Source organism: Saccostrea echinata, unplaced genomic scaffold, assembly GCF_033153115.1.
Source record: "Saccostrea echinata isolate AGI-Se365-2 ecotype Australia unplaced genomic scaffold, CSIRO_AGI_Sech_v1 ptg000054l, whole genome shotgun sequence".
Taxonomy (NCBI): domain Eukaryota; kingdom Metazoa; phylum Mollusca; class Bivalvia; order Ostreida; family Ostreidae; genus Saccostrea; species Saccostrea echinata.
Window position 1 is genome coordinate 34,488,922 of NW_026889803.1, and position 72,089 is coordinate 34,561,010.

Consider the following 72,089-nt stretch of genomic DNA (forward strand, 5'->3'; position numbering starts at 1 on the left):
GTGGCGAAGTAATTCTAGTGATTCGTTTTGAAGTCGCGACGTAATTCAGGAGCTTATTCTAAGTCACAGGTCCCGACGTGGGGCGTGGAAACTAGTCAGTCAAATGAGACCGTAAAAAACGTAGGGCCATGCAGTGTCACAGTATACATGTAGATGTTGGCATGATAAAGATCCCTTACTGATGCTTTATGATCAATAGCCATAAGTGCCGAGAAAAAGTCTAAATTAGGAGCCCTCCACCAGGCAGGTGTCCAAATGTTGTCGACCCAGCAATTTTTAAAGGTATTTTAAAGCAAAGAAACAACCTATTTTCAAGGGCCCAACTAAAGAAAAGAAAAATACACTGGACGTCTCAGGAAGCCGTACCATAAGCCAACTTTAAAGATTTCAACACTATTTGAAAAGAGAGTACCTGTATAAACAATATTTAATTCAACCAAACCATATCTAAAATGATTAAAGTTTCATATATCTAATGTTATAGTCACGAAGTTTACCCCATGAATAAAAGGAATGAAGAAACGACATCCGAATTATATTCATCGAGATGAAATAATTATACAAAGATTTATTTACAAATCCTATGGTCCTATATAGTAAAAATAGAATCATACATGAAGTGTTTTTTTTAGATCGAAACGAATGAAATGGAGTGAAATTTATTGATATGCATACACAAATTGGGCCCCTCGTCTGCTCATAAGGCAAGCTTTGTCATGCTTACTACGTAAGTTAATTTAGAAGACACATGTGTAAATACCATCTTAACACTCCTTAGTCGTGGTATATTTAATTCACGAAATGTTTCCAGAGCGTAGGATTCTAATAAGTTAAAGATGTATATTAAGATTGATACATCGCCATTGTTTATAACACTAGATATATAACCCTCTGTGGCCACATGTTGTGGGCGCTAAATGAGAGTAAAACAAAAGCCGCCGTTCTGATAAAAAACGAATTTTGATGAAATTGTGTTTTATAGAGTTGATAAACAATAAAAATAAATATTTGAATAATCTTATAAAAAAAACTTTTCAGTCGGCACGATTTAAGTGGGTCGGTCGCGTTAGGGGAAACAAACCTATTTTTTATTTTGGCCTAAGTTTCCGATTCATATTGTCCGGCATCCGCCCGTCTGTTTAGCTGACCATCCGTCCCTCTGTAAACTTTACACATTGTCAATTCTCTAGAACGTCGAGGCCAATTTAAACTAAATACGCCACAGCACATCTTTGGGTGAAAAAAAAAAATGGAATTGTTTAAATGGAGGGCCATAAATTTTTTCAAGGCGGAAATGCTTAAGAAATGGTAAAAATTTGATGACATCTTTTAAAATCTTACTTTGAATAATCAAGAAGCAAGGAAAGATTCTAGATGAAGGCTCTCTTTATAAGTGAACATTCAAAATTCTTCAAATTGTGGCCCCAGGGGTAGGTTGGGGCCACAAAAGGAATAAAAGTTTTATATAGGATATCTTGAAAAATCTTTTTAAAATGTTCTCAAGAACATCAGGGGCCATGATTTGTCATATTAATGTGCATGCATTCTCAGGATGTTTTCATAATATGGCCTGCTGGTGATGGATGGGCAACAATAGGTGAACAAAGTTTTGAATTTGAATGAAAAAGAAGTGTTAAAAATCTTCTCACAGGGGGCCGTGATTAATCATATTTATATGCAAATGTCTTTGGGTATTGCAAATTTAAGGTTGTTCACACCATGGCCCCAAGGATAGGGTGGAGCAATAAAAGGGGATCAATAAAGAATCTTATAAAATATTCTTTAGGAACAGTTCGGTCTGGATTAGTAATATTTGGATGTAAGCATTCTCAGGAAATGCAGGTTAAAGTTTAATATTCTTAATTAATGCCCCGGGAATTAGTTGGGGTCAGATGTATACATTAGAGATAAATATTTTACATGGGTATGTATTGGAAAAAAAATTTAAATAGTTCGTTTAAGAACCATTGGGTCATGATTTATCGCATTGATGTGCAAGTATCCGAGTGTAGGACAGGTTCAAATTTGTTTAATACATGCCCCCTCCCTACCAGGAAACAAAGTTAATAAGGTTAAAAAACTTTCAGAGGTCTTGACAAACATTACACTTGATCAAGGCTCCAAACATCAGATTGGATTATTAGTAATACTTTTACAAATTGTTTACATATTTTCAAAATATTGTTTAACCTCAATAAAACAATAGTGTATCATTTTTGATATTCAAATATCAGGAACCGGAACATTACCCCCTCCACTGCTGTAACAGAGGTATGGAAATCTCCACACATTTCCCTGTCCTACACAATACCCAATGGCAGCCAGCAAAAATTCAAAATTCTTACTCTAGCAACTGTTTTTTTTTTTTAACAACATCTGTCCAACTGCACCTTTTTATAATTAATAAATATTTTTATTTCATTTTTTCTTCGTACGTAATGAGAGTAACAGCACCCCGCAAACATACCTGGATTCAGGTAACCCTTTTATCTATTAATTATTTTTTTAAGCACTTGAATTGATTCATGTATTTCCTTCATTACATATATATATATATATATATATATATATATATATATATATATATATATATATATATATGGTTGTGCCATTTAGGAGACCGCTCATATTTACATATTGGCATTAAGTAGCCTCGTAGAATAAGTGGACCAAAACCGGTCGCCTTAACATTTTGACCCTCTCTGAACAGAAAATTAATGATTTTTTAATATTAAATTGACAATAGTTAATTTTAGTTTAGTATATTTTTGTCCCTTAAATACAAAAAATATGCCAAAATTTTATGATTATAGAAATTTTTTAATTTAAATTTCAAGCAACGTATATATTGGTATTATTATATATCGTCATTATGTAGACCAGCTAAAACTTGCAAAATTAAATAAGATCTGCTATATATGTCTTATTTCTCCTAGTATTTAGTTTTAGATATTGTTCTCCCACTAATTTTGGGTATGTACAATTTGCTAAATAGAATAAAACTTTTTACGAGAAAATGAGCTTTAGAGTTTCGTGTTCATCAACTTCAAGGTTTTCGTGCGCAATGCCTTCCGAAAATTTTCGGAAAACCTCGGTATCCTTTACGACCTTCGGAGAAATAGGAGTCAGACAAAATTTTGGTAAGTAATAACAAATTATGATTTTTTAAAAATACTTATTCATGATATATTGACTATATATTATGCAACCAATATCTTGCGGTTAACGTCTGGTATTTATTCATTGATAAAGACTTACGTATGCTTATTAGCATGGAGGAAATTCGAATTGTAGTTTACCAACAGCGTGGTTTCAACAGATCGTTTGTTTGTTTTGAACATATTTTATTGACATAAGCAAATGGATCGGAAACAAGTTCTTACAATTTACTTGTTCCTAACAATTGATTACATGTACTTGAACAAAATAATTGTAATCTCTGCTTATTCATAAATATATACTGAATAGCATAATATTAGGCTGGTGGTATTGTTCTTGCGGAGATAAATTAAATATTCGATAATTTACCTGAAATACTAACTCTAATTTCCTATTATATGTGGGGTAGGGTTGGGTTGGAAATGGGAGTAAGGTGTTTCTAGGTTCAAACTTTTTTCACAGCCTAATCCAACCAGCCTTTCCTGAACAATTTTAATAGTAAAAGATTAATTGGGGAGGGGAGGAGCCCCCCCCCCCTCCAACCACGATACCACATCTCTGATGTCTATGGCAGCGGATACATACATGCATATATGTACATACAAATTTATGTATCTGACAGCATCCCCCTTAGATTTCTTGTACATAAAACATAAAGTTGATTTGGACAAGCCCAATATAGCAACAATTTTGAAATATCTTCAAAAATAAAGAGGAATTAAGGGCTACAAACTGCTAAAAAATTCAAAGGGACCAGATTAATATTTTTGATCGGGTTAGAAGTGGGGTTTGGGTGCAGGATGTGTGGAAATATTTTGTGGTGTATATTCCATATAGGCAAAAAGGCTGTAGGCTACACATCATTTTTTTTAAGGATAGAAATTTGGTTGAAAAGGGGGGGGGGGAAGTTAATGATAAATTGTTATCTATTAATTTCATTTTGTTGCAAATGCCAAAAAAAGAAGCATTTTTGACAATGCGCATTTTTGTACCCATACTTACAGTCTAACTTTCTGTTTAATGACAAAAATATTCCTATAACTGGAAATAAAAATTAAGCCAAAATTCAAGTATTATATTAGGTCTGCATCAGCCTCCTTGCTTACCCATCATTTGCGCCTCAAGTTAAATCTGTGACATCACACTAGCCGACACATTACATGTAGTAGAAAGTAATAATATTATTATACGCAAATGATATTCTAAACAATCTATTACACTGTACCTTTTGGCATGAGTGGAGGATTAATTATAACAGGTTATATCAGAGATGAGCATATCAGTTAATAGTTATATGTATTACACTTTCCATGATTGAGTAACAAAAGATATACTGTATAATTCTTGCAATATTTTTTCTATAACAGTAGACTCAGTTAACATCACCACCGTTAAAGAGTTTCGATCTACAGCACTGCTGATTTAATTTCTCAGATTTTATTAGAGATCTACAATTGTACCTTTACAGGTCACTTAATTAGTACATGTATCTCAAATTTAATTGGGCAAATGAGAATTTTGTCTTTAACAACTTAAATGACTCAAAAATGTATTGCATGTTCAACATGTTCAGGGTAAATTATTTCGTTTATCATGAATTTATTCTAATTTTATGGGAGAATATATTTATAATTATGAAAGTACTAGTAAATCAGTCTACACATAAGTAAGAATTACCTCAACTATTTGAATTACTTTGCAGAATTTATTGCATTGTCTTTATTACTTAACAATCATGTAAAACTTTATTTCATGGCCGTAGGAACGGGGGGGGGGGGGTGCTCCCAATAATTTTGCCGAAATATAGAATACTAAAGAAAACATAGCTACTACTAGTATATGCTTGTGCCTCCTCAATAAAAACGCCTGATGACCTTTTTTTTTAAGCTTGTCAAGGAATTTTTGGTTGTTAGTGCCCCCCAAAGAAAATGCATGGCTGTCCCCCTCCCCCAAACTGAAATTGCTTCTTACGGGCCTGTATTTATTGATTTTTTTTTTAAATGTTTCATTTATTTATAAACCTATTAAGTGTTTCATTTTGAAAAGAAATATTAGAAGATAATCATAATTTCAGAAAGAAGTTGAAATTAAATAATAAAAGAGACCCTAAGAAAAATTGCTTGTTGTCATTGTCAAGCTTGAACAAGTCCTGATTCATATGAAACAGATCCTGATCAATTTAAGCATTTTTTTTTTAACATATAATGAAAAAAATACTGTTTATCTTATGCAGTTGCCATGGAGAAATTAACTTGCTTATACTCTCAATTTAGTTATAAAACCATATAACAAGCAATAATTTTTTTATTTTAATAAAATTGTTATGCAGAGTCTACATATATTACTTGTATATCTACATATGTAGATTAGAAACTTTCGGTCGGGTTCAGTTTAATTTTGATCGGGTTAGTTAATACATTGTTGAGTCTTTTGATCAGCATGGACATGGTTTGATGGTATGATAATATTTTTACAGTTTCAATTTTTAAACTTTCCAGGAAAGTTTAATTCCTGCATTTTGTACAATGGCTATATATATGCTGTATATTTTCCCATGAATTTTTTTTTGAAATTATATTTTTAAAATTCTGACAAGATTTCTGAGGAAATTTTTAACTGCCTAGGGTGAGATTTATGACAGTCTGAGACATTTTAAACCAAGTCTCTGAATAAATTAGATTTTGTTGACTTGTTTGCATTTATGCATTTATTTTTATTATAGTGTGTTCGGTACCACATAACATGCGAGAATACCTTCTCCGGTATGTTGGAGAGAAGATTAGCAAGAAAAAATCGCGTGAGAAAATGAGAAGTTGACAGAAAAAGATTTTTTTCATTATCGAAAGGGACATGTACAACATCCATAATGGTAAGAAAAGATAATTATTTATAGTCATATTTATTTGTTTCTATAATGTTTCTTTCGATAACTTTTCACTCATATTGAAAAGCCAGCACTTGAGAACCTCTGTACTCAGTACCCTTGAGCAATGAGTAATTTTGTTCATGCCAGCACCTACTACAACATGGGACCTCAGTTTCATTTGAACACCGGTCTCCACATCCTGCAGTGGGATTCGAACCTGTGATGTTAGGATCAACTCCTTTATCTGTGACTCTAAAGCAAACACTTAAACCACTGCGCCATGCAAGCAGCTAGTCATACATATATTCCTTATGATGTGAGCTAGCATTATGAAAATTACATGTGCTGTAGATCATAGGTTGCTACATAGTTCTTTGTATGTTGCGCTAAAAAAATATGGTGTTCAACTTCATAGGTCTGGGACTAAAAGTTTATGAGGACATACTGTCTTAATATCACCCTCCCATTATCATCTGATCAGTACTATTAAGCAGGAAAACAAATATTTGAAGAGACATACTGTAAAAATAATTTTGTAAGATCTTGGAAAACATGTAATTTTGGAAGTAGATTGACATATAAGTATATAATTTTTTTTTTTGTGGAAAACAGTTGATTAGGGTAGGTGGTCACTGGTGTGATTTTGACCCATTATCTGATTATTTCTCATACTTAACTTAAGTTTTGTTCGAGTATATGTCAATGTTTGTTATGCTACAACGTTTTCTGGGTAATTTTCTCTATGGAATACCTTTTTACAAGTTTTCTTCTTTTTTTTGGAATTATTTATTGAATTTGCGAAATACATGTGTTCGACTTACAAGATATATGTGTTGGGTTATTTCTAGTTAGAACAATCTAACTTTGTCTCGGAACAAGCCCTCGATCACCACAGTTAGAATATGTCCCATATACTAGCAATGTAGCATATTGGAAAGGATCCGCTCAGAAATGATTTTGAAGAATACAAAAAAAATTGCACTGAAAATAACTATCAAATTAATCATAACAAACCTTTTTGAGATTTTATATGCCTTTTAACCTAAAAAATAATCCATAGAAATAAGAAAATTCAACTCATTTTCTCAACCTTTTTTCCTCATTTCAAAGGACAAGGTATGGTAACGGCAGAATCTGGCCCCTTATTTGATGTAAAAATCAGAACATAGTTAAAATAGTGATAGTTTGTAGTTAAGAACTAAAAATGATGCTTGTTTTAAAACCAGCACTAATTTTGATTCAAAGCTTACACGGAGACCAGAAGAGGGTGCAGAAGTAGGACAATTTCCTGAATTTTCTCAATTCTATTGGAATATCCTCAAATTTGATATACTTTTCACTTCGGGAAATATAGAGCACAAGCTTGCCTATCTGAGATTTTTATACATAAGATGCATCTGATACTAGTATTTATTATATACCCAACAGTGTATCACTCAATTTTACTGTAGATTTTGTACAATCACGTGACGCTGTGATCCGACTTTCCGGATCACCACACTGTGGTTTTCTGAATCCATATCAGCCCTCTCTGAAATTGATGACGTAGTACACAGAAACATGACGTTATTTTTCTTGCGCATCAAAAAGTCCCTTGACAGAATGCTTTGTTTAATGGAAAAATATTAAATAATTAATCTCAGAAGTTTTTAAAACTATATCTTGTTAGTTGTAAGGGGGTATATAATAAATTTATCATTATAACAGTAACTTGATCCGAAGAGCCGTATCACGTCTCGTTGACAGGCGCGGATCATCAGATCAAACTCGACGCTTCGCATCTCGTTTGATCTGATGATCCGCGCCTGTCAACTCGACGTGATACGACTCTTTGGATCAAGTTACTGTTATAATAATATATATATGAAATATATAAATTTGGTAGATAGGCAAGCTTGTGCTCTATGTTTTCTGAAACAAAATGTTCTGTAAAATCGATGAACATTTGCATAAAATGAGAAAATTCGGAAATTGACATATTTTCTAATCTTCCTGTGACCTGTATGTATCACATAACTTAGAACCAATACTCATTTTCTGGCAGGGGTGACAACAGGTTTCTAATGATAAACTGTTGTATCATTCTAAACAACACCCCAAACCAGGGGCCAAAAAGGGGTCTTAGCCTATCTTGTCCTTTACACGCCATGTTGAATTCGGAACTCTCTGGATTGTTCATAGAAAATGCAGTCAGTTCGAGTTATCGAACTTGCTTATTTTGATAAATTGCCAATACACGGAACGTAGGACAATATCATTTTAATGATTAGAACATCCTAATCTAGGTTATTGAGATCACAGCAACAATATATAAACAAAATTAAAATTGAAATTATAATTCGCATCATCTCTTTTAAAAAAGAAAATATAAATTCATATTATTTTGTAAAACCAAAAAATATTGGTTTAAATATACTGACAATAAAAAAAAGAGACAATAATTCTCAAATTATGAATAACTTTAAAACATTGAGTGCACCTACAAGCACAGATCCCATGATTTGTAATATAATGCACACACAGGCATGTAAATCAAACATACAGATTTTCACTGATTAGCTAATATACATGTAGAACTAGTTTCAACTAAATACTCGTACAAATACAAAAGAAATAAATAATTATTTTCCAAGCAAATAAAATGAAGAAATTAAAAGTTTTTGATTTTATTTTGATTTAAAAATTATCAAAGAATATTTAAGTCGAACTTCATGAAAAAGAAAAGCTGAAATCAAAATATTTGTATCAATTTAAATGTCATGCTTGATAAATTTTGGAAATACTGACAGATACACCCTTGCATAACACATATACATGACTAAAATTGTAAATTTTTAGAGACTTTGGATATGCATGGTGTCAAACTTTGTCTCATTTTAATATAAAATGAAAAAATTATAACTGATTAAAGATATTGTGATCTGTATTGTAGCATAAATATTGTGATACCTAATATAGTATATTAGATATAGAATAGTAGACGAAAGTGTATTATCCCAGCCCTTTATATTTGCAGTGCAGTATAAAACAGTTCAATTATATAATAATGAAGTCAAGAGAATATGGACATGATTATATGTAAATTAATAGATTTTGTTTTCATTTTTGCAGGTGTGTCTGATGGAATTTGTCATTTCATTAATAAATAATGCTGATAAAGATGCAAACTTAGCAATTGTGCCTAAAAAGTGACAGCTTTGACAAAGAAATATATCCATATATAACAGTTACTGGTACTGTATGAATGCAGTGAAAGGATCCAGATGAACAAATGAAGAGATTAAGTACAATTTACATCAATTACTTGGATGAAGAGAATCTGCAACATGGGGTAAGGTATACTAGTATTTGCTGCTTTATTAGTTATAAACTGTAAATAAATTGTTAGCAGAAAATAGACACAAAAGCTTTAATTAAAGCAAATCAGGGGTAAATACTAACTTTTAAAGCATGCAGATACTCAGTGATAGACTGATAGTTTGATAGTATCATAAAAACCAAAAGAACTTCAGTGACTTTGAATTCCTGATAGCCCTAGCTGTTAATGAACTAGTTGCCCATTACAGCCTTTGGCTGCTTATGGAGTCATGAAGTGATTGTTGGGGGAGAAGGAAATGAATTCCCAGTGGAGATGGGTATGAAGGTTAAAAATAGGGCCACAAAGAACCAGGTTATGGTGAGGCAGACTTGCCTCCTTATTACATTTTATTGTAATTATTTAACCCTTCACTCTTTATGAGTGAAATAATTCTCGAATGGACATAAAACAACACTCAATCAATCGGTCACACTTCACTCGCTGTTCACAGCACTTGTTGCTCTGTACTGGGCACTACTGGCTCACTTAAGCAGGTTAAGTTCAGTTTGGTGTTTACTAGTCATTCCAATGATAAATAAGTCTGAAGAACATTTTTTGTGAGTCGACTGCACATCAGTGCAACACCTAGGGATCAATTTACCTGGCATCTGTCTGTCTGTCCATCTGTCACACCTTATATCTCAAGAATTGTAAGAGGTTTAATTGTTTTTGATATTTGGTTAATATTTTGCTTGGCACTCTGACTTTTTTTAAATACCATGGTTGCCAATCTTGTGACCCTTGAACTTACCTTTGACCTACTTATAAAAAAGTTTAAAGTGCCAATATTCAGCATATTTTTGATAATTTAAAAGAGGTAAGTCTATGCTATTAATAGCATGTGCACAATTTATCATAAATTATAATGAAAAATACCAGCATTATAGTTCACTTGACTTTGACCTTTGTTTTACTTTTCAAAAAGTATTTTGAATGGTTAATTTAACTTAAATGTTTTGATTTTCTAGAAGTAGTGTTTTGATAATTAGCATTGATGAGCTCATGACACTCTACTTTGAAACTTTTTGATATCCAGTTATCACACAAACTAAAACTTAAATCCTATGAAAACAAATCGGGATCAGTATACCACAATGGGTGGTAATGTAGACTGACAATTGCAGTAAAGACAGCCTGAAATCTCTTTAGAAAAAAACTGTTGAAAAGATTATTGACCATTATATGGTGACATCTCTATTTTAGTGAAAAATTCTTAAACAGGATGTAAAACGACATACAATTAAACAATCAATCCAACTACTGAGTGAGCTTTCTCGCTTGTGAACTACCAATTATGTCCAATTGGAAGTAATATTTGAATGTTTTAAAATGTGATTGTACATTGTAGGAAATAATGTTCCTATAGAAAAGTCAAAGAATGTATACATGTGAGATTCTGAAGTAGCCGTACATGATGAGTAGGAATTTGAAGTGAATTATGGGAAAAGGTATGTAATCCATTAGTTTGCTTTAAAGTTAGTGATTTTAAATCTGAACACACTGTAAAAGGAATTTTTCTGCCATATTCCTTTATTCACGCTATATTGTAGAGTCCCTATATAAGCCACTCACTTAGTCACTGTTCAGTGTAATCTGTTGGGACCTGTCTGTATAGACAGACTGACGTATGGGTAGCAACAAAAAATTACTGTGTACTTCTTTCACGGCAGGAGAGAAAGATGCCAATGAAACTTACAACAGTCGCACAGGTCAGTGCAGTATACAAACTACACAAGTACACGTAACTGCAATAAAATAAATAAACAAAGGCAATGCAAGATAACCAGCATGAGCATGTGTCACCATTCCACTCCGATACCTGTGACAATAAAGCAGTCAGGTGTAACAAATGCGAAGAGTATACCCTGGTGCTGATATAGTAGATGATATTTAATCGAATATGGTGTATGCCTATTTATGAGATGTGGTCAGCTTTAATTGATTGTTTTTCTCTGACTATATGTACCATAGGTCATAGTCATTTATGGTATATATACAGTGGCGCCATGTTTATCCGAACACTTCACCTTCCAGATGCTATTTTTCGGGAATAGATTTTTTTCCATGTCATTCTGTCTCATTAATCCAGAAATTCGTGTTCCACATCCGAACGGTAGATTTCTACTACAAAACGTAATAGTTCATTGAAAAATGACTCGTTTATCCGGATGGTAATTTTTCAAGAAATGACTTTTTCATACTTATCTTCAGGGGTTGAAATTTTCCTGGAAATCTCACTAGCCCAGGGGCTACTGATTAGGAAAAAATTACTAGCCCAAATAAGAAACAGTTCAAAATTAATCAATATTATTTTTAACAAACTTAAGCCAAAGAGGCGTCCGGATAAACAAGGCACCACTGTATATATCTATAATACATGCATATAAATGTACTTGCTATTAACAGTGAGTACAGTAAAATTTTCCCATTAAGTATATTAATTTTTTCTATGTGGTTTACTTTATGCCCAATTATCAGCAGTTTCCATAATTGCCATATTTAAGTATAAGAACTAGGTTGCTATAGCAGACAAAAGGTAAATATAAAAAATCTAAAGTGCAAGGTACTTTATCACTGATTGAATGTTAATTAGGGCCTGCATGAAATGTTAAAGCTATATAGGATTCACATTGTCCATCTTTATATGTCTTTCAGCCAGCAATTAACACTTCAGTTGTGACACAATAAACAAGTTTTAGTTTATGCAGTGTAATACTATACAGGGTATTGATGCATACAGTAAATGAGATCATTAGAATGGTGTATTATATACTGTATATACTTGATATCAACAATTTTTCTCAGTGGTCTACTTTATGCCCAATTATAAGTGGTCTCCTCAATGGCCATATTTAAGTATAACATATGTATAAGTACAGGTTGCTATAGCAGACAAAGGTAAATATAAAAATCTAAGTGCAAGGTACTTTATCACTGATTGAATGTTAATTAGGGCCTGCATGAAATGATAAAGCTCTATAGGATTCACATATTGTCCATCTTTATGTCTTTCAGTCCAGCAACACTTCAGTTGTGACACAATAAATAAGTTTTAATTTGATATGCAGTATAATATAATACAGGGTATTGATGCATATAGTGAATAAGATCATTAGAATGGTATATTTATATACTGTATATACTTGATATCAAAGGTTAATTCAATTTACTCAATTTTTCTCACTGGTCTACTTTATGCCTAATTATAAGTGGTCTCCTCAATGGCCATATTTAAGTACATGTATAAGTACAGGTTACCATTGAAGACAAAAGGCATATACAAAACTCTAAAGACCATGATACTTTGATACTGATTGAATGCTGATCTGGACCCTTGAAAAGCACTTACTCTTAGTCTTATTTATATGACAATGTGTGGTTTTGATATAAGTTAACTGAATTACCTAGGAAACCATGGTAACATATTTCTATCTGTTTTGGATGTTTTTGCATAAGCAAGGGCTTGGGTCATGCATAAACTTTTCACATTTTTCAACTTCTTCTCAAGAACTACTGGACAAGTTTAAACCAAACTTGTCACAAAGTATCTTTGGAATAAGCATGATAAGGATGGCAATGATTAACTGGTTTATTAACTATTAAGAAAGATCATAACCAGTTAAAATTTTCATAACCAGTTTTGTAACCAGTTACAATTTACATACTAACCACTTAGTAGATACAGTAGCTGCAACGTTATTGTTGACAACTTACACGAACGATCACGTTAGACGAATGATTCCGCACGATTCACACACGATAAAATCTGTTACACGAACGATCCTTCACACACACGATTCTACACGTTACACAATCTTACATGATTGCTAACGTAAACTCACGATTCTTAACGCAAAATAGTTCAAATTCTTTAGGAATGGATTTTTTCAAAAAGAAATAAGGCTTAATACTTATCTTAGATTTCAAATAATGATTGATTTTATTTCATCGACTTTGAAAAATGAAAAAAAAAAAAAAAATAGAAATGGATATTTCTGGAACTAAATACATGTATGATTTATGAATTATTTTAGATTACAAAAAATTATGTAATTCTCTGACTTTAGAAAACTGATTGTTTTTTTCTCGTTCTATCAGAAGATGTACATGTAGGTGGACCGTGAGTTTTGATTGAATTGGATTTCATAATATGCAGAAAGGGATAAGTTTGAAAAAAATGGCATGAAAATGAATTAAATTATAAGTTATATCCACATTTCAATTTGTGAATCTCTAAAATCAACAATTATTTTACAAATCATTTATTTGCAGAAATTAAAAAAAAATAATCAAAAGTAACCTCCAGAGATAACACTGATAAACGAAACCCCGAGAATCATGTCGTGTAAATGTACATTCACCGACTAAATACTTATGTAAGCATTGAGAATTATTTATTTGTAAAAATGTTTATTTTTGATCTATTGATTTTAAAAAAATCTTGACCATAATTAGCAATAAATATAATTAACATCAGAGAAAAAAATCAAACATCTAAGTACGGTTTATCAGAAAAAAAATCATGCTATTTGACGAGAACACAATATTGTACGACTTACTATATTGTTTATTTCCAAGCGATAATTAGTTCATTCTGTTTTCAATTATGTAAATCGTGCTTCATTTCTTTTTAATTTGGATTGTAAAAAAAAACATACAAGTGAAATGCTTGTATAACAAAAACATTCCAATAAAAACTTACAAAACAAAATTTACACGTTTCTTAAGGCACGATCACGCACGATTAAAACCGCAAACGATTGAGTCTGATACACGCACGATCTCGCACGTTACACGAACGATCACGTATGTTACACGAACGATTCTACACGATTCTTTTGTCAACAATAACGTTGCAGCCACTGGCAATCGAATACAGAATTGCAAATCGGTTAACCGCAAAATGTTCCGACCAATTAATCGGTTAATCGTATCAAACTACACAATGTCATTTTCTTGACTTTTTTCAAGTACCTCTATTCCTATGCACAAGAAGTCTTTAAAAAAGTTGTTAGAGGTCAAAATCATTCTATTTGTCTTTCTTGATCATAAAACTACGCGCATATTTTTTTTCAATAGACAAGAAAAAATTCAGAAAACCATGAACCATGCCTGAGATATCGTGGATAATTTTCATGAGCGGATGTCACACAAATTCATTCTTCATTATCACCATAATCAAAACTAAGTCTAAATTGTATCACTTAAGGGGAAGAAGGACCTTGAGCTCAAAAAAATCTTTGTCATTCAATTTTTTTCATATTTTGTATATTTCTAATTTAGTATGTCCCACATATCTTAAAGCAGTTATATCAGTAGGTTTCTGACCTTATTTTAGAGATATTGATTGACAAATACTATGCCCTGCAGTATCTAAGTGGAGTTTTAATTCTTCATGTTTCCGGGCCCAATACTCTGTCCATAATGGGATTTTTTAAGCATATATAAAAAAATATGCAAGTGGACAAGTATCTCTTAAAATATTTCAGAGTATGAATAGGTTTAAAATTCGAAAAAGCAATTTTATCCTGTCACACCGCATCTGGATAGGGAAAATTACGTACTTTTTGAGACAACTTAAGCAACAAAAAAAAACGTAATTTACAAAAAATTCTATCATTCAATATTTTTAAATTTATGTTGAAATGCAAGTCCTTCAAATTATTGGTTAACTTTAAAAATTTTGAATGGTGAAGCTGACCTCAATATTGCACAGGACATCATTACAGAGGACATAAGCATGACAAAACGTGTCATATTTACATTTCTTGAGTACGGGAAAAACCAACTATGACGTCACATGTAAGCTAAATAAGCGAAATAAGATATGCCTACACAAGATTTCTGTCATCAGCCATGCAATCATAATTTTTATGTTCCCCGTTTCTCAAAATATTTCATCACATACTGATTATGACCTGATTTTACATAATAATACCGCCCCTGTATTCACCGAGTATGATCTTGCTGTACTGATAGATTGTGTATGACGTCACCGACTTATGGACGCGCAGTTTAGGGAAACAGAGGAGTGGATCAATCTTTTTCATAATTTGTTAATGTTTACATGAATGTTAAAACTTTTTACTTTTTTATATAAGATGGAAATTTAAGTTAAAAAAAAAAATGTCAAAAAATTATACAAGAACTGATGCTTTACATGTTTTGGACTTATATAAACGGAGATTATGACGTAGATAAAAAGAGTCATGTGACCATGTGTCCTTCATCCCCTTAATTTACAATGTTTGTATTATAATCTAATGTGATAGATAACTGCAAAAGATACACACACACCAATTCATGGTGCTCAACGATGATTATTATCATTAAAGAATTAGAGGACAGTCGGGGTAACGACATGATGTTTTAACAGTAATTAACATATCTCAGACTGACCAATTACCCCACAATTTTAATCTGGAGAGCCATAATGACCTCCCAATCAGCCTAAATAAATAAATGAAAACGCTAAATTAAATGATTAGGTAGGAATTTCTATTTTGAAAATGAATTTTAGTACATTGCCTTCAGTTTTACATATATTATAATTTTTTTACGACTAATCGATTGCAGATTTTCTAACCGATTGCCATGCCATTGTTCCAACCGAGTAATCAGTTAACCGGTTAGAAATTGCCATCCCTAGTAAATAGTTTTTGTCAATGAGTATTTGTATTTACTTTTTCAATAATATTTTCATTTTTTGAAATAAAACTTGTAACATGTTTCAAACTGAAATGTGACAATCAAGCAGTTACCATATCTTGCCGAATATAATATGCATTGGTTTAAATATGCACCCCCTTTTTCAGCCTGATAACTTGGGGAAAATTACAGCTCGGTTGTAAAGATTATTTGCTACAAAATCTTATTTCGTACAGGGCACAAGTTATTTAAACATTAAGATTTTAACAGACTTGAAATTTCTTTGACAATAACTTAAAGATAAGTCACTTAACATATGTGTTGTAATCAACACACACCCAAAGCTTAAAAAATGAAGAACGAAGGTTATAAATCGACCTCTCAAATATGAAACAGGGCTCTCAATTGTCTATAATTGGGGCCGTTCAAGGGCCCCACTCCCAATTCAAAAAAAGGTGCCTTTTTTCCCAATAAATGTGTTAATTTTCCCAATAATTAAAGAAAATATAGCTGGATATATACCGGTAATAACTTAACTTGCTATTCATATTCCTCTGTTTTATAAAACAAATTTAGTTGATAACGAAGACCGGAAACCCAATATATATGATTTTAAAGTACGTATAATGGTTATTCTAAAATTTCCTAAAAGGTCTTTATTTTCCCAATCTTCCCAAAAAGCAGTGTGAAAATGAAAACAATTATATGTACAGCAAATAAGAAGTGCCCTATCTTGTCAAAAATGTGATTGGAATAGATAGACCATTTCTTTATCCAGGTGAATATCATTACCGCTACATTTTCAAAATGGTAATTATTTACCGCTACATACTCATTACCGCTGCAAAAAATGTACACATTACCACTACATTTAAAAGTTTACATTACGAATACATTGCCTCTTTCATTAGCCAATGGATTATGCATGTACAGATTGATACAAAGTACATGTACAACATATCCAAGCATAAGACCTTTTTCCACTGCTCACCATGGGAGACGAAAGTAGGGCTTAACAGGGTGGCTTTTTCTCACTTTTTTATTAGTCCCCTACCGGTGAAACCAGGGAATTATAGGTTTCCTCTGAGTCTGTCCATCTGTCTGTCTGTCCCTCTTTCAGTCTGTCCCATTTGTTTTCCGCACTTTTTTGTAAACGCTTGCAGATATTGAGCTGAGTTTTGGTATGTAAGTGTATCTTGATGAGTTACAGTTCAAGTTTGCATTTTGTTATGCTTCTTAATCAATGATTTTTAATGGAATTGTGGCAATTCAATTTTTAGTGGGAACCAGATTACACTTGCCGGTAGGGGACTAGTATTGCTAATGCAATACTCTCAAAATGCTTGTTTAATCTTAATTATAGTAGGTATTTAAGTATGCAAGTACAATACTGTACATATAAATGCTTGTTCAAAATAAAGTTTTTCTTGTAATTTCAGCCCAATGCAACAGAAACTAAAAATTCAAGAACCTATTGGTAATTAATCTGATGTTTTTTAAATAGATTGATCGAAAGTACATGCAATATAATTCATACTATATAAAGGTGCAGTGTTTAATTGATTTGTTACAAAAAAGAGCAATGACCATATCACCAATGCTAATGTAGTGGTAAATATTTTTAATATTTAATAAGTTCCACATTTTTTTTTTTCACAGTGAAATGGTAAAAAAGAAACTGCTAGCGCTACTGTGCAGACTACCATCAATCAACATGATCAACATAATCAAGTAATCCTTCTGAGTAAGTGACCTGTAGTATTATCTGTTTTCACCTAGGCCAATATGAGAAGGATGAAAGTTATTATACTCAATACACAAGTTTGGAGATTGTAGCTCTTCAACAAGAGAAACACAAAAAGAAGCCATATCCGCATGAAAGTGGCAGAGATTGTTGATAAAGTATACACAATCATGATTAAATAAATGTCAAAATGATGGCTTAATTAGGGCCTTTTAAAATGTAATTAATATTAAAGAAAGATTATACATGCATATTATGTCAAGCAATGATGATTTTGGTGATCATATTGAGCTATACTTTAGTAATACAGGTTTTTGGATGCTTGAGTCTCTGATTGACAATATATATGTAGTTTTTGGAGACCAATAATCTGTCAGAATTCCCATGGGTACCAATTGCAACTTGTTGTTAGGCTAGCAGACCTCTTTTTATATTCATATGAAGCAGAATTTATTCAAAATCTTACACATGAGAAGAAGAAAACACTTGCTGTGGTCTTGAACTCGACAGTGAGATATATCGATGATATATTATCAATTAACAACAGTTATTTCCATTCATATGTCAACTATATATATTATACCCCAGTGAGCTTGAAATAAAAGATACCACAGAGTCTGACACATCTGTTTCATGTTTGGATATTATTTATTTCCATCCCTAATTAAAATTTTATAAATTAATTATGTACATGTAATATTAAATGCATGTTTCTTGGAAAGTAATGTTTTAAGTGTTTCCTTACTACTATTAAGGATTTTCATGGTATATCAGATTCTTGTTTATTATCCTTTTCTAAGTGTTACTTTTCTCTAAGCAGTAAACAGGCAGTTGTATCACTAATGATAGGTGGAGACACATATGAAGTTACCTACAGTTACAGCCAAGGTTTAATGAAGAATCATCTGGAGTCTGGCAGTGAGAGTGACAGTCGGCAGTGGATACTCACTCCTCTAAGGCACCTGATCCCACCTCGGATGTTTTTGAGGTAGAGGTTGCACTGCTCAAATCATAATTTGAATGAACTTTTGAGCTTAAATACTATTCATTGTCTCCATATTTCGTTTTATAAAATCTAGTTTAAATTAGGATGATTGAAAACAAATGAATCATCAATCCCTTTGAGAGAAGACACTTCCTAGATTGTACAAATTCATTCTAAAAAAAAATAGTGGAATCTTTAAAATTATTACGAGGGGAAAGAGTCAGTGTTTCATTTAGAATCCTGACGTGCAGTGATCAGATGCCTATATATTAGAGATCCATTTTTCTTTCTTCGTATTATTATAAGATTTTTCCAGTGTGTTTTTTTCCCCAGATATTCTTGGTATTTATTATTTAAATTTTGAGCTGATTAGTGCATCCAAATAAACAGTTATAGACCAGTATATTGAACATGTCCTACTAGCAGGTTTATGAAATATATGGAGATAACAAACAGTATTAGAGCTCAAAAGTTCGTTCAAACAATACAATTCAGGAGCAGAACAATACGGACCTCTAAAACATCAGAGGTGGGATCAGGTGCCATGGAGGAGTGACCATCCCCTGCTGACCAGTCACACGCCCGGTGTGCTTCCTGTCATGATCTGGGAAAAATTAGAAAAATCTGTATGCAATTCAGTGTGTAAATAATGGCCTGGAAATAAGATTTAAAACGTCAATCAGCACTTGACTTAATGATAGATTGTATTTTCTGACAAGCATCAAGGTCATTGTATCGACCATATAACTATTGTAATGATGACTTTAAACAAGACTGATGATATTCTTGTTTCATCAACTTGTTTGTCAATAACTTACTTTGTTTTAGAAATTGTTCATAGGTAGAGCATGCTCTTGCGTATCGAATCAACAGAGAGATATGAACCCTGTATGCAGGTGATGAGGGTATATTGCTGCATAAGTAAGGGAAGTTAATGATTGAAAAGTTAGTCATAAAGGTTTGTTGTTAGGTATTAACCTCTTTTTATAGAAAATTATCAAAATATGAAACAGATGTGTCAGACTCCAGGGATAGACTTTAACTTTCATATTCACTTGTCCTTTGGGACAACAAATTTTGACTTGTCCAAATGCAAAACTTGGTTGCCCAAACCTTAGAAAGAAGAAAATACGGGTAATTTAATTTATGTGCAATAAAGTACTTTCTATTGGCAAGTTAACTGCCAAGAAAAAATGTTGATGTGTCAGTTATCCTACAATTGTAAATTCTGTACATGTATACCACTGTCCTTTCATTTATCCTGAAAACTTGCACTGCCATGCAGCAGTATATATTTTCTTTAAAATAAAATTCATATTTTAAATATATATATATTATTTTGATTTTTTTCTCTGGAAAACTGAGGCCACACTAAAGGAAAACAGTTGTTATGTTTTGAAACATACATATCCTGATCAGAATACATTGTTTGCCGAGAATAACTGGTGTTCTCTGAGTGAAAAAACAAACTATTCTTGTTTAAGAAACTATTTTTGATATGTTCTTGGCAGAAAGTGTTATTGTTTTGTTTAAAACTAATGCAAGATATGAAAAAAAAAAAAAAGAAAGTTTTTATCTGAAATATTCACTTGCCCAATCGGACAAGTACATTGGCATTTTCACTTGCCTTAACTGGGAATTAACTTGCCCCGGGCAATCGGACAACGGTTAATGTCGATCCCTGGACTCTGTGGTATCTTTAAATTATCAAGCTCATTGGGATAATTGTGTTGAAATATGAATGGAAATAATTAATACCGTAAAGTCACGTGTATCGGACGCACTTTTTTTTTTCAGAAAAATTGTTCAAAAGTGTGGGTGCGTGCATTACATAGGAACTAAATTCAACTCCTTTTTCTGGACATTTTTTCTTAACTCTTATGAGTGATTTTCACTGTTACCACATTGTAAGTTTATTACATATTATTCCCCAATTCTTGAATGATAGTCACGTATGACAGATCGCTGATAAATAAATCAACAAACAGAAATATAAAAAGATATTTCCATTAAAATATTATTCAAAATTAAATATATATATATGTATATTTAAAATAAATTATTGCAGCCCCGAGGACCGGGCTGCTCTATACATATAAGTTTAAGTGTTGGTATATGGGGATTGAGGTGGGAGAAGTTATTCAGAATTAAAGGTTTTTTTAAACATTAAAAACATTGTTTATCAGAATGTTCTTTCCCTTTATAAATTACGAGATACACAATATATTTACTTCCATAAAGTGAATCTATAAAATATATATGTTTTTCATATTTAATACATAAAGTTGCTTATCATTTACTATCGAAAAAACGACAGGTCCCTTTTTTTAGAACATCGAATTTTACTTATCGCATAAAAACGTAAAAACGTACTTTACACAGTTCGTGTTTTATATTCTTAAAGTGAAAGACATTTTTGAAAATAGGTGATGCATGTGTCTGGTTTCAATTTATATTTTATGCAGCCAACATTTACTTGAGGAATTGATAAAGTTTAAAAGGGTATCGTTTTTTGTTCGAATTTCGTCCGACTATAAGTTTTCAAAATATTCTCGACTATCGTCTCCATCATTTAGATGCATGATTTTGTCACACATATCGAAGCGGTTTGATGATCAAGACTCATTTCCATTGTTTACTTTATTAATTTCCCGGGCGACAATTGATGGTTACATCAATGTTTTCTTGTCTTTTTCTAACTTGGATATCATCACTACCAAATTTAACTCCTCTCGACCCTAATGTAGGTCATATTTATTTATATAACAATTTCCAGCCATTTGGTTTTGAAACAACTGCCATTTTAAACAATACACTTGTAATCAGTAAAGTTTATTTAATGATAAATATTTTACACACCTTTTTAGTTACCTGGTATCACTTGTATACATAAGTGTGACATTAATTACGCTTGGGATGATTTGTTTACGTAAACACAGACACCTGCTTGGAATGCATTTTCAGCACAATATTGTAAAATGCTTAGGGTTATAGGGAAAAAAAAATACAGGACTTAATTTTTAATTTATACCAATCAAATAACAATTAAAATACAGACTATACTTAAATACTTATAAATAAAGCTTATATGTAAACTGAATTTTCCAAGAAAATTAGAAGTTGTATCCTACTTTCGTTTTTGAAATAATATGAATATTTTAACTTTTTAAACTTTTTCTTTGGAATAGTTGTGCTGTGAAAATAAGAGATACATCCGCATTTTTGGGGTAGCGTTTTATCAATAGGAACTGCATTTCTCTCAGGATTTTCCACCCAAATTTGGGGGTGTGTCTATTACAAGACTACGGCCTTTACACCTGACAATATGGTACTTCGTCAATATATCTAAATGTTAAAGGCGACAGCATGTATTTTCTTCTTCTCATGTATAAGATTTTAAATAAATTCTGCTTTGTATGAATACAAAAATAGGTTTGATAATAACGGAGCACAATTGGTACCTATGGAAATTCCAAGAGATTTTTGGAAGACCTTGTCTCTAAAAACCACATAGATATTGTCAGTCAGAAACTCAAGAATCTTTTTAATATCAACTTCAGAGTACTTGTGTTTACAATCAGTGTTTTTTACAAATAATTTTGCAAATGACAAGATAATTTAGTTTTTGAGTTCCACTTCTAATGAAAAAGCAGCTGTCAATAAACAAATCTCTCGTCCATACAAAAAAACAAAAAAGCATACCAAGGGTGATAATCTCAAAACTTAAGCATTGATCTGTTCGAAATAATTTTTTTTTATTGACATACGTTTAAGGATAAACAACAATACTTGAAATCACGATTACTTAAATTAGCGGAACTCTTTCACGGAGGTAGGAAACGTCTGTTGGATGGGGGCAGTGTACTATTGAATGCAATGCATGATCGATCATTGTGGAATTTATAAGGACTGATAAGAAAGAAATCCTAGAGAAATATCTTGCTAAACATGCACTGAACCAGCCTAATAAATTTTTGAGAGGAGCTAATCATGTATGTTGCATTTTTTACGATACTTTTTACTAAGCGGACTTTTCTTATTAAATTCTAAATGAAAATCGTTACTTTTGAAAGTTGATAAAATACTCTAAACTTTCCTTACTTGACAAATCTACAATTTGGAGTTCAACTCTTGGCAATACATTGTAGTTTCAGCATAATGATTGTTCGAATCATTCCATTGTCACCACTGTAATGTTATGCCCCAGAAATCTTGTGAGATTTAGAGCTTCCTTGACTCCCATGCTAATTAAAGAGCGGTTGTAAGTTAGATATATGTGAGATACTCGCAATACTACGTATTGCAAAATACTGGTACTTTTAATTCAATTCACATGTGCTCACCTTTAAAATGCATTCACAATTCTTTATAAAGTTGGTGACATTATGTATGAAAATATAAAGTCTAGTCACATATTTAAAGTATGCTTGTGGTACATGTATGCATTTTTTTTTTCTTGAACAGTAAAGGAAGGGATGAGAGAGTTCATTGAGTGCCATAAACTTTCATTTGTATGTTATTAGCTCACCTGAGCCGAAGGCTCAAGTGAGCTTTTCTGATCACATTTTGTCCGTCGTCCGTCCGTCCGTCTGTCCGTCTGTTCGTCTGTCTGTCTGTCTGTCCGTCCGTCTGTAAACTTTTCACATTTTTGACTTCTTCTCAAGAACCACTGGGCCAATTTTGACCAAACTTGGTACAAAGCATCTTTGGGTAAAGGGGAATTTAAATTGTTAAAATGAAGGGCCAAGTCCCCTCACAAGGGTAGATAATCAAGAGAAGACAAAAATAGGGTGGGGTCATTAAAAAATCTTCTTCTCAAGAACCACAGGACCAGTAAAGCTGAAACTTATATGGAAGCATCCTGGGGTAGTGTAGATTCTAAATTGTTCAAATCATGACCCCCGGGGGTAGGGCGGGGCCACAATGTGGAATCAATGTTTTACATAGAAATATGTAGGAAAAATCTTTAAAAATCTTCTTCTCAAGAACCACTGGGCCAGAAAAGCTGAAACTTATGTGGAAGCATCCTGGGATAGTGTAGATTTTAAATTTTAAAAATCATGACCCCAGGGGGTAGGGCGGGGCCACAATAGGGAATCCAAGTTTTACATTGAAATATATAGGAGAAATCTTTAAAAATCTTCTTCTCAAGAACCACTGGACCAGAAAAGCTGAAACTAATGTGGAAGCATCCTGGGGTAGTGTAGATTCTAAATTGTTCAAATCATGACCCCCGGGGGTAGGGCGGGGCCACAATAGGGAATCCAAGTTTTACATTGAAATATATAAAAAAATCTTTAAAAATCTTCTTCTCAAGAACCACTGTGCCAGAAAAGCTGAAACTTATGTGGAAGCATCCTGGGGTAGTGTAGATTCTAAATTGTTCAAATCATGACCCCCGGGGGTAGGGCGGGGCCACAATAGGGAATCCAAGTTTTACATTGAAATATATAAAAAAAATCTTTAAAAATCTTCTTCTCAAGAACCACTGTGCCAGAAAAGCTGAAACTTATATGGAAGCATCCTGGGGTAGTGTAGATTCTAAATTGTTCAAATCATGACCCCCGGGGGTAGGGCGGGGCCACAATAGGAAATACAAGTTTTACATTGAAATATATAGGAAAAATCTTTAAGAATCTTCTCAAGAACCACTGGACCAGAAAAATTGAAACTTATGTGGAAGCATCCTGGGGTAGTGTAGATTCTAAATTGTTCAAATCATGGCCCCTGGGGGGAGGGTGGGGCCACAATAGGTATTACAAGGGGGGAGTCTGGTAATGAACAGCATGGCCAAAGTTACTCAGGTGAGCGATGTGGCCCATGGGCCTCTTGTTTTTTAGAGATGGAGTAGTACACAAGCACAATTTTTTAAAGAAAGAAAAGTCAATGGAATGAAGAAAAGGTGAAGTGAATTGTCACTCATTATATTTTAAATTTAATGTGGACATGGTCATTATTTTAGTTATGTCATAACCTTCTTATCAATTTTAAGCAGTGCAGATAGATGCATTTCTTATTGCTTTGAATAGAATAAATTATGAAAAAAGTTTGTATATGTTTTTTGATATAGAATTTATATTAAAAAAAAAATTATCAATTACTGCAGTTTTGAATTTCAGTACACTAGAAATTTTTCTGCCCTGCCATGAATATGGCTGGGGCATATAGAGTTTGTCATGTCCGTCTTCCATCCTTTCAACCTTCTGTCTGTCCTTCCATTCCGCTTTGCTTTTAGCTCAGTTCAAAACTAAGTTTCAAAGAAACTATTCAAGATATTTTTATCAATCTTCATATGCTGATACATATTGAAAAGAGGTATTCAATTTCATCAACGTACCTTGACCTTTCCTTTAACTTTGACCTCACTTTTCTTAAATTAGTGTTTAGCTCAGTTTTAAAGAAACCATTCAAGATAGTGTAATCAAACTTCATATGCTGATACATACTGAATCAACATTTTTTTACCTTGACCTTTCCTTTGACCTTGACCGTACTTATCTTAAATAAGTGTTTAGCTCAGTTTTAAAGAAACCATTCAGGATAGCGTAATCAAACTTCATTTGCTGATACATACTGATGAGAGCTATTCAACTGCATCAACATTTTTTGATCTTGATTTTTCCTTTGACCTTCACCTCACTTTTTCTAAATTAGTGTCAAACTTCATATTCTGATACAGACTGATGTAAGGTATTTGACTGTATCAACATTTTTGACCTTGACATTTCATTTGACCTTGACTTCATTTTTCTTGAAATGGTGATTAGCTCAGTGTTAATTAAACGGTTTCCATTCAAAATATTTTTATCAAACTTATTTTGCTTATGCGTATTAGTGAGAACTATTCAACTGCATTAAAAATGTATGACCTTGAACTTTCCTGTGACCTGGAACTCACTTTTCTTAAATTTGCATTTTGCTTAGTTTTAAAGAAACCATTAAATATAATTTTATATGAGCTTATGCACTTAACAGAATTTGGTGGGAATTTATCATCTATATCCAACTTTTTCGATTTCAATGTTAAAGAAACTATTTTAAGATATTCTCATCAAATTTCATACACTAAAAATATTTTTATGTTGCATTACTAATATGCCCACATGGTGCAGTGGTTAAAGCTCTAGAGTTGCGGAGTAAGGAGTTGATCCTTATGTCGCTGGTTCGAATCCCACTGTGGGACATGGAGACTGTATAAACCGAGGTCCCATGTCACAGTAGGTGCTGGCATAAAAAGATCCCTCACTGCTTAATGGCCCTTAGTGCCGAGTATAGGTCAAAATTTGCAGCTCTCCACCGGCAAGTGGTGGCATCTCCATATGAGTGAAAAATTCTCGAGAGGGATGTTAAACAATAAACAAGCAAATAAAAATTAATATACCCTCAGCGGGGCATTCATGTCCTATGGACATATTTCTAGTTTTGCCCTTTTTTACATTTGTACATGGATATACTTTTTATTTTTGCTCTGTAAACAACAACAACAAAAACATTATACCATATAATATGCACAAAATTATATGCTAGGAATGTATTGTGAAAGATGCATTTCAGCTGACAAATGTAGCATCTTTAAGCCAGCTTTTTAAAAAATTTTCTGAATGACTTTCAGGTACTTCTTTTATATTTGCAACTCATTTATAGGGATGTATTAGTATGGTAGCCTGTCTGCCAACACCTTGTAGATGAGATTCTAGCACATATTGTGTGAAATGGTTCTCTTAATTGACATGAGAAGGTCACTATTTTTTATCAAGATAAAAATTACTTGTATGTCTTGTAATAACATTATTTAATATATCCCTTTCATAGCACACGTGTTCGTTTCAAAGAGAAGAAAACATTTATAATTTTTCAAGGTCAATAATCTCATGGATGAAATGCAAACTGTACTATTTGAAATAGGTGGTGTAGGTATTTCAGAGTCTGTATTACAGCTTGCCAGTTTATTGTTGGAGGAATATTCTCATCAAATAAACTATGTAAAGATTTGCTTTTTAATGCAAAGTATTTTTATAAGTAATAACTTCATTTCAACTTACAATGAACAGTTAATCAGTGCATCTCACTTTGTATCTAATGCATTTTTAGAACACAAATTTGTGGTTTAAAACATGTTGTAATAGTTTAATAAATAAATGCTATTCATTTTTTTTAATTGACAAGAAATGAAAATGTAATGATTATTTCAAAATAGTGTTTTATTCCTCTTGTGTATATTTATAGATATGTAAAAGATTGTTATTTTTATTGATGTTATTTTTGTGTACAAAATACTAGTTATTTATTACTTTATACAAAACTAATGTTGTGAAGATTGATAATAATAGAAGTCCTTATGCATGTATTGAACAGTATACAAATGTCACCAATGTAATACACATTTACAAATAAAATGAAATTTTACATGACTTGCACATATTTGCATTATTTGTTACAGTTATAACAAATCTAATTCATTGTATTTATTGTTTCCAATTTTTATTGTCTATTCAAACATGGAAAAATTATATGTGTAATGATGTTAAAGACACAAGAATATGGAATATGAATTAAAATAAGACTGTATGAACTACCTTTAGATTTATGAATTCAGTAGACAGTGACTGTGACAAATGTGTATTTAGGATAGAGATCTTAGACATGAGAAGAAAAGGGGTTGTTTTACAAACTTTTTTTTGCATGGGGAAATATTGACATTTTTATACAACAAATGAAGTTACTGGAATTGTGAAGTCTACGTGTCTTCTGTGAGTAGACATCTTTTGAAACAAAGGTAGCTTGGGGCCAGAAATATTCTAGACCCAGTAGTAATGGTCTTTTGCACAAGGTCATAGTCACTGTATATCAAAGTATTAAATACTTACCAATAATTGTTTGTAACCTCAGAGTATGATCCTAACACAGGTTAATGCAGGTCAAGGCCATAGGGTTTAGAAATGTAATGAGTATTCAGATAAACACATAATTCTGTTTGTTTATTTGTTTGTTATACATCCTTTAAGAATTTTTCACTAGTATTGAGACACCACAACTTGCTGGTTGAGGGCTGCAAATATAGACCTGTACTTTTGAGCAGTGAGAGGTCTTTTCTTGTCCCAGCATATACTGCAACAAGGGAATTTGGTTTCATTGGAAGAACCGGTTTCCATGTCCTTCAGTGGGATTTGCACCTATGACTTAAGGAACAAGTCCCTACTCCATTACTCTAGAGCAAATGCTTTGACCACTGTGCCAAGCGGGCAATCACATTATTGTTATACTAGATGTAAATCAAGGCGAAGGGATAATTGTGACTTGGGGATGTATAACAACCCTGCATCAAGTTCAATTTTTGACCGCTATAAAATAACTTCCAAAGATTATATTATCCTAGGGTTCATTATGCTCAGAGTATATGACATAAATTGGATATATATAATTCTAAACTACAATTTTTTTTTTTTTTAGAAAAGTACAAGGTTATAGTTTCAAGAGGTCATATCTAGCATGTACAGGTGATTGTGGCTTAGATGATGATTCTATACCATAAGTCATCATGTGACTACGACGTTTTAAATCAATGTGTTTCTTTGGTGGTGGATGAAATATTTTCTTAACATAACAATTACTATCGGTCATTTACTATATTTCCATAAGATTCAGGACGTGAAAATTTGTCTACGAATAGACATCACCCTATTAGTTCCTTCTAGTTAAAATAAGGAATCACCATACTGGGTTTTAAAGTGCCTAATATTTTACTTAAGATAAATGCAAATTGACCAATAAATACTGGTATGAGAAGTACATTTATGCATGTGTAGTTTTTTTATTTAAATAATTAGAAAAAAGAAAATGGTCTACATAATCACGTATATATATATATTCTGGTCTCCTTTATGCATTATATATACTTGGTCTACTTTAACCCTTCGGGATCCTCAGAAAATATATACATGTCTACCTTAAACCTCCAATGTATTTACAAAATATTAAGGAGACCAGAAATGTCGTATATTTTTCAGGAAGCAACATTTAGGGCTGAGGGGGTAAAATTTTCATTATTGAAGCCTATTAGAATAAATTTGGGTGAAAGTGTGAATCAGAATGTCTCAAATAAAAGAAATGAAAAATGTCTACTTAATGCCTCAAAATAAGTGCGGTCTACTTTATGCCAAAGTCCACCTTATATATATATATATATATATATATATATATATATATATAGTGAAATTGTAGTAAAAGTCTACGGTATAGGTAGGTTATAAATTAAAATAAAATCCAAGATAAACAAACAAGTTCACATTTAATTATTACACTAAGCGCTTTCGCCGTGAGGCTCTTCAGAGTGTAACAAAGTTTATAAAAACAATACAACTTGGTTGTTATGACGTCGTTGTTGTGATGTCATAAAGGCAGCATTATATATTGGCGCAGGTAAATGTCATTAGGGCGCCAAAAGTAGAGAATTGAACATATGTACATTGTGATGAAATAGACTGCTAATTTTAAGCTATAATGTTCAATTTACATTTAGTTTAGGTTTAAATAATTTAACAAAGTAATCTTCCTTGGCTCTCCGTAATTGTTCATTATTTTCTAGAACTTTATAAAAAGGAAATATTAAAAAGTTTCCATTCGCACATGAATCAAAATGTTCACTGCATGGCGTATTCCTGACAGAAGGGTCCCGTATTTGTTGTTTATGGACTCTTACGCGGTCAGCTAGTTTGTTACCGGTCTGTCCAATGTAGTTTTCCCCGCATGAAGTACAAGTCATACAGTATATTAAATTTTTAGATTTGCATGACATATTCGCATTTACGGTAAATGTTTTACCACATTTAAAAGTAAACGTCTCTCCTGTTTTTAAATAAGGACAGGTTCCACATAGGGGGTCCATACATTTGGCCACTGTGAACATTTTGATTCATGTGCGAATGGAAACTTTTTAATATTTCCTTTTTATAAAGTTCTAGAAAATAATGAACAATTACGGAGAGCCAAGGAAGATTACTTTGTTAAATTATTTAAACCTAAACTAAATGTAAATTGAACATTATAGCTTAAAATTAGCAGTCTATTTCATCACAATGTACATATGTTCAATTCTCTACTTTTGGCGCCCTAATGACATTTACCTGCGCCAATATATAATGCTGCCTTTATGACGTCACAATAACGACGTCATAACAACCAAGTTGTATTGTTTTTATAAACTTTGTTACACTCTGAAGAGCCTCACGGCGAAAGCGCTTAGTGTAATAATTAAATGTGAACTTGTTTGTTTATCTTGGATTTTATTTTAATTATATATATATATATATATATATATATATATATATATATATATATATATATATATATATATTAATTTAATCATGGTACTAAATGTGTTGTGAATGTCGTTACGCACTATGACCAGATTTTTTACTTCCAAAATCTGGTCATGACCAGATTTTTACAACTTGGAGGTTGGCAAGTATGAGCCCTGTTACTTTTCTATAATTGTGTTACAGTATATTTTGATTTTTTTTTCTCACAGAACATAGGCATTTTCTTGTTGACCATTGTGTGTGGTGACAGAGACTTATGGGTGGTATCAGAAGCATTGGATTGTATATTTGATGTTTTTGGGGAAGATCATCTTGACCCTGTTGCTCAGGAGATAGGTCTCACAGAGAGACTGTCCAAATTAATACCAGACATGAAAGCAAGAGTAAGTACCTGTGGCCCTTTTCACAAAACTTCTTACGACTAAGATAAAAATTTGTCAACTCTGTAATTTTTTGTTTAATAAATATACTTATTTTTGTTTTCTTAAATATTTTTACAATGTTATCTGATGTGAAAAAAATAAGACCTTTTTTATGTCCTACTGCAGCCTAGATACTTTATGAAGAAGGGGAAAATTTTTGTCTTAGTCGTAAGATTTTTTGTGAAAAGGGTCGCAGTATTTTAAATGTCTTGTTAGGTCACATGAGCTGAAAGCTAAGGTGAGCTTTTCTAATCACATTTTGTCTGTAGTCCATTTGTCTGTAAACTTTCCACACTTTTGATTTCTTCTCCAGAACCACTGGGCCAATATCAGCCAAACTTGCCACAAAGCATTGTTGGGTTAAGGAGATTCAAGTTTATTCAAATAAAGGGCCACACTCTCTTTTAAGGGGAAATAATTAAGAATTAGTAAAAATTTGATGCTATCTTATAAAAATCTTCTCAAGAACCACTGGGCTAGAAAATATGAAACATACATGATAGTGTAGATTCAAGTTTGTTCAAATCATGACCCCTGGGGGTAGGGAAGCCACAATAGGTGATCAAATTTTTACACTGAAATACATAGGAAAAAATCTTTAAAAATTTTCTTCTCAAGAACAGCACGGCCATGACTGGTCATATTTATATGGAAGCATCCTCAGGAAGCGTCAGTGATTCAGATTTGTTCAAATCATGACCCCTTGGGTTAGGGTGGGGCCACAATAGGCATTTAGTTTTACTTAGGAATACATAAGAAAAAAATCTTTAAAAGAAAAAATCTTTAAAAATTTTCTTGTCAAGAACAGCAAAGCCATGATTGGTCATATTTATGTGGAAGCATCCTCTGGTAGTGTAGATTCAAATTTGTTCAAATCATGACCCCTGGGGGTTTGGTAGGGCCACAATGGGCAATCAAAGTTTTACTTAGGAATATATAGCATCCTCAGGTAGTGTAGATTCAAGTTTGTTCAAATTGTGACCCCGTAATTATTTGGGGGCCACAATGGGGGATCTCAGTTTTACATAGGAACAATCTTTTAAAATCTTCTCAAGAACAGCAAAGCCATGTTTAGTGATATAAATATAGGAGCATCCTCAGTTCATGTAGATTCAAATTTCTTTAAATCATGACCTCCCGGTGTAAAGAGGGGCCATAACAGGGGATCAAAGTTATACAAAGGAATATAAAGGATATATCAGTAAAAAATTTCTTCTCAAAAAGAGCATAGCCATGATTAGTCATATTTATCATTGTCTGGTTGAAGAAGTTTTGTGCTGATTTGATTAGAAATACTAAGATTTCACAGTGGACATGAATTCATGGGTCTCCGTCTTTCATACCACAAAAGCAACAGAAATTAAACACCAATGAAAATTAATTGTGATTTTACAGTACTAATTATGTTCTTTATAGAACCAAGTTAATTCCCGTATTAAAATATGGCAATTTACATGTTCTTTCTTGATGACTTTTTCACTAAACTGAACTTTCATGAAAGGTAAATGTAACATTTTAAGGGATTTGTACCTGCTTCCAGGATATGGGATTTAGATTAATTGAACTTGCAAAAAGTAATTTTCATCATTATTAATACGATTGAAGAAAAGGATTTGCCTAGTGCCTACAAATATAAACAGATATGGCCCTTCCTTTATTTAGGGAAAATCACACTTGATAGCCAGCCTAATATTTACGAAGAAATAAGGGATTCATTAATGTCACCAGACAGACACTACATGTAGTTTATGCCTTATTCATGCGTGTATGTCCACCACGAAAAAATTACAAAAAAGGGAATGAAGAGAGGTGGACATAAATTGAGTGTGAAAATTTAACACTTTACAACATACAGCTGTATGTGTACCAGTATCTTTTTTCTTAATCAAATCAATTTAAGTTTATTGTATTTTTATTTCAGGTAAATATGGTTAAAAAGAAACCAGATGAACATTATCCTGTAATTTCTACAGCAAGAACAAACCTGATTCGGTTTGTGAAATACAAACTTTCCAAGAAGAAGTCATAAGAGTGATTTTAATTTATAATAATACATGTAATATTATATTGAGGTAGAGCTGGATTGTTGACATTTTATGAATTTTATTGATTGCAATACCTTGTTTTGAAGAGATTTGATATTAGTGATATAAAACACATATGTCATGTGTTGGTTCATATGAATATTATACATGTACAAGGTTCATGTAGGTGCTGTGTATACCAGTTGTTTTGATTAAAGAGCTAAAGCCACGAACCATCATATTTGGCCCTGTGTTTTTCACAAAAATAAAGTTTCCGTTCAAGAAGAGTACTATACGTTAAATATTAGAGGACAACATTCTTCTTTTCCATACATAACTTATATCGTTATATAATGCGCCATTAAACACGTGCGACGGTTGGAAAATGCGACGGTTTCATAAAAACGTTAAAAAATGCCGTTTTTTCGACAGATTTTCCCAAAGTTAGATGTGGCCACAGTCAAGAACAACTTTTATACTTCCCATAGATATAGATATTACCGATACAAATCTTTATGTTTAATATCGTTGTTGTTCGTGGCTGTGGCCAATATGAAATTTGATTTTATATTTAAATTTTGATGGATCAAATAATCATTAATTTGTAGATCAATCGTTTACATTCAATTCATGTAATAATAAAAAAATATAAATTTCACAAAATATGCTAGAAAATCAGTAAATTGTTCATTTAAAACGCTAAATGTGAAAAATAGTCAACTACATACATTTTCTGAAGTAAATGTCTGGAAAAACTTTGTGGTTTTTACTATGACTAGGTCATTATGTATGACGTTACTAGTAATACGTCAGTTGTGACGTCATAAAGGTTGTAAATTATTTGGGATGTTGCTGAAAAGCTTTTAACGCTCTAGATAGTGCCCCTACATGTATTTACATGTATATGATTTAATTACATGTAAACCCAACTGGATGATACCATCAAATTATAAGTTATCAGAAATTCCCTCCCCTCCCTGAAATAATTCAAAATACTGTTGTTAATAGTGTTATCAGGCATGACTTAAATTGTAAACAAATTGATAGAGAGTGTAGCAGAGATATCACGCTATACCTTTTTAAAACAAGCGAAATAATAATGATATGGGTTGCTGTCCAAAGTGAAAATTAAAAAAAAAAATGAAAAAAAAGGAATGAAAAAAAATACGCATTAAGATAATCATCTGCATTTCCGCACCGAAATCCACCTTTTTTATGTACATGCAGAAGAATCATCTCAGTTGATTAACAGAATTCAGTTATATCCATGGCTTATACATGCTGATACGAAATAATGTATAGTTATAGTATACAGTTATGTGAGCACCGATATCAGGTTTCGTCAAAACACTTGCACATGACGATCCCGCGCCCGTGATCAAAAACAGAAGAATATATCGGTATATTTTTAATATGTCTGTATTTATTAAAATTGAAGTGAGGCTATTGATGCATATGTACATAAAACATATACCCGATCTTGTCATCCACTGTGAAACATAATTCAAATATACCCCCAGTGAGTAAAATTGCATTAAATGCATGTCGTATGTCTTAGACATCAGTATAAAATGTTTATGCATTTTTTGTACTGTGCTCCAAATATTTCATTGTAACTAACACAATTTAATTATTAGTATAGTTATGCTTCAGATCGTCAGTCAGTGAAAGGGTAGTGATTATAGGTCTATTTAGACGAAACATAAATTAAATAAATAAGTACACTACATATAATTTACCCAAAGTTTTTATCCGTCATCATCTCTTCATTGCAACTTTATTAGTATACGGTTTTATCTAAGAATTCAGTGATGTGAAAACACATGGAGAGAGAGAGAGAGAGAGAGAGAGAGATATCTTAGAATGTTTTAAAAAACAAATCAATAAAACGGAAATATGTTCTTTAAAACGTATGGCCGTAAGTTGTTTATAGCTAGATTTTTTTAAACCCAACGAAGTAGATTTTTTTTTTTGGATAATAATTTTTACTCTTTTTTTTAATCTATTGTCAGCTTATTCTGGTTAGTACACTTGTACCTCCTCCCTCAGTATAAACTATTTGTATCATGATATGTAGAATGGTAGATCCAAGACTTCCAGTTGAGATTGAAAAAAAAGAGGGGGGGGGGGGTGTTACAAACTAATGGCAACAAAATTTTCATCTAATGTAGTTATTTTTATTTTATTCTCTTAGGTTGTCTTGAATTTAACTTTCTTTATTGTTAATTAATAGAAATCAATCTAGAAATTGAAAATTGTTAAAGACTTTCCTACTCCTCTTATTTTTTCCTCAATGAGAAGGGGGGTGGGGACTGGTTTGGCAGCGCCTCTTTTCACGAAAAAAAAATCATAAAGAAAATTGAAAAAAAAATATGTACGGACAACTCTTATTGCTTCTCCGACTAAAATATTTTTAAGCAAGCTTTTGTTGATTAAAATCAATCTTGTGCTGATTGTGAGACAATAAAACAAGGATAAATGAACACCTGTACATGTATTTCAATTATGATAGTGATCCACATATCAGCAATATCAGTGTAGCTCTACTCTTTTTATAAACCATAAAAACCATAATGTGCAAATGAAATCGAAAGTGTGGATTTTACACAATGGTTACGTGTGATAATAACGAAAAATTCCTCCTGCTTAATCTTTTGATACATTTACATGGAAAATAATCATAGAATTTTCGCAGACTCTACCTTTACAAAATCCCTGCAGATATTAAGGTATTTGGAAAAAAAAAATTCGAATATTTTGCAAAAAAAAAAAAAAAAAAAAAAAAAATGGGGGGTCGGGGGTTCTAGCAAATACTGTTAAATATAATAATGGACAGTGACGAGTGATTTTTTAACGAATTTATTTTTCTTAAGAATATTTTTTGAAGTGTACTCTACTGTTTTCCATATTACTCCAAAGAAACTTACATTTAGGGCTAGAATGTTTTGATGAGTTCTGTTTACTAATTAAACCATTCTGATAAATTGCGAAATCCCTTTCCAATTAATCTAAAATTTTCCCTGTTTCTGTATCGAAAACAACGTTCAAATTATTGTTACAAATGAATAAATGGATTAGAAACAAGTCCTTCCAACTTTTTCCTTCTTCCTCTTGTCCAAATAATTTAGATCTTTTATACGTTAAAATACTCGCAATATCAGGATCTAAGAATTTTGCATTGAAAGTCTCTTTCAATTTAAACAAAACCTTTTTGCAATTAAACTTTTACCTACACTGTAGTTATAGAATTAGCTCTTCAGTTCAGAAACATTCGTTTCAAGATCATTTCAGGTATGTTGTCAATTATTTTTTTTTCCGACTGCCCACTTCCCAACTTTGAAAAACGATACTACGTGCCTGGACGCACATGCCAAAGATCAGCTTAATATCTGCTGGCCTGTAGGGGAAAATCCGGAAAACTTAGTTGGTCAGACTATCGGCATTTGAAGCATGTCGTATATTGTTTATGATGATCTATAACAATACTTCACTAGGAGCGAAGCACCGTTCAAAAATGTGTTGAAGGGATATAAATAGAATGTTCCTTTTTAATAGTATCATAGGGACCAGGTAGAATGAAAATATTCCAAGACAGTCTCACAGATTATATTCCCGCTTGAAAAGTTGGGGTATATAGTGATGGGGGTGTCCTTTCCGTCCGTCTGTGCGTCCGTCCATTACGCTTTGGGGTACACATCTCTTATCCGCAACTCCTCCTATACCACTCAATAAAATTTAATGATACTTTCGCAGAATCTTTGTAGATAGTGCCATTGTGCACCTCCTATTTCACTTTTTGATCGGACACATATTTCAGGTTTCCAATAGCAAAACATAGACACTGCCATTCTTTAAATAATATTTAGGGTACCCATCTCTTATCCGCAACTCCTCTTATACGCCTGAATAAATTAAAGATTTAATGATACTTTCACAGAATCTTTTTACATTGTGCCATTGTGCACCTCCTATTTCACTTTTGATCAGGCACATATTTCGGGTCTCCCATAGCAAAACATGGACTTTGCCATTATAAATATATGATAGGCGGGGTATCATTTTGTGAGCTCAGTGCTCACAGTACCTCTAGTTTTTACTTCATGTATCTATATAATTCAATCAGTTAAACACGAGGTTACCATAAAGACGGCAAGTTAAATCAAGTTCCAAATGCTTTTAATCGTCTTAAATTAATTATGATGTTTATTATATTATTAATACTAGTTTTAATTCAAAGTCACATATTCATACATGCAAAATCGATCAAGGAAATTTTTCCGCCCTACGACGTTACGTTACAGAAAATGACGTTCTACTAGCATTTTTCTTTTAAAACACCACCATACTTCAAACTCTCTTTTTCAAAAAATATAATCGATATCGAAAAAAGAAAAACGGCAAAGCAAAGCTAAAGGTCTTCACTATCAATTGACAAAAAACCGTTAATTTTTGACACAGGGCCGTTTTTGATGGTTCGTGGCTCTTGCTCTTTACCAATTCAAAACAAATGAAAAGTAATTGTTCTTCAGATACAAGTATTTAAGCATTTTTAGCTCACCTCAACAAAGTAAGGGGAGCTTATGTAATACCCATCAACGTCCCGGTTAAAGTTTTTTGAAGCAGATTTTTTTTGAGTATTCTTTGGTCTACATTGATCAGTGTTGCACTGACAATGGTTTAAGTATGTTCCATTTTACCAGTCCAGGTTTCAGATGCTGTATTTTCAGCTAAAGAATGACCAGGTTAGAGTTTTTGAAGCGATAACTTTAAGCACTATGCTGACCAACATTACATTGAAGAAACATTCATTGATGCAAACTACCAGACTTAATTCAGATGCTGGATTTGACCTACATTTTCTTGATGAATGACCAGGTTAAAGCTTTTGGAGAATGGCTCATTCCAGTGTACCTTCAATTTCTTCCTAGTCCAAACTTGCAAGAATGATGCATCAAGGGATGAACAATTTCAAACTTGATTCAGATGCCAGATTTGACCTACATTTTCTGGACGAATGACCAGGTTAAAATTTTGGCACAGGCTCATTCCAGTGTAACCTCAAGCCCCATTTGGACCAAGCTTGCATAGATTTTGAATCTAGGGATGCACACTATCAGATTTACTTTGGATGCTGGATTTGACCTACATTTTCTAGATGAGTGACCAGGTTGAAGTTTTTGCAGCAGGTTCATTCCAGTGTAAATTAAAGCCATACCTGGACCAAATTTTGATGGACAATGCATTTAGGGATGTACACTACCAGATCTGCTTTGGATGCTGGATTTGACCTATATTTCTGGATGAGTGACCATGTTAAAGGTTTTGAAGCATGTTCATTCCAGGTTAATTTTAAAGCCCTTCATAGAGCAAACTTACACTGATGATACATCCAGGGATGCGCGCTACCAGATTAACTTCTGTTGCTGGATGTGAAATACACTGATGATTGATGAGGTTAAAGCTTCTTGAGTCGGTCCATTCCCAAGTGACTATAAGGCCTACCTGGGCCAAACATATTTTTGAAGATGCATCAAGGGATGCACACAAAGACTTGCTTTGTATGCTAGATCTGATCTGCATTTTTTGGATGAGTGACCAGTTTAAGTTTTTAGGACAAGTCAGTTCCCAAGTAAATGCAAGCCCTACCAAAATTGCATATATGTTGCAAATAGGGATTCACTCTACTAGAATAATAGTTTAGTGTGGGACTTTGCCTTACTTAACATTCTTTGAGGTGAGCTCAGTAATCTTCGATTACCTATGTTTCATGCATGAACTGGTTTAAAATCATAAACCAATAATGGCAGATTTGTGAAATAAAGAGTCCTTGAAAATGTTGAAAATAAATATTTAGTTCTCTGCTTGTAAGAAAATAAATAATCTGACATTGACTAGTGATAACTATTAAATATATACTACTAAATATAAATTTAAAATGGTGCGCAAGACTTCGATCAATACATGTTACCATGTTCCAACTTGATAATTCAGACAAGCACTAGTGTTCAGTAGTAGGATATAATAGATGGAATAAATGTTTGCACAATGAATTGATCAAATTCTTTCAAACATGTTTTTCAAATGTATAAAGATATACAATTGCAATCCGCAGCTCCTTGCAGATGAGAACACCTGTATTAAGTACTATCTAGTAACACAGAGTGAATGTTTCTTGTCCTTGAACAAAGTGTGCTACACAGATGTACAGTTCCAGTTGACTTGTGTTAGTTACAGAGAATCTCATAGTCATTATAGTTCAGATGATTAGACAGGTGACTCTCATTACTAATTCCATTTCTTAGGCTCATGGTTCGAATCCACCTGGTACCAGACTTATTTTGTTTCAAAATTCTTGCCTTTTATTTTTTTATTTATAGAGGATTACGTATTTTCATTCACCTATCTATCATAAATGCATGTTAATTCTTGATATATATTTTTCTTTTAATATATTTTTTTAATAGTTTCAGTCTTGTGAAGCAACATTTCAAAAACATAAGCTAACCTCAACAAATTTTATCTATCAGAAAGGCAAATCTCAAACCAAATAGATGTTTTGCTAATTTGTATCCCTAGATGCTGCGCTCCATACAGGTTTGGTCATGGTAAGATTTACAGAAACTTGGATATATATCAAAAATGCAGATCAGATCCAGCATCCAAAGCATGCTTGGTAATGTGCATCCTTACATGCATCATTGATGCAAGTTTAATCACCAGGCTATACTTGGGAATAGATCTCTTAACACTTAACCTGTTTCATCATCATGAAATGTCAGTCAGATCCAGCATCTGAAACAAGTCTGGTAGTACATCGATACATCCTTCATGCAAGTTTAGTCACTATATGGCTTGAAAGTTACTTTGGGAATAGATCTGCTCTGAAAACTTTAATCTGTTTACTCATATGGAAAATGTAAGAGTAATCCAACATTTGAAGCAAATCCAGTATCATCCATGCAATTTTTTACAGTTGGAGGATATAGTTACTTGGAAATGGACCTGCTCCAAAAACATTAACCTGTTCACTCATCTGAAAAATTTAGGTCAGTTCCAGCATCTGAAGCAAGTCTGGTAGTGTGCATCCCTAGATGTATCAATGCAATTTTTTCCAGTTAGTTACTTGGGAATGGACCTGCTACAAAAACTTTAACCTGTTCACTCATCCAGAAAATGTAGGGCTATATCAAACATCTACGCAAGACTGGCACCAAATGTGCATCCCTAGATGCATCATCCATGCAAGTTTTGTCGCAACAAGCCTTATAGTTTCTTGAAAATAGCACCTGCTACAAAAACTTTAACCCGTTTACTCATCTGAAAATGAAGGTTAGATCCAGCATCCGAGGCAAGTCTGATAGTGTCTCCAAACACTTGATCATTCATCTTAAAAGAAACCAATAAATTCATTATGTTCTTACCAATTTGGCAAAGCTGCGATTAAATTTAAAGTAGGACCCCTTTTCAGTGATGTAATCGATAAACAAGGTGACGAATCAAGGGTGATTTGCAGAAACGAGAAAATAGTTTAATTGTAACCGATTTCGATAGGCCTGTTAAATCATTGGACCTCAACAAAACAAAACACTTATTAGGTTTGTTACTGACTGTCTACAAAAATATAACAGGTTGTCAAGTCCACGGAATTCTCGCTTTCTGGACTTGAACAACCTGACACATTTCTGTGAACAGTCGGTAACAAACCTCATAAGTAGTAGTGTAGGTCAATACTGATTGAGACATAGATTAATACATATATTTGAGTTTAAAATGCTTTCATGTTCATAAATAAGAACTATAACTAGATGAGATCTTGTTGCGAGCAACGAGTGGGTCTTCCTTCCAATTTTCGATAAGATGAGATAAGAATTTTACTGAGATTTTCGTTAAAGAATAGTTATATAAATAAATTGTTAAGACAAACAATTTCCCTTCAGTAATGTGTAACAAAATATTGATCAATAAAAAGTTATAGATTAAACACTTCCGGCCCGTCTTGGCCCCTTACATGAAAATCAGCCCCTTTTTCTTGATATCATCTTAAAGCTCTCATGATTTTGAACACTTTTTGTTCAACAACTATTCAGAAATTCTTTTTCGTTTCCGAGATATATGCAAAAGAAATATTAAGGGCCGGCCCTTTAAGTCCTAGACGGGGACGTCTAGCAAAAATTGAATGATTGCATATTATCAAGAATATTATTTTGAACGTCTTTTGTTAAAATATTGGTTATCAAAATATTCTTCCTTTTCAAGATTTATTGCTCTAAAGATTATACAATCTGACCCCTAATTATCCCTTATTGCATAAGATATGACGTAAACGCCATGTTATATAGTTAAAGAGTGTGAAGATGAACTATTTCGCTTCAGTAATATATTACAAAATATTGATCATTAAATAGTTATTGATTTAAGACTTTCGGCCCCTCTCGACCCCTATTTTGAGGGACCAGCCCCATTTTCTTCATACCACTTTAAAGCTCTTATGGTTTTGAACACTTTTTGTTCAGAAACTATTCAGAAATTCTTTTTCGTTTCCGAGATATATGCGAAAGATATATTTAGGGGCCAGCCCTTCAACTCCTCAGTGGGGACGTTTAGCAAAAATCGAAAGGTTACTTACTGTTTAGAACATTATTTTGAACATCTTTCGTTCAATATTGCTTATCAAAATATTTCCCACTTTCGAGATATAAAGTGCCAAAGATTTGGATTTCTGGCCCCTTAGGGCCCCTAATTGTGTAACATGTGATGCGAATATCATAATATATAGTTGTAAATTGTTAAGATAAACATTTTTGCTTCAGTAATGAATTGCAAAATATTGATTGTTAAAAAGTTATTGATTAAAGACCTTTGGCCCCTCTCGGACCCTTTTTTGAGGGGCCAGCCCCTTTTTCTTCATACCATTTTAAAGTTCTTATGATTTTGAACACTTTTTGTTCAACAACTATTCAGAAATTCTTTTTCGTTTCCGAGCTATATGCAAAAGATATATTTAGGGGCCAGCCCTTCAACTCCTTAATGGGGACGTTTAGCAAAAATCGAAAGGTAAAATATTATTAAGAACATTATTTTGAACATCTTTTATTCAATATTGCTTTTCAAAATATTTCCCACTTTCGAGATATAGAGTGCCAATGATCTGGCATTCTGGCCCCTTATGGCCCCTTATTATATAACATATGACATAAATTTTATAATATATGGTTGTAAATTGTTCAGATAAACATTTTTGCTTCAGTAATGTATACCAAAAAATTGATCGTTAAAGAGTTATCGATTTTATACTTTTAGCCCCTCTCGGCCCCTAATATGATAGGTCAGCCCTTTTTTCTTGATATCATATTAAAGATCTTGTCATTCTGCACAAATATTGTTCAATATGTTTTAGCAAAATAATTATACTTTAAAAGATATGATACAAAATGTCTCAAAAATTCATTCATGATTCGTGTCCTAAATTTCGACCCCTACCGAGCTTCCATACTAGGCACTTCCGGAAAATATCCAAACCCAGGTGCAAAATGGCAACATGTCCTCTATCATCACTGAAAATTTCAGCGCTCTATCTTAAGCCGTTTTTGAGTTCCATCACAGACAAGGAGGTCCTCTAAATTTTGATAAAAGGGCTATAACTTCCGACCGGAAGTAGATATCCCTTTATAGACTTGCCGGAATTAACTTCAGATGTCAACGCATCTACCATGAAAATTTGAATAAAATCGAACAAGCAATCTCCGAGAAATCGTCTGCACAAATTTTGTAAGAAGAAAAAAGAATAAAAATAATAATAACTAGATGAGATCTCGTTGCGAGCAACGAGTGGGTCTTCCGTCCGATTTTTGATAAGATGAGATAAGAATTTGACTAAGATTTTCATTCAAATATAATGATATAAATAAATTGTTAAAACGAACAATTTTGCTTTAATAATGTTTAACAAAATATTGATCATTAAAGGGTTATAGATTAAAGACTTTCGGCCCTTCTTGGCCCCTAATGTGAGAGGTCAGCCCCTTTTTCTTGATATCATCTTAAAGCTCTCATGGTTTTGAACACTTTCTGTTCGACAACTATTCAGAAATTCTTTTGTGTTTTCGGGATATATGCAAAAGAAATTTTAAGGGCCGGCCCTTCAAGTCCTAAATGGGGACGTTTGCAAAAATTCAAAGAGTGCATATTGTTCAGAATATTATTTTGAACGTCTTTTGTTCAATACTGTTTATCAAAATATTCTTCCTTTTCAAGACATATTGCGCCAAAGATTATGCAATCTGGCCCCCTAAAGACCCCTTATTGCGTAACATATGATATTAAGATCATGTTATTTAGATAAAGTTTGTGAAGAACAACTAATTCGCTTCAGTAATATATTACAAAATATTGATCATTAAAGAGTAACTGATTGTATACTTTCGGCCCCTCTTGGCCCCTAATTTAAGGGGTCAGACCCTTTTCCTTGATATCACCTTAAAGCTCTCTTGATTTTTTACACTTTTTGTTCAAGAACTAGTCAGAAATTCTTTTTTCGTTTCTGAGATATTTGCAAAAGAAGTATTTAGGGGCCGACCCTTCAACTCCTTAATGGGGACGTTTAGCAAAAAATGAGAGGTTGCATCTTGTTCAGAACATTATTTTGGACATCTTTTGTTCAATATTGCTAATCAAAATATTTCCCACTTTTGAGATATAAAGCGTCAAAGATTTAGCATTTTGGCCCCTTATGGCCCCTAATTAGGTAACACGTGATGTGAATATCATAATATATAGTTGTAAATTGTTGAGATAAACATTTTTGCTTCAGGAATGCATTACAAAATATTGATCATTAAAGAGTTATTGTTAAAAGACTTTCGGCCCCTCTCAGCCCCTATTTTGAGGGTCCAGCCCCTTTTTCTTCATATCACTTTAAAGCTCTCATGATTTTGAACACTTTTTGTTCAACAACTAGTCAGAAATTCTTTTTCGTTTCTGAGATATTTGCAAAAGAATTATTTAAGGGCCGGCCCTTCAACTCCTTAATGGGGACGTTTAGCAAAAAATGAAAGGTTGCATCTTGTTTAGAGCATTATTTTGGACATCTTTTGTTCAATATTGCTGATCAAAATATTTCCCACTTTTGAGATATAGAGTGCCAAACATTTGGCCTTCTGGCCCCTCATGGCCCCTAATTATGTATCACGTGATGTGAATATCATAATATATAGTTGGAAATTGTTAAACTAAACATTTTTGCTTCAGTAATGAATTGCAAAATGTTGATCATTAAAGAGTTATTGATTAAAGACTTTTGGTCCCTCTCGGCCCCTATTTTGAGGGGCCAGCCCCTTTTTCTTCATACCACCTTAAAGCTCTTATAATTTTGAATACTTTTTGTTCAACATCTATTCAGAAATTCTTTATCGTTTCCGAGATATATGCAAAAGATATATTTAGGGGCCAGCCCTTCAACTCCTTAATGGGGACGTTTAGCAAAAAATGAAAGGTTGCATATTGTTTAGAACACTATTCTGAACATCTTTTGTCCAGTATTGCTTATCAATATAATTCTCACGTTCGAGATATATACCGTCAAAGATTTAGCATTCTGGTCCCTTGTGGCCCCTAATTATGTAACATATGACATAAATATTATAATATATAGTTGTTAATTGTTAAGATAAATATTTTTGCTTCAGTAATGTATACCAAAATGTTGATCGTTAAAGAGTTATCGATTTAATACTTTCGGCCCCTCTCGGCCCCTAATATGATAAGTCAGCCCTTTGTTCTTGATATCATATTAAAGATCTTGTCATTCTGCACAAATATTGTTCAGTATGTTTTAGCAAAATAATTATACTTTAAAAGATATGATACAAAATGTCTCAAAAATTCACTCATAATTCGTGTCCTAAATTTCGACCCCTACCGAGCTTCCATACTAGGCACTTCCGGAAAATTTCTAAACCCAGGTGCAAAATGGCAACATGTCCTCTATCATCACTGAAAATTTCAGCGCTCTATCTTAAGCCGTTTTTGAGTTCCATCACAGACAAGGAGGTCCTCTAAATTTTGATAAAAGGGCGATAACTTCCGACCGGAAGTAAATATTCCTTAACGGAATTGCCGGAATTAACTTCAGATATCAACGCATGTACCATGAAAATTTGAATAAAATCGAACGAGCCGTCTCCGAGAAATCGTCTGCACAAATTTTGTAAGAAGAAAAAAGAATAAAAATAATAATAACTAGATGCGATCTCGTTGCGAGCAACGAGTGGGTCTTCCGTCCGATTTTTGATAAGATGAGATAAGAATTTGACTGAGATTTTCTTTCAAATATAATGATATAAATAAATTGCTAAGACGAACAATTTTGCTTTAGTAATGTTTAACAATATATTGATCATTAAAGGGTTATAGATTAAAGACTTTCGGCCCTTCTTGGCCCCTAATGTGAGAGGTCAGCCTCTTTTTCTTGATATCATCTTAAAGCTCTCATGATTTTGAACACTCTTTGTTCAAGAACTATTCAGAAATTCTTCTTTGTTTTCGGGATATATGCAAAAGAAATATTAAGGGCCGGCCCTTTAAGTCCTAAATGGGGACGTCTAGCAAAAAATGAAAGAGTGCATATTGTTCAGAATATTATTTTGAACGTCTTTTCTTCAATATTGTTTATCAAAATATTCTTCCTTTTCGAGATACATACAAAGATTATGCAATCTGGCCCCTAAAGACCTCTTATTGCGTAACATATGATATCAACATCCATGTTATTTAAACAAAGAGTGTGAAAATGAACTATTTCGGTTCAGTAATATATTACAAAATATTGATCATTAAAAGAGTTATTGATTGTATACTTTCGGCCCCTCTCAGCACCTAATTTAAGGGGTCAGACCCTTTTCCTTGATATCACCTTAAACCTCTCATGATTTTGAACACTTTTTGTTTAACAATTATTCAAACATTCTTTTTCGTTTCCGAGAAGTACGCGAAGGATATATTTAGGGGTCAGCCCTTCAACTCCTTAATGGGGACGTTTAGCAAAAATCAAAAGGTTGCATATTGTTTAGAACATTATTTTGAATAACTTTTGTTCAATATTACTTATCAAATTATTTCCCACTTTTGAGATATAAAGCGTCAAAGATTTAGCATTCTGGCCCCTCTTGGCCCCTAATTATGTAACATATGATGTGAATATCATAATATATAGTTGAAAATTGTTGGGATAAACATTTTTGCTTCAGTAATGCATTACAAAATATTGATCGTTAAAGAGTTATTGTTCAAAGACTTTCGGCCCCTCTCAGTCCCTATTTTGAGGGGCCAGCCCCTTTTCCTTCATATCACTTTAAAGCTCTCATGATTTTAAACACTTTTTGTTCAACAACTAGTCAGAAATTTTTTTTCGTTTCTGAGATATTTGCAAAAGAAGTATTTAGGGGCCATCCCTTCAACTCCTTAATGGGGACGTTTAGCAAAAAATGAAAGGTTGCATATTGTTAAGAACATTATTTTGAACATCTTTTGTTCAATATTGCTTATCAAAATATTTCCCACTTTTGAGATATAAAGCGTCAAAGATTGAGCATTCTGGCCCCTTATAGCCCCTAATTATATAACATATGATGAGAATATCATAATATATAGTTGTAAATTGTTGAGATAAACATTTTTGCTTTAGTAATGCATTACAAAATATTGATCGTTAAAGAGTTATTGATTAAAGACTTTCGGCCCTTATCAGCCCCTATTTTGAGGGGCCAGCCCCTTTTTCTTCATATCACTTTAAAGCTCTCTTGATTTTGAACACTTTTTGTTCAAGAACTATTTAAAAATTCTTTTTCGTTTCTGATATACTTGCAAAAGAAGTATTTAGGGGCCAGCCCTTCAACTCCTTAAGGGGGACGTTAAGCAAAAAATGAAAGGTTGCATATTGTTAAGAACATTATTTTGAACATCTTTTGTTCAATATTGCTTTTCAAATTATTTCCCACTTTTGAGATATAAAGCGTCAAAGATTTAGCATTTTGGCCCCTTATGGCCCCTAATTATGTAACATATGATATGAATATCATAATATATAGTTGTAAATTGTTGAGATAAACATTTTTGCTTCAGTAATGTATACCAAAATATTGATCGTTAAAGAGTTATTGAGTTAATACTTTTGGCCCCTCTCGGCCCCTAATATGATAAGTCAGCCACATTTTCCTGATATCATAATAAAGATCTTGTCATTCTGCACAAATTATGTTCAGTATGTTTTAACAAAATAATTATACTTTAAAAGATATGATACAAAATGTCTCAAAAATTCACACATGATTCGTGTCCTAAATTTTGACCCCTACCGAGCTTCCATACTAGGCACTTCCGGAAAATATCCAAACCCAGGTGCAAAATGGCAACATGTCCTCTATCATCACTGAAAATTTCAGCACTCTAGCTTAAGCCGTTTTTGAGTTCCATCACTGACAAGGAGGCCCTCTAAATTTTCATAAAAGGGAGATAACTTCCGACCGGAAGTAAATATCCCTTAACGGAATTGCCGGAATTAACTTCAGATGTAAACGCATCTACCATGAAAATTTGAATGAAATTGATCCAGCCATCTCCGAGAAATCGTCTGCACAAAATTTGTAAGAAGAAAAAAGAATAAAAATAATAATAATAAAGGTGAAAAAGAAACCGAAGAATAATAGAAGGGTCTTCCGCTGAAGACGGAAGACCCTAATAATAATAATAACTAGATGTGATCTCGTTGCGAGCAACGAGTGGGTCTTCCGTCCGATTTTTGATAAGATGAGATAAGAATTTGACTGAGATTTTCATTCAAATATAATGATATAAATAAATTGCTTAGTAATGTTTAACAAAATATTGATCATTAAAGAGTTATGAATTAAAGACTTTCGGCCCTTCTTGGTCCCTAATGTGAGAGGTCAGCCCCTTTTTCTTGATATCATTTTAAAGTTCTCATGATTTTGAACACTTTTTGTTCAACAACAATTCAGAAATTCTTTTCTTGTTTTCGGGATATATGCAAAAGAAATATTAAGGGCCGGCCCTTCAAGTCCTAAATGGGGACGTCTAGCAAAAATTGAAAGAGTGCATATTGTTCAGAATATTATTTTGAACGTCTTTTGTTCAATACTGTTTATCAAAATATTCTTCCTTTTGGAGATATATTGCCCTAAAGATTATGCAATCTGGCCCCTAAAGACCTCTTATTGAGTAACATATGATATCAACATCATGTTATTTAGACAAAAAGTGTGAAGATGAACTATTTCGCTTCAGTAATATATTACAAAATATTTATCATTAAAGAGTTATTGATTGTATACTTTCGGTCCCTCTCGGTCCCTAATTTAAGGGGTCAGACCCATTTCCTTGATATCACCTTTAAGCGCTCATAATTTTGAACACTTTTTGTTCAACAACTAGTCAGAAATTCTTTTTTGTTTCTGAAATATTTGCAAAAGAAGTATTTAGGGGCCGGCCCTTCAACTCCTTAATGGGGACGTCTAGCAAAAAACGAAAGGTTGCATATTGTTTAGAACATTCGAACATCTTTTGTTCAATATTGCTTATCAAAATATTTCCCACTTTTGAGATATAAAGCGTCAAAGATTTAGCATTCGGGCCCCTTATGGCCCCTAATTATGTATTATATGATGTGAATATCATAATATATAGTTGGAAATTGTTGAAATAAACATTTTTGCTTCAGTAATGCATTGCAAAATATTGATTGTTAAAGAGTTAATTTTTCAAAGATTTTCGGCCCCTTTCAGCCCCTATTATGAGGGGCCAACCCCTTTTTCTTCATATCACTTTAAAGCTCTCATGATTTTAAACACTTTTTGTTCAACAACTAGTCAGAAATTCTTTTTCGTTTCTGAGATATTTGCAAAAGAAATATTTAGGGGCCGGCCCTTCAACTCCTTAATGGGGACGTCTAGCAAAAAATGAAAGGTTGCATATTGTTGAGAACATTATTTTGAACATCTTTTGTTCAATATTGCTTATCAAAATATTTCCCACTTTTGAGATATAAAGCGTCAAATATTTAGCATTCTGGCCCCTTATGGCCCCTAATTATGTAACATATGATGTGAATATTGTAATATATAGTTGTAAATTGTTGAGATAAACATTTTTGCTTCAGTAATGCATTACAAAATATTGATCGTTAAAGAGTTATTGATTTAATACTTTTGGCCCCTCTCGGCCCCTTATATGACAAGTCAGCCCCTTTTTTTTGATATCATGATAAAGATCTTGTCATTCTGCACAAATATTATTCAGTATGTTTTAACAAAATAATTATACTTTAAAAGATATGATACAAAATGTCTCAAAAATTCATTCATGATTCGTGTCCTAAATTTCGACCCCTACCGAGCTTCCATACTAGGCACTTCCGGAAAATATTTAAACCCAGGTGCATAATGGCAACATGTCCTCTATCATCACTGAAAGTTTCAGCGCTTTAGCTTAAGCCGTTTTTGAGTTCCATCGCAGACAAGGAGGTCCTCTGAATTTTAATAAAAGGGCGATAACTTCCGACCGGAAGTGATTTTCAAAAAACGATATTGCCGGAATTAACTTCAGATGTCAACGCATCAACCACGAAAATTTGAATAAAATCGAACGAACCATCTCCGAGAAATCGTCTGCACAAATTTTGTAAGAAGAAAAAAGAATAATAACTAGATGCGATCTCGTTGCGAGCAACGAGTGGGTCTTCCGTCCGATTTTTGATAAGATGAGATACGAATTTGACTGAGATTTTCCTTCATAAATATATAAATAGTGAAAACGAACAATTTCCTTCAGTTATGTTTTTGATCATTATGGCACCTAAAAACGCCACATTTGATGAAGATTTTAAAATATTAATAGTAGCAGATCGTGAAGATGAACATTACTGTAAAAGGGTTATAGATGAAAGGTTTTTGGCCCCTCCGAGCCCCTAATTCGAGGGGTCAGCCCATTTTTCTTGATATCACATGAAAGGTCTTGTAATTCTGAAGACTTTTTGTTCAACAAGTACTCAGAAGTTTTGTTTCGTTTTCGAGATATGTAGACTTGAAATATTTAGGGGCCGTCCCTTTAAGTCCTTATAGGGGCAGTTTAGGAAAAATTCAAAGGATGTACATTATTTAAAACATCATTCTAAACAACTTTTGTTCAATATTGCTTTTCAAAATGTTTCCCCTTTTGGAGATATAATGCATCAAAAATTTAACATTCTGGCCCCTTCTGGCCCCTAATTACGTAATATCTGATAAAAATTTTAAGATATATAGTTGCAGATTGTGAAGATGAACATTTTTGCTTCAATAATTAATATCAAAATATTTAACGTTAAAGAGTTATAGATGAAAGACTTTTGGCCCCTCTGAGCCCCTAATTTGAGGGGTCAGCCCCTTTTTCTTGATATCACATGAAAGGTCTTGTAATTCTGAAGACTTTTAGTTCAACAACGGTTCAGAAGTTTCGTTTTGTTTTCGAGATATGTAGACTTGAAAATTTTAGGGGCCGTCCCTTTAAGTCCTTATAGGGGCTGTTTAGGAAAAACTAAAGGGATGCACATTGTTGAGAACATCATTTTAAGCAACTTTTGTTCAATAATGCTTTTCAAAATGTTTCCCCTTTTCGAGATATAAATCGTCAAAGATTAAGTATTCTGGCCCCTTCTGGCCCCTAATTACGTATTATTTGATGAAATATTAACATATATGGTTGCAGATTGTGAAGATGAACATTTTTGATTCAATAATTATTATCAAATTATTTAACGTTAAAGAGTTATAGGTGAAAGACTTTTGGCCCCTCTGAGCCCCTAATTTGAGGGGTCAGCCCCTTTTTCTTGATATCACATGAAAGGTCTTGTAATTCTGAAGACTTTTTGTTCAACAACTGTTCAGAAGTTTCTTTTCGTTTTCAAGATATGTAGACTTGAAATATTAAGGGGCCGCCCCTTTAAGTCCTTATAGGGGCTGTTTAGGAAAAATCAAAAGGATGCACATTGTTGAGAACATCATTCTGAACAACTTTTGTTCAATAATGCTTTTCAAAATGTTTCCCCTTTTGGAGATATAAATCGTCAAAGATTAAGTATTCTGGCCCCTTATGGCCCTTAATTACGTAATATTTAATGAAAATTTTAAAATATATGGTTGCAGATTGTAAGGATGAACATTTTTGCTTCAATAATGTATACAAAAGTATTGCTTGTTTAAGAGTTATTGATTAAATACTTTTGGCCCCTCTCGGCCCCTCATATGATGAGTCAGCCCTTTTTTCTTGATATCATGTCAAAGATCTTGTCATTTTGCAAAAATATTGTTCAATATGTTTTAACAAAATAATTATACTTTAAAAGATATGATACAAAATGTCTCAAAAATTCGCTCATGATTCGTGTCCTAAATTTCGACCCCTACCGAGCTTCCATACTAGGCATTTCCGGAAAATATCCAAACCCAGGTGCAAAATGGCAACATGTCCTCTATCATCACTGAAAATTTCAGCACTCTAGCTTAAGCCGTTTTTGAGTTCCATCGCAGACAAGGAGGTCCTCTGAATTTTAATAAAAGGGCGATAACTCTCGACCGGAAGTAAATATCCCTTAACGGACTCGCCGGAATTAACTTCAGATGTCAACGCATCTACCTTGAAAATTTGAATGAAATCGAACGAGACATCTCGGAGAAATCCTCTGCACAAATTTTGTAAGGAGAAAAAAGAATAATAATAATAATAATAATAACTAGATGCGATCTCGTTGCGAGCAACGAGTGGGTCTTCCGTCCGATTTTTGATAAGATGAGATAAGAATTTGACTGAGATTTTCGTTCAAATATAATGATATAAATAAATTGTTAAGAAGAACAATTTTGCTTTAGTAATGTTTAACAAAATATTGATCATTAAAAAGTTATAGATTAAAGACTTTCGGCCCTTCTTGGCCCCTAATGTGAGAGGTCAGCCTCTTTTTCTTGATATCATCTTAAAGCTCTCATAATTTTGAACACTCTTTGTTCAAGAACTATTCAGAAATTCTTCTTTGTTTTCGGGATATATGCAAAAGAAATATATAGGGCCGGCCCTTTAAGTCCTAAATGGGGACGTCTAGCAAAAAATGAAAGAGTGCATATTGTTCAGAATATTATTTTGAACGTCTTTTCTTCAATATTGTTTATCAAAATATTCTTCCTTTTCGAGATATATACAGAGATTATGCAATCTGGCCCCTAAAGACCTCTTATTGCGTAGCATATGATATCAACATCCATGTTAATTAAACAAAGAGTGTGAAAATGAACTATTTCGGTTCAGTAATATATTACAAAATATTGATCATTAAAAGAGTTATTGATTGTATACTTTCGGCCCCTCTCAGCACCTAATTTATGGCAGACCCTTTTCCTTGATATCACCTTAAACCTCTCATGATTTTGAACACTTTTTGTTTAACAATTATTCAAACATTCTTTTTCGTTTCCGAGAAGTACGCGAAGGATATATTTAGGGGCCAGCCCTTCAACTCCTTGATGGGGACGTTTAGCAAAAATCGAAAGGTTGCATATTGTTTAGAACATTATTTTGAATAACTTTTGTTCAATATTGCTTATCAAATTATTTCCCACTTTTGAGATATAAAACGTCAAAGATTTAGCATTCTGGCCCCTTATGGCCCCTAATTATGTAACATATGATGTGAATATCATAATATATAGTTGAAAATTGTTGGGATAAACATTTTTGCTTCAGTAATGCATTACAAAATATTGATCGTTAAAGAGTTATTGTTCAAAGACTTTCGGCCCCTCTCAGTCCCTATTTTGAGGAGCCAGCCCCTTATCCTTCATATCACTTTAAAGCTCTCATGATTTTGAACACTTTTTGTTCAACAACTAGTCAGAAATTTTTTTTCGTTTCTGAGATATTTGCAAAAGAAGTATTTAGGGGCCAGCCCTTTAACTCCTTTATAGGGATGTTTAGCAAAAACTAAAAGGTTGCATATTGTTTAGAACATTATTTTGAACATCTTTTGTTCAATATTGCTTATCAAAATATTTCCCACTTTTGAGATATAAAGCGTCAAAGATTGAGCATTCTGGCCCCTTATAGCCCCTAATTATGTAACATATGATATGAATATCATAATATATAGTTGTAAATTGTTGAGATAAACATTTTTGCTTCAGTAATGTATACCAAAATATTGATCGTTAAAGAGTTATTGAGTTAATACTTTTGGCCCCTCTCGGCCCCTAATATGATAAGTCAGCCCTTTTTTCCTGATATCATATTAAAGATCTTGTCATTCTGCACAAATCATGTTCAGTATGTTTTAACAAAATAATTATACTTTAAAAGATATGATACAAAATGTCTCAAAAATTCACTCATGATTCGTGTCCTAAATTTTGACCCCTACCGAGCTTCCATACTAGGCACTTCCGGAAAATATCCAAACCCAGGTGCAAAATGGCAACATGTCCTCTATCATCACTGAAAATTTCAGCACTCTAGCTTAAGCCGTTTTTGAGTTCCATCGCAGACAAGGAGGCCCTCTAAATTTTCATAAAAGGGAGATAGCTTCCGACCGGAAGTAAATATCCCTTAACGGAATTGCCGGAATTAACTTCAGATGTAAACGCATCTACCATGAAAATTTGAATGAAATTGATCCAGCCATCTCCGAGAAATCGTCTGCACAAAATTTGTAAGAAGAAAAAAGAATAAAAATAATAATAACTAGATGGTTCTCGTTGCGAGCAACGAGTGGGTCTTCCGTCTGATTTTGGATGAGATAAGTCAAGATCTTGACTAAGATATTCGTCTATAAAAAGTGAAAGGATGCATATTGTTTATAACATTATTCTGAGCATCTTTTGTTCAATATTACTGATCAAAATATTTCCCCTTGTTCGAGGTGTCAAAGATTTGGCATTCTGGCCCTTTATGGCCCATTATTTTGAACACACGATCAAAGTTTTATAATATATAGATAACGAATGTTAAGATGAACATTTTTCCTTCAGGAATTTATAACAAAATATTGATTATTTAAAAGTTATAAATGAAAGATTTTTGGCCCTTCTGGGCCTTAATTTGAGGGATCAACCCCTTTTTCTTGATATCAAATGAAAGGTCTTGTGATTTTCAGAAATTTCCTTTCGTTTAAGAGATATATAGAATAACAATATTTAGGGGCCAGCCCTCCAAGTCCTTAATAGGGATGTCTTGCAAAAATTAAAAGGGTGTACATTGTTTAGAACATTATTCTGAACATCTTTTGTTCAATATTGCTTATCAAAATATTTCCCCTTTTCGAGATATAAAGTGTCAAAGATTTAGCATTCTGGTCTTTTATGGCCCCTTATTAGGTAACATACAATCAAAATTTTATAATCTATAGTTGCAGAATGTTAAGATGAACATTTTTGCTTCAGTAATATATAACAAAATATTGATCATTAAAAAGTTATAGATGAAAGACTTTTGGCCCTTCTGAGCCCCTAATTTGAGGGGTCAGCCCCTTTTTCTTGATATCAAATGAAAGGTCTTGTGATTTTGAAGTTTTTTTGTTCAACAACTATTCAGAAATTTCCTTTAGTTTAAGAGATATATAGAATAACAATATTTAGGGGCCAGCCCTCCAAGTCCTTAATGGGGATGTCTTGCAAAAATTAAAAGGGTGTATATTGTTTAGAACATTATTCTGAACATCTTTTGTTCAATATTGCTTATCAAAATATTTCCCCTTTTCGAGATATAAAGTGTCAAAGATTTAGCATTCTGGCCCCTTATGGCCCCTTATTACGTAACATATGATCAAAATTTTATAATATATAGTTGCAGAATGTTAAGATAAACATTTTTGCTTCAGTAATATATAACAAAATATTGATCATTAAAAAGTTATAGATGAAAGACTTTATGCCCTTCTGAGCCCCTAATTTGAGGGGTCAGCCCCTTTTTCTTGATATCAAATGAAAGGTCTTGTGATTTTGAAGTTTTTTTGTTCAACAACTATTCAGAAATTTCCTTTAGTTTAAGAGATATATAGAATAACAATATTTAGGGGCCAGCCCTCCAACTCCTTAATGGGGATGTCTTGCAAAAATTGAAAGGGTGTATATTGTTTAGAATATTATTCTGAACATCTTTTGTTTAATATTGCTTATCAAAACATTTTCCATTTTCGAAATTTAAAGTGTCAAAGATTTAGCATTCTGGCCCTTATGGCCCCTTATTACGTAATATATGACCACAATTTTATAATATATAGTTGCAGAATGTTAAGATGAACATTTTTGCTTCAGTAATTTATAACAAAATATTGATCATTAAAGAGTTATAGATGAAAGACTTTTGGCCCTTCTGAGCCCCTAATTTGAGGGGTCAGCCCCTTTTTCTTGATATCAAATGAAAGGTCTTGTGATTTTGAAGACTTTTTGTTCAACAACTATTCAGAAATTTCCTTTAGTTTAAGAGATATAAAGAATAACAATATTTAGGGACCAGCCCTCCAAGTCCTTAATGGGGATGTCTTGCAAAAAATAAAAGGGTGTATATTGTTTAGAACATTATTCTGAACATCTTTTGTTCAATATTGCTTTTCAAAATATTTCCCCTTTTCGAGATATAATGTGTCAAACATTTAGCATTCTGGCCCCTTCTGGACCCTTATTACGTAACATATGATCACAATTTTATAATATATAGTTGCAGAATGTTAAGATGAACATTTTTGCTTCAGTAATTTATAACAAAATATTGATCATTAAAGAGTTATAGAAGAAAGACTTTTGGCCCTTCTGAGCCCCTTATTTGAGGGGTCAGCCCCTTTTTCTTGATATCAAATGAAAGGTCTTGTGATTTTGAAGTTTTTTTGTTCAACAACTATTCAGAAATTTCCTTTCGTTTAAGAGATATATAGAATAACAATATTTAGGGGCCAGCCCTCCAAGTCCTTAATGGGGATGTCTTGCAAAAATTAAAAGGGTGTATATTGTTTAGAACATTATTCTGAACATCTTTTGTTCAATATTGCTTTTCAAAATATTTCCCCTTTTCGAGATATAATGTGTCAAACATTTAGCATTCTGGCCCCTTCTGGACCCTTATTACGTAACATATGATCACAATTTTATAATATATAGTTGCAGAATGTTAAGATGAACATTTTTGCTTCAGTAATTTATAACAAAATATTGATCATTAAAGAGTTATAGAAGAAAGACTTTTGGCCCTTCTGAGCCCCTTATTTGAGGGGTCAGCCCCTTTTTCTTGATATCAAATGAAAGGTCTTGTGATTTTGAAGTTTTTTTGTTCAACAACTATTCAGAAATTTCCTTTCGTTTAAGAGATATATAGAATAACAATATTTAGGGGCCAGCCCTCCAAGTCCTTAATGGGGATGTCTTGCAAAAATTAAAAGGGTGTATATTGTTTAGAACATTATTCTGAACATCTTTTGTTCAATATTGCTTATCAAAATGTTTCCCCTTTTCGAGATATAAAGTTTCAAAGATTTAGCATTCTGGCCCCTTCTGGCCCCTTATTACGTAACATATGATCAAAATTTTATAATATATAGTTGCAGAGTGTTAAGATGAACATTTTTGCTTCAGTAATTTATAACAAAATATTGATCGTTAAAGAGTTATAGATGAAAAACTTTTGGCCCTTCTGAGCCCCTAATTTGAGGAGTCGGCCCCTTTTTCTTGATATCAAATAAAAGGTCTTGTAATTCTAAAGACTTTTTGTTCAATATGTTTTAACAAAATACTTTTATTTAAAATGTTATTATAAGAAATGTCTCTAAAATTCACTCATAGATCACGTCCTAAATTTTGACCCCTACCGAGCTTCCATACTTCGCACTTCCGGAAAATTTGAAAACCAAGGTGCACAACTAGAACATGTCCTCTATCACCACTGAAAGTTTCAGCACTCTAGCTTTTGTCGTTCTTGAGTTTTTGTGCAGACACAAGGTCTATCAAAAAATCGATCAAAGGGCGATAACTTCCGACCGGAAGTGATTTCTCAAAAACTGAAACGGCGTTATAAACTTCAGATAGCAACGCATTAACCCTGAAAATTTGAAGGAAATCGATCGAGCGATCTCCGAGAAATCTTCTGCACAAAATCGGTAAGGAAAAAAAAAAGAATAATAATAATAATAATAATAAGAAAAGTGAAAAATCAACAATAGAATAATAGAAGGGTCTTCCGCAGAAGACGGAAGACCCTAATAAAGGTGAAAAAGAAACCGAAGAATAATAGAAGGGTCTTCCGCTGAAGACGGAAGACCCTAATAATAAAGGTAAAAAAGAAACCTAAGAATAATAGAAGGGTCTTCCGCTGAAGACGGAAGACCCTAATAAAGGTAAAAAAGAAACCGAAGAATAATAGAAGGGTCTTCCGCTGAAGACGGAAGACCCTAACTAGAGGCGATCTCGTTGCGAGCAACGAGTGGGTCTTCCGTCCTATTTTTGATAAGATGAGATATGAATTTGACTGAGATTTTCATTCATAAATATATAGATAGTCAAAACAAAAATTTTGATCATTAAAGACTTATAAAACAAAGGTTTTTGGCCCCTCTTATGGCTCCTAAAAACGTGATATTTGATGAAGATTTTAATATATATATATATATAGTAGCAGATCGTGAAGATGAACATTACTTTAAAGAGTTACAAATGAAAGACTTTTGGTCCCTCTGAGCCCCTAATTTGAGGGGTCAGCCCCTTTCCCTTGATTTCACATGAAAGGTCTTGTAATTCTGAAGAATTTTTGTTCAACAACTATTCAGAAGTTTCGTTTCGCTTTCGAGATATGTAGACTTGAAATATTTAGGGGCCATCCCTTTAAGTCTTTATAGGGGCTGTTTAGGAAAAATTCAAAGGATGCACATTGTTGAGAATATCGTTCTAAACAACTTTTGTTCAATATTGCTTTTCAAAATGTATCCCCTTTTCCGATATAAAGCGTCAAAGATTAAGCATTCTGGCCCCTTATGGTCCCTAATTACGTAATATTTGAAGAAAACTTTCAGATATATAGTTGCAGATTGTGAAGATGAACATTTTTGCTTCAATAATTAATATCAAAATATTTAACGTTAAGGAGTTATAGATGAAAGACTTCCGGCCCCTCTGAGCCCCTAATTTGAGGGGTCAGCCCCTTTTTCTTGATATCACATGAAAGGTCTTGTAATTCTGAAGACTTTTTGTTCAACAACTGTTCAGAAGTTTCGTTTCGTTTTCGAGATATGTAGACTTGAAATATTTAGGGGCCGTCCCTTTAAGTCCTTATAGGGGCTGTTTAGGAAAAATTCAAAGGATGCACAATGTTGAGAACATCATTCTAATCAACTTTTATTCAATATTGCTTTTCAAAATATTCCCTTCTTTCGAGATATAAAGTGTCAAAGATTTAGCATTCTGGCCCCTTGTGGCCCCTAATTACGTAATATTTGATGAAAATTTTAAGATATATAGTTGCAAATTGTGAAGATGAACATTTTTGCTTCAATAATTAATATCAAAATATTTAACGTTAAGGAGTTATAGATGAAAGACTTTTGGCCCCTCTGAGCCCCTAATTTGAGGGGTCAGCCCCTTTTTCTTGATATCACATGAAAGGTCTTGTAATTCTGAAGAATTTTAGTTCAACAACTATTCAGAAGTTACGTTTCGTTTTCGAGATATGTTATCTTGAAATATTTAGGGGCTGTCCCTTTAAGTCCTTATAGGGGCTGTTTAGGAAAAATTCAAAGGATGCACATTGTTGAGAACATCATTCTAATCAACTTTTATTCAATATTGCTTTTCAAAATGTTTCCCCTTTTCGAGATATAAAGTGTCAAAGATTTAGCATTCTGGCCCCTTGTGGCCCCTAATTATGTGCCATACGACGTAAAAATCATAATATATAGTTGTAAATTGTGAAGATAAATATTTTTGCTTCAGTAATGTATACCAAAATATTGCTTGTTTAAGAGTTATCGATTTCAGAATTTTGGCCCCTATCGGCCCCTAATGTGATGAGTCAGCACTTTTTTCTTGATATCATGTTACAGATCCTATCATTCTGCACAAATTTTGTTCAGTATGTTTTAGCAAAATAATTATACTTTAAAAGATATGACACAAAATGTCTCAAAAATTCACTCATGATTCGTGTCCTAAATTTCGCCCCCTACCGAGCTTCCATACTAGGCACTTCCGGAAAATATCTAAACCCAGGTGCAAAATGGCAACATGTCCTCTATCATCACTGAAAATTTCAGCGCTCTATCTTAAGCCGTTTTTGAGTTCCATCGCAGACAAGGAGGTCCTCTAAATTTTGATAAAAGGGCGATAACTTCCGACCGGAAGTAAATATCCCTTAACGGAATTGCCGGAATTAACTTCAGATATCAACTCATCTACCATGAAAATTTGAATAAAATCGAACGAGCCATCTCCGAGAAATCGTCTGCACAAATTTTGTAAGAAGAAAAAAGAATAAAAATAACTAGATGAGATCTCGTTGCGAGCAACGAGTGGGTCTTCCGTCCGATTTTTGATAAGATGAGATAAGAAATTGACTGAGATTTTCGATCAAATATAATGATATAAATAAATTGTTAAGACGAACAATTTTGCTTTAATAACGTAATGTTTAACAAAATATTGATCATTAAAGGGTTATAGATTAAAGACCTTCGGCCCTTCTTGGCCCCTAATGTGAGAGGTCAGCCCCTTTTTCTTGATATCATCTTAAAGCTCTCATGATTTTGAACACTTTTTGTTCAACAACTATTCAGAAATTCTTTTTTGTTTTCGGGATATATGCAAAATAAATATTAAGGGCCGGCCCTTCAAGTCCTAAATGGGGACGTCTAGCAAAAATTGAAAGAATGCATATTGTTCAGAATATTATTTTGAACGTCTTTTGTTCAATACTGTTTATCAAAATATTCTTCCTTTTCGAGATATATTGCGCCAAAGATTATGCAATCTGGCCCCCTAAAGACCCCTTATTGCGTAACATATGATATCAACATCATGTTATTTAGAAAAAGTGTGTGAAGATGAACTATTTTGCTTCAGTAATATTTTACATAATATTGATCATTAAAGAGTTATTGATTGTATACTTTTGGCCCCTCTCGGCCCTTTATTTAAGGGGTCAGACCCTTTCAATTGATATCACCTTAAAGCTCTCATGATTTTGAACACTTTTTGTTCAACAACTATTCAAAAATTCTTTTTCGTTTCCAAAATATATGCGAAGGATATATTTAGGGGCCGGTCCTTCAACTCCTTAATGGGGACGTCTAGCAAAAAATGAAAGGTTGCATATTGTTTAGAACATTATTTTGAACATCTTTTGTTCAATATTGCTTATCAAAATATTTCCCACTTTTGAGATATAAAGCGTCAAAGATTTAGCATTCTGGCCCCTTATGGCCCCTAATTATGTAACATATGATGTGAATATCATAATATATAGTTGTAAATTGTTGAGATAAACATTTTTGCTTCAGTAATGTTTTACAAAATATTGAACGTTAAAAGGTTATTGTTAAAAGACTTTCGGCCCCTCTCAGCCCCTATTTTGAGGGTCCAGCCCCTTTTTCTTCACATCATTTTAAAGCTCTCATGATTTTGAACACTTTTTGTTCAACAATTAGTCAGAAATTCTTTTTCGTTTCTGAGATATTTGGAAAAGAAGAATTTAGGGGCCGGTCCTTCAACTCCTTAATGGGGACGTTTAGCAAAAAATAAAAGAATGCATATTGTTTAGAACACTATTTTGAACATCTTTTGTTCAATATTGCTTATCAAAATATTTCCCACTTTTGAGATATAAAGCGTCAAAAATTTGGCATTCTGGCCCCTTATGGCCCCTAATTATGTAACATTTGATGTGAATATCATCATATATATTTGTAAATTGTTGAGATAAAGATTTTTGCTTCAGTAATGTATACCAAAATATTGATCATTAAAGAGTTATTGATTTAATAATTTTGGCCCCTCTCGGCCCCTAATATGACAAGTCAGCCCTTTTTTCTTGATATCATATTAAAGATCTTGTCATTCTGCACAAATACTGTTCAGTATGTTTTAACAAAATAATTATACTTTAAAAGATATGATACAAAATGTCTCAAAAATTCACTCATGTTTCGTGTCCTAAATTTTGACCCCTACCGAGCTTCCATGCTAGGCACTTCCGGAAAATATCCAAACCCAGGTGCAAAATGGCAACATGTCCTCTATCATCACTGAAAATTTCAGCGCTCTAGCTTAAGCCGTTTTTGAGTTCCATCGCAGACAAGGAGGTCCTCTAAATTTTGATAAAAGGGCGATAACTTCCAACCGGAAGTTAATATCCCTTAACGGAATTGCCGGAATTAACTTCAGATGTCAACGCATCTACCATGAAAATTTGAATGAAATTGAACAAGCCATCTCCGAGAAATCGTCTGCACAAAATTTGTAAGAAGAAAAAAGAATAAAAATAATAATAACTAATAAAAGTGAAAAAGAAACCGAAGAATAATAGAAGGGTCTTCCGCTGAAGACGGAAGACCCTAATAATAATAATAATAATAAAGGTAAAAAAGAAACCGAAGAATAATAGAAGGGTCTTCCGCTGAAGACGGAAGACCCTAATAATAAAAGTGAAAAAGAAACATAAGAATAATAGAAGGGTCTTCCGCTGAAGACGGAAGACCCTAATAAAGGTAAAAAAGAAACCGAAGAATAATAGAAGGGTCTTCCGCTGAAGACGGAAGACCCTAATAAATTATGCATTTGAGTATCATAATAATTAAAACATCACAATACTATCACTATTACAGTTATGGTTTTTGACCACGTGACCTTGAACTTTGCTTATAACTTTTGATTGAAATAGACAGGACTTTCATGTTTGACATGTGCATTACCTGTGACAAGATGTTTCTCAGCATGCTATTCTTTTGACCCCTTGACCTTGACCTTCATGTTTGACCTAATTTTCTTTTGAATGACATACTAGTATGATAGGGCGTTCATATTTGACAAGTGCAATACCTGTGTCAAAATGTTTCCGAATATGTTGTGATAATTGACTCCGTGACTTTGACCTTCAAGTTTGACCTAAATTTCAAACATTTCATCAGTGTTGCTAATTTTAGAAGGGGTGAAGATGGGGCATTCCTATTTGAAACGTGCATTACCTGTGACAAGCATTTCCAAATTCACTATGGTTTTAAACCCCACGACCTTGAATTTTAACCTTGTTTTCAAAAATTTTAACATTGCTGATAACTTTTGATTAAGAGAAAATATGGCATTTACATTTGACATGTGCATTACCTGTTTCAAGACCTTCCCGGTGGTTTTTGATATTTTGTTTTTCACATGTGCATTACTTCTGACCTTTCGGATTGTATTGTGGTATTTGACCTCATGACCTTGATCTTGAAGTTTGATGTAGTTTTGAGAAGCTATAATCTTTGCCATAACTGTACTTAAAAATCAATTCAATGATTTACGTGTTTTTGTATAACGCACAGACAAGACAGGGTACACGAACAAGGCAGTTACAATAAGCCATAGATAATGACATCCCATCCACTAAGGCACCGAAAGCGGGGGACCACAATTCTTACAGTTTGCTTGTATTTATATGGAAACATCCTCAGGTAGTGTAGATTCAAGTTTATTCAAATTATGACTTTTGGAATAGGGTGGGGCAACAATATGTGATCAAAGTTTTACATAGGGATATAATGGGGGGAAATCTGCTGAAGAAGAACAGCTGGACCACCGTGACTCAGGTGAGCAATGTGGCCCATATGGGCATCTTTTTATTTTAAATATCTTGATTTTTAACAAAGATGTTTTAAAAGGAGGAAATACAAATACAAACTAGTTAAAACATTTTGATATTTTCAAAATTATCTTAAAAGTTATAGCAAATTGGAATTGTTTTTCTGTTAAAGGTTTCGAGACCAGATTTTGTAAAGCTTGAATGTCATTGCACTATAATACTCTCTCAGATGGCTGCAATGAAAAACTACTCAGATTTTTATGCTATTTTTTATTTGACATCATAAATGAAGATTTACACAATTCAAAGTCGTTGTACTATATACTTTTAAATAGTTCAGCAATCCAGAGAGGAGAAGAAGGACTGTTTTATGAAGTAGATATCAGATTTGATAAATATAAGCTCCCACTGTCATTTCATCTTAATATTTTCTAAGAGGATGCAATAAAAAAAGCTACTCAAATACATTATTTTCTATATGATTAATATTGTGAAGCATTATAAAGTTCTACTGTCATTTCACTGCAATACTCTCAAAGATAGCTACAATAAAAAGTACTCAGATTTACATTTTTTGGGGGGTTTTGTTTATTTCATCTCACATTGTGAAGATTTACATGTTATTATTTACTGGTTGTTGGAAAAAATATTTGCAATAACTATATATAACTCAGAAAAGCGTACATCATTTATTATATTTTAAGTACATAAAGAATGAAAATTGTTGTTAAACCAAATAGACCACACAATAAACATCAAAGGCAAGAGTATAATGATCCCTTTCTATGTCATTAAAAACTTCCGGATCCCATAAAAATATTGTAGAAACAATGAAAAATTGATTCCAACACAAAATATTATTTGAGTCTGAGTGCGAACGTTAGATATACATTCATTTACTGGAAATATAAATTGGTCAATTTCAACTGGTGTAGTTAAGGAATTAACTGGCTTATAAAGAGTTAGAGGTATTTACTCTTTTACTTTTATAAAACATGAACAACTACTATACATGCTATGCATGACAGGCAAGGACGTGATAGACTCCATACTTTATTGTAAATTACAAAACACTGAATCAATATCGATAAACAGCACGTTATATGCAAAGAACCTGACAGATTTGCAAAATCTGTTGCATATATTAAAATTCAATATGAAACATATTTGAACAGCATCAGGGCCGACTAGGCAAACTTTAGTGATAAAATAACTCCAATAACTTTAGAAAACCTGTGTTTGTTGCCAAGTTTCGCTGCATGCAAAAAAAATCAACCATTACGACATACCTCACAATTTACATCTAAACCTAATAAAACACGTTTTGCATATATCTACATATAATTAAAAATTTGCGACGTACTTCACAACTTACATCTAAACCTAATAAAAACACGTTTTGAGTATATCTACATATAATGAAAACTTTGATGTTGCTCGCTTTAGTCAAAGGCTAGAATGACCAACCTTTAAAACCAGTTTCCTACTACATGTACTACACATCAGAATTAATTTCTAATGGTCAATCCCTGACCAGTACACACTACATGTATACAAACATCTTGTCATTAATAAAACATTTTCCCGCTATACTATCAAAGCAAGGGGAGGACCATTTTTTTCTTCACAACATCAATATGAAGGATCAAAAATTGGAAACTGCAAGACATTGGATGAAAATCACCGATCCTCCTCATAAAGTCACAGATCCTTAATACAAGGACACGGATCCTTAACACAAGTTCCCAGTTCCTACACATAAGGTCACAGACCCTCAACACAAGTTCACAGATCCTTATCGCAGTGTTATAGATCCTTAACACTAGCTCCCTACTTCTTCACAAAAGGTCACAGATCTTCAACACAAGTTCACAGATCCTTACCAGAAAGTCATATATCCTCAACACTAGTTCCCAGTTCCTCCACACAAGGTCACAGATCCTCACATAAAGTCACAGATCCTTACCAGAGAGTAACAGATCCTTAACACTAGTTCCCAGTTCCTCCACACAAGGACACAGATCCTCACATAAAGTCACAGATCCTTCACACAAAGTCATAGATCCTTCATATAAAGTCACAGAACAGAAGGAAACAGATCCAAAACAAAAGAATCCTTCACAAAAGGTCAGAGTTCTACACATCCTTCAGTAACAAATGGCTCTCCCTATATTTCTCTTGCTCCATGACATGACATAAAGTATACTGATGCGTAGCTCAGCCTTCTTTGTTCCACAAACATCAACAGTTCATATGATTTATGCTGATGAGTTCTATCAAAAAAGAAATTTGTCACTTTAACTGTAAAATAGGATTTGAAATATACTTAAACATCTATGAAAAACCCAGCAAGCTATACTGAGTTTGAACAATATAAAAACAGCCAACAATTACATTTTTTTAATATTGAAAGAAGAGGCCCATAGGCCTTTACTGTTACCAGAGTTTCTGAGCCACGATATGTGTTCTTTTTACAAATCTATAGAGCTCCAACACTATCTCTCTTTTGCTCCAAAAGGCAATGGTAGAGACTTTGAATCCATGCTACATGATGACATTCTTAAAATTATTGACAATTCAAAGTTGTATAGTTTAGAAGATTTTAATTAAATTACTAAATAAGACAATATACAGATTTCCACTCCCTGATTAGATTATGAAATACATGATACTGACTGCATATGAATTTGACAATTTCTTGTTAAAAAACATTTAAGTTTTTTTTTCTGTCATATTTTTTGGAAAATAATGGACCCAATAGTTTGAATAAATATAATTCTTTACCACATGAATAAACAATAAATAAATTGACAATTTGTAGCATTGAAGTTATTGAAAAGAAAAGTTTTAAAGAAATGTGTTTTTCAATTATCTCTCTCTCTCTCTCTCTCTCTCTCTCTCTCTCTCTCTCTCTCTCTCTCTATATATATATATATATATATATATATATATATATATATATATTAGGGATGTCAATTTTGTCAATAATTCATATTCGAATATTCAATAAAAGTATTCGAATATATTCGAATATTCGATAAAAAAAATAATCTGTTTTATTTTAAATATGCATCATCCTACTCTCATGAAAGGTTTGGTGTAGGTATGCTTATATTGGAAGTAAAATTGTATGAAGACTTATAGGTGTACAATAAGAAATTCCATTTGATATTTGTCAATGTTTGAAATAAATAATTGATTTAAATGTAGAGAAGTATAATTTTAACAAATGAAACGTATATTTATGGTAGCTCCAAGTGAGGAATCAGTCGTCTTACAAAAGGCAAGATAGCCGTAACGGTATACTGTTCAGATTTCAATACGTGTAATAAATTACAACTATCTGCCTAATAAGAGATATGATTATAATCTTTGATACAATGTAAAGAAATATTTCCATACACAATTTCCCTACGTAATTAACTAATTTCCCGATAATGAATGTAAAATTCAGGATTATGCACAACCCAAGATAATAAGTAATTTACACATTTATTCTGAAATTAAGCCCTTTACAATACTAATTACTGATTAATTCTATCGGACATTCATTCAATGATCAATTAATTTTATTTTAATAAGTATACTCTTCACGCCTTTTAGACATTCTTAGATTTTATTTGTTGTCCTCGATTCTAGACCCGATCGTATCTAACTAATAAAAAATATGAAAGTACGTTTTGTATTATACATAAAGCATTATTGCACAATTCTTTAACACCTTACTCAAAACAAAATACATGTAATTTAGTAGATTTATCAGATAAGAAAGTAGTGAAAGAAATCAGGCGATCGAAATTAATCGCTAGTAAATTAAACAGGGATAATTCCAGCACTGTTCCAATCAAAATTTATTAATCACAGTACTTCTTTTTATGAAATCTGAAAAACACCGAATATTCGAATCTTAAATTCATATTCGAATATCAACTCATCGAATGAATATTCGAATGTTTGAATATTCGTTGCCATCCCTAATATATATATATATATATATATATATATATATATATATATATATATATATATATATATATAGGTGTGTGTGGGGGGGGGGGGGGTACTAGTATATGTTTTACAATTTAGTGTCATGAAATTCTTAAGAATTTATTTTCCTTTAGAGACTTTTCTCCTACATTTCTATGTAAAACTTTGGAGCCCCTCTCTGGCCTAATCATGGCAGGGACTTGTGGTCGTGAACATCTTACCAAGCAAACCTTTTAAATTTTTCTTCCCTTCAAAGTTATGCCAATTCAAGACTTTGAAACATTTCCAAACCCTTGACCCTGAACTTCCCTACCAAACATATGTTTTAAATTTTTTCCCCTTCAAAGTTATATGCCATTGCAAGACTTTGAAACATTTCCAAACTTTGACCCTGACCATTCCAAAAATATCATCGTTAAGAGTCAACTTACATTCACCATGCTGGCACAAGAAAAATGAGATTTAATCATATTAACCTCTTCAAGTATATATTAATTATACAAACTTTGGAGAAAAAAATATTGGATACACTTAAAAGAAAATACTGAGATATAGACAGATAATGGAGTTATATCTCACAGTAGGACGGAAGCTTGCCTGAGCATTCTTCTATTAACACAAAAACATAAAACACGAAGAAATCATGAAACAAACCATTTTTTCCATGGTTGGCTGCAGTCCATCCTTGCTCTCAGCAATCCTGCCAAAACGAAGTTATACCTTACAGTAGTATCGAGGTTTTCCTAACAATTCTCCTATTAACACAAAAAGTCAGGATATTAAAAAAGCACAACTAGTCAAGTTAAAATAAAACAAAGGATCCAAAAGCAACAATGCAATTTTTTTGCTTACCACTTTTGCCAATGTTGGCCACTGGTTACGGCTGGGTAATGGACTCCTCTTCTTCTATCAAATATCCTCCTCTACGTGGATCCTGCTGCTCCTTTTCTTTGTTGGTCGGGCTTGGTCCTCCTCTTCATGGGTCCTGCTGGTCCTTCTTCTGTTGGTTGGCCTTGTCCTACTTCTCCTATTCACGGATCCTGCTGCTCCTCATCTTCTGAAATCTTGCCTTAGTCTTCCTCTTCATTTGTTCTGCTCCTCTGCATCATTTAATTTAGAAGTCTTGATGCGGACAAATTCAATTGAAAACCAGTTTAAGGAATATGTGCAGGAAGGAGATCACAAATCTCTCATCTTTCAGTGGTGGATACAGCTAAATGAGAGACAAACTCCTCCTTCCTATGGGAAGTTCAGCTTAAACCTCCTTGTGCTTTCAAAGCAAAACCAAAGCATCAAAGAAATATGAAGAATTCATATCAAGTGAGAAAGAGTCAGTAAAAAGTGCAAAGACCAACTTGAGTTCCAATCTTACCTTCACGTGGGGAATTGACTTCAGTCGATCCTTCCCTTTTGGACTCTTCTTCTACATAAAGAGTTTCTTCTTTACGTTTTGATCCACGATAGCCTAACTTTCCTGTTGAAAGAAACATGTCAATAAATTGTAAAGATTTTCTTAAAACAGACACAGATTACCAATAGTTTACTTAGTGAAACATGTGTGCATTGCGTCTTACCCTCACATCTTGGATTAGCCACATTCCATCACGGAACATCTCCTGGCAGGTGGCTGAACTTTAAGCACTTTTACTTTTGACAGTCTCCTCTTCAACGCTGGTGATAGAAAGCTACCTTAAAATGTTTTTCTAAAATAGGAATATAAAAGTTCAAGAGAATTAACGATCTTCATCAAATGCGAATGGTACAAATCAACACAGTAAAAGGTGTTAAATCATGAATCTTACCAATTCTTCAACGAGCGGCTGTAGTAATTCCCTATTCATCACTCCTGTGAAAAACCATAGAGTTGTAAGACGTGTCTAATAATATTCATCTGATAACACAAACTTCAGGAAGTAAAATGAGTACTCTAGCTTCTTTTAATGAAGTTATAATGTAAATCGGGAATTCAAAAGTGCACCAAAAGCAGCTTCTTACCGCTATCACGGATATTGCCTACTGGACATAGATGGCTAAAGAATTCCAATTTTTCAGTTGGTTGGTCTTCATCCCCCTTGCATCCAAAGCCCTGAAAAAACTGATAGGTTAGTAAAAAATCACAACAAGGAAACAAATGACAGATATTCAAGTATACATCATCATCACATGAAAATTACATGAAAAGTTAGATAAAAAAGACAGTTAGGCCAGAAAAAGGGCAAAAGAAACGGAAAGGTGGAGGGAGGGGGGATGGTTAGTCATGTAAGAATATGTAGGGAATAGAAGACAGAAAAAGAGACAGAAAGGAATCAATAAAAAAGGTTCTCTATTAGGCTTCCTGGCTGCGAAATGGATTCCTAGCGCTCTTCGTCTGACGGGCCCTGTCGGTGTGCATCCTGTCAATTGGAAATCAATAGGTCAAGACCTGATAAGGTCAAAATCAATTGGCATGGTCATGAAAAGGATGCAAAAACAGTTTGAATCTTACTGAATCTTCCAGTGGTGGCTGTAGGTGATGGAGATCCTCTCGCTACAGGATCCTGATCAGCTTAAACCTTCATCTGTGAACAGAGCAAAACCAAGACATCAAAGAAACACAAAGACTTCATATCAACTGAGAAAGAGTCATTAAAATTCACAAAGTGTAAAGAGCAAGTCCAATAACAAACTCGCTTTTACTTGAGGTCATAATGGAAATCAGGAATTCAAAAGTGCAACAAAAGCCTCTTACTTACCGCTTCCTCCAATGTTGGCTGCTGGACATAGCTAGACAATGCGCTCCTCTTCCTCAATGGGTTGGCCATGCTGCTCCTGCGTCGTCGCTCGTCCCAGACCCTGAAAATATACAACTGATAAAAGGTTAGTAAAAAAAAAAGCACAACAAGGAAACAAATGACAGAAATTCGAGTACAAATAATCAGCACATGAAAGTTAGATGAAAAATAAGTTAGATAATAAAGACAGTTAGGTCAGGAAAGGGTAAAAAGGAAGGGGAGGGCAGCGGGAGGGGGAATTGGATGGTTAGTCATGTTAGAGTAGGGAGGGGATAGGAGACAGAAAAAGAGACAGAAAGGAATCAATCAAAAAAGCTTCTCTATTAGGCTTCCTCGCTGCGGAATTGATTCCTGGCGCTGTTCGTCTGACGGGCCCTGTCAGAGTGCATGCATCCTGTCAATTGGAAATCAATAGGTCAAGGCCTGATAAGGTCAAAATCAATTGGCATGGTCATGAAAAGGATGCAGAAAATAGTCTGAATCTTACCGCATCTTCCAGTGGTGGCTGCAGTTGATTGAGATCCTCTCGCTACAGGATCCTGGTCAGCTTAAACCGTCCTCTGTTAACAGAGCAAAACCAAGGCATCAAAGAAACACAAAGACTTCATATCAACCGAGAAAGAGTCATTAAGATTCGCAAAGTGCGAAGAGCAAGTCCAATTACAAACTCGCTCTTACTTGGGGTCATAATGAAAATCGGGAATTCAAAAGTGCAACAAAAGCTTCTTACTTACCGCTTCCTCCAATGTTGGCTGCTGGACATAGCTAGACAATGCGCTCCTCTTCCTCAATGGGTTGGCCATGCTGCTCCTGCGTCGTCGCTCGTCCCAGACCCTGAAAATATACAACTGATAAAAGGTTAGTAAAAAAAAAGCACAACAAGGAAACAAATGACAGAAATTCGAGTACAAATAATCAGCACATGAAAGTTAGATGAAAAATGAAAGAAAAAGTGAGCAAGCTCACATACCCCACGCTTCCCCAAAACTCGACAATGCAACACGTAATGAATGGCACAGTGCATTTTAAATACACAGTATAATTCAAAAAAAGGGCATTACTTGCAAAAAATCATCACATCAAAACTTCTTGCATATAAGGACATTCAAATCTTTGTATGTTACAAATTTAACTGGGCTGAAGTTTCTAGATAAATAATGGAATCAAAATTTCTTGGTAACATACAAATCTATACATTATTCTGAAATACCTACAAAGTTTCAGGAAATTCAGTGCCGGAATTATGCTGACAAACTGTTATTTAAATTCCTCAGTGATTTCGATTTGTTAATGAGTGTAAGTCCATGTCCAACACATGACAGTTTACACATTTAAATAATTGATGGAAACAAAATTATGATGTAGTCATATGAATCTGTTTATATACTATACTTATGAAATTATTTAAGGCAAAGCACACCAATTTGAAGGGGGGGGGAGAGAACTATCGAAGATGTGTGTGTGTGAGTGTGTGTTTGTGTTAAACCATTAATATTTTGATCTCAAAATCAATAGGGGTCTTTTAAGGTCATAAAATATTTCACATAGAATTTCATTATAAAAAGCTGATTCCAGTGGAGTTTCTTATTACCTAGCTGGAAAGTTTCTTCAATAAAAGGCAAAACTCTTAAGGCAAAAAATAATGGAATCGGAATTTCCTGGTAATATGCACATCTACACACTGTGTACTAAATATCTGCAAAGTTTGTCCAAATTCTGTGCAGCGGTTTAAGAGGAGTTGTGCTGACAAACTGTTCATCTCTATATTCAAGATATGGCCAAAAACCTAAGTTGAAAAGTGCCGAAATTCCCAGAAAAAATAATGGAATCAGAATTTCCTGGTAATATGCACATCTACACACTGTGTACTAAATATCTGCAGAGATTGACCAAATTCTGTGCAGCGGTTTAAGAGGAGTTGCGCTGACAAACTGTTCATCTCCATATTCAGGATATGGCCAAAAATCTAAGTTGAAAAGTGCCGAAATTCCAAGAAAATATAAAGGAATCGGAATTTCCTGGTAATATGCACATCTATACATTGTGTGCTAAATATCTGCAAAGTTTGACCAAATTCTGTGCATTGGTTTATGAGGAGTTGCGCTGACAAACTGTTCATCTCCATATTCAAGATATGGCCAAAAATCTAAGTTGAAAAGTGCCGAAATTCCGAGAAAAAATAAAGGAATCGGAATTTCCTGGTAATATGCACATCTACACATTGTGTCCTAAATATCTGCAAAGTTTGACGAAATTCTGTGCAGCGGTTTATGAGGAGTTGCGCTGACAAAAAAACAGGACTGACGGACTGACTGACTGACTGACACACTGACTGACTGACTGACTGACTGACTGACGGACGGGTCAAAAACATTATACCTCACGCAACTTGTTGCGTGGGGTATAATAAGTTAGATAATAAAGACAGTTAGGTCAGGAAAGGGTAAAAAGGAAGGGGAGGGTAGCGGGAGGGGGAATTGGATGGTTAGTCATGTTAGAGTAGGGAGGGGATAGGAGACAGAAAAAGAGACAGAAAGGAATCAATCAAAAAAGCTTCTCTATTAGGCTTCCTGGCTGCGGAATTGATTCCTGGCGCTGTTCGTCTGACGGGCCCTGTCAGAGTGCATGCATCCTGTCAATTGGAAATCAATAGGTCAAGGCCTGATAAGGTCAAAATCAATTGGCATGGTCATGAAAAGGATGCAGAAAATAGTCTGAATCTTACCGCATCTTCCAGTGGTGGCTGCAGTTGATTGAGATCCTCTCGCTACAGGATCCTGGTCAGCTTAAACCGTCCTCTGTTAACAGAGCAAAACCAAGGCATCAAAGAAACACAAAGACTTCATATCAACTGAGAAAGAGTCATTAAGATTCGCAAAGTGCGAAGAGCAAGTCCAATTACAAACTCGCTCTTACTTGGGGTCATAATGAAAATCGGGAATTCAAAAGTGCAACAAAAGCTT

At 33.3% G+C, this 72,089-nt stretch overlaps 1 protein-coding gene and 1 long non-coding RNA gene across 2 annotated transcripts; both read left to right on the plus strand.

Annotated features, from left to right (window-relative positions):
• The first annotated feature begins 5,508 nt into the window (after positions 1-5,508).
• On the plus strand, positions 5,509-25,645 carry LOC133206378 (uncharacterized). Its single transcript, XR_009723757.1, has 6 exons — positions 5,509-5,615; positions 5,882-6,028; positions 9,137-9,356; positions 10,732-10,831; positions 17,691-17,775; positions 24,601-25,645. It is a non-coding gene; the product is annotated as an uncharacterized LOC133206378 (long non-coding RNA).
• Positions 25,646-28,749: 3,104 nt separating this feature from the next.
• On the plus strand, positions 28,750-32,743 carry LOC133204822 (HEAT repeat-containing protein 3-like). The gene is made up of 3 exons (XM_061340566.1): positions 28,750-28,791; positions 30,288-30,461; positions 32,422-32,743. The coding sequence occupies exons 1-3, from the start codon at positions 28,750-28,752 to the stop codon at positions 32,527-32,529; spliced, it is 324 nt and encodes a 107-aa protein (XP_061196550.1). The 3' UTR covers positions 32,530-32,743.
• The last annotated feature ends 39,346 nt before the right edge of the window (positions 32,744-72,089 follow it).

Bases quoted from the DNA above. Each gene is read 5' to 3' on its own strand.
- LOC133204822 (XM_061340566.1), top strand. From the start codon at position 28,750: ATGTCGTATATTTTTCAGGAAGCAACATTTAGGGCTGAGGGG. The intron at 28,792-30,287 runs GTAAAATTTTCA...TTTTTCTCACAG, and splicing joins CAACATTTAGGGCTGAGGGG to AACATAGGCATTTTCTTGTT. The intron at 30,462-32,421 runs GTAAGTACCTGT...TTTTTATTTCAG, and splicing joins TACCAGACATGAAAGCAAGA to GTAAATATGGTTAAAAAGAA.